We start from the raw sequence: 72,089 nt of genomic DNA, 5'->3' as shown, positions 1-72,089 counted from the left end.
TAGTGTTCATTATTAGGACCAGTCACGAGAGACAAACTAAAATAATGGTAGAGATGAAAATATAGGTCAACCTGTCAATGTTTTTTTTTTAATAGGAAAGGTCAACCTGTCACGTTATTAACCCGTCTAAAGCGAATGAAGCCGACTAACTAGAGATGCATGGTTTAAAATCTTAACCCGTTCTTTTACGGTGGGCCTATAAATTAGCGGATCAGTATTTTTTAAATTTCTTTTTAAATATAAAGTTCTCAAAAACAATGCAAAAAGTGTAAATAATTAAGATAAAGACAGTTCAAGAAAACCAAACATGTAACTAATTAGAAAGTTAATGAGTTCAATTGACAAACTATTAGAAACTATAGGCTAAAACCAATTGACAAATGACTTTCTTCTCTCCGCTCTTTGAGTCAAAGATAGGAGCAAATAAGTTGTGACTTATATATAAAAAGATTAATAGATATTAAGAGACTGGATCATTGGAATTTAGTTTGAATAATTCTCCCTCCAATTTTCTCATATGACCTATATTATTTTTTATTATTTATTTTAGAGTGAAGACCCATTTTGGTCTATGACAAATTCCGTGGGAGCCAAATCAGTCCTCAACACATAAAAAGACCATAGTATTTAGTCCCTTACACAATTAAATCAAGACAATTTAGTCTCTTTATCAATATTTTTCTCCAACCAATTTTTTTCTTCCTACTTTTGACTCGTGACTGGACATATGTGTAGGGGTATTCAAAACCGAACCAACCCAATAGAAAAACCGCAAACCGAACCAATCCAAACCGAAACCGCAAAAAGCCGCATTTAGTTCAGATGTAATCGAATCATTTTCTTGCTCAACCGCATGGTTTGGTTTGGTTTGCGGTTTTCATTTTACCAACCGAACCAAACCAAACCAAACCACAACATAAGAAAAATGTTAATTAAACATATCTCACCTAGATCAATACACTTAGAAATTCAATGAAAACTTTTATAAAATGACATGTTTTTTCGCTTGTTAGATTATTTCTTTACTTTTTATTTAAAAAAACATATTTATGTGCTACTTAAAATTTTAGAAAATGATAAAATGAAATTAGTCATTATTTTTTCGATTTCTTCATGACAAAAAAATATAAAATGCAGTTTGTAAATTTTAAGAGACCAAGTTGGTACTTTTATCTTTTTGTCGGTCATCTTCTCCTTTTGAAACAGTTGTGGTCGCTGACACTTGATGAAAATGAAAGGGTGTCGAAGAAAACGAGATGCAGGAAATCAAAACAGAAGGATGTGTTAAATACGACCGTTCATTCTCATATCGTGAAGTAAGAAACAATTCTTTCATTCTATTTCAGCGTTAAACATGATAATTCATTATCTTATCGTGAAAACGTGAAATTTTTTGTTTTATTTTGCTTTTCTTTAAGTGGGAGACTAATTTGTCCCCTTACAAAAATTTAATTCCACGTTGCCACTTAATTGACACTGTTAACGCCACATAGTTAAACTAACCGTACATGTCATATGTTCAATGATAAAAACTGATTCAGATACTAAAATGTCTTCGTTTAATTTTATAAGGGATTAAATAGGGTTTTTTAATTGTTGAGGACTAGTTTGACCCTTATAGAATTTGTTGGGGACTAAAATGGATTTCACTTTTTTTAAATATATTTTTTTTAGCTCTTTTTCGTAATATGACACTTTAATTTTAAATTCTGAAAGTCAGATAGAAATTTAAGCTCTGGTGTTATCCTTCGAATTCTCAGAAAGAAATAGGCTATAATATGAAAATTCATTCAAAGTTTATTTAAAAAAAATTAATATCATTCAAACCAAAGATTAAATTTGGATACTGTAATAGATAGTTTAATTTTGAATTTAATCTAACATTAAGAATTTTCTTTTTGAGAATTTGAATACTTACCATTGATTGTCTCTTATTCTCATGTATTAAATCTGATTTTTGAAGTCATGCATGTTAGTTACAAAGAACACCGGAAACCAAACCATATCCATTTTCCCTTATTTTCATATTTTAATTATGACTCCGTACCATATCCATTTTCCCTTATTTTCATATTTTAAATATGACTCCGATAATCATGCATGCCATGTGAGAAAAAATGTTATATACGGGAGAATACAATTTTTTTTTTAAATTTCAGTCCTATTTAATTTTTTATTTTGAGGGATTTAATCCTATTTAATTTATTATGTATCTACTATATCTATCAATTTTTTTAAAATAAAAAAAAATTATCGCAAAGCTTTTTTAACATTCCTTTTTTTAGACGTATCTATTCTGGATAAATTAGAAAACTATTTGACACACTTCTATTCCAAATAATAACTTTTGTTATTATACTACTTCATATAAAAGAAATTCTAAAGTCATATTTATGATGTGCTAATTTAAAATATTGTTAAGCACATTTTTTCTATCATTTGAATATGACCAAAGTTGAGTAAATTAAGTACAATTGTTTATGCATGATATTATTGTATCATATTCTCTTAAGCATAAACATTATTTATTTGTATAATTGTAATCTCACCTATCGTGGGTACAATTATGCGAATTTTGTTAAATAGATTAGCATTATATTGGTAACAGTCATACCTTATCGGTGTGTTGTTATTAATATAATTGTTATTATTCAATGTACCTAAAATGTTTATACTTATGTCAATTATAATTAGAATACTCTATAAATGTTTAAATTTTGAGACATAAAAATTATACATTGTGATGATATAGTTCTTACTTATTATTTTCCTTAAGGTCCTTGAATGAGATTACAATAAGTAAGTTACTCTATTAAAAGACATGTAGAAAATTGTATAAATTTTGCAATCCAATATTATTACATTTTGAATTAAATTTCTACCTAAATGTGATTTTTTATATATATAAATATATCGGATTGCTACTATCCCTTTGTTATGTGAGTGACGGACATACCCTATCGGTGTGACGTTACTTAACGTATCATTTTGTGATAGAGAAATAGTTGAATATTTTATAAAAATATCTTACAAACTTTTTAATTCAACTATCATTGTCTATTCTCTATCAAGTGGGAGAATCATTGCTATGTATTGTGTAACGTGATGGACATACCCTATCGGTATGACATTACTTAACATAATCATCCTTTTGTGGGTAAGATAGTTTAACTATCATTTTTCAACAAGTGAGAAAAATTCTACATGTCAATTAACTATATCTCATAAACAAACATATTTATTTGTTTCATAACTTTAGATATGAAATTATTGTAGAGACTTATATTGAGGATATTAATTATGCTATTGCTATTTTTTAATACTTATGAAAGCTTATGACTATTTTCTTTTATATCCTCAGTAATAATAAAATATAAGTCTTGTGTATTTCCGCTGCGTGTAACCTGATATTTTTTCAAATGTGTTGAAGTATAATTGTAACATTTGAGTTTTGAGTGAGTTATTAAAATTGTGAATAGAGTCTCATATCATATTTTATAATAATAGAGACTTATCTCACTCATATGATGATAAACCTTTTATATAATCATCATACTATGTCATATAAAGGTTACTATATTTATAAAATTCTTTGGAATTTTAATTGTGAAAAAGGAGATTTTGTGTTATAAATTTCTTAAATGAAAATTTACATTCTCCTTAATTATAAATGCAGAATATGTGGTTAACTACGAAACACAATTCTTGATGATATTTGCCATTGATAAAATATGTATTTGAGGGGTTTTATATTATCCTTGAGTTACCACTTGTGTTAATAATTCTGCTATGCTTATGTGCAAAATATGTGGTTGAGTTCATGAAACTCTGTTAGTTAAAATTATATAACCACTTATGTTAATAATTTTGCACTAGCAATTAAGTATCCCACTGTTGAATATTACATTATTATAATATTTTTATATCAGTGATCACTAATGAGAATCTCACTTACTCTTGTTTATATATATGTGGGATTAGTGGGAGTGTGTACACAACATTATATATTATGAGCTCAAATGAGAAATCTCACTCTTGTTTATATATATGTGAGATCAAGAGAAATGTGTACACAATATTATTCTCGTTATCGCCATATACTCTTGTGCACACTATAAAATATGGTATAGCTTATGAGACTTTAAATTTTAGTCTCATTCTATTGAGATATATATTAAAATTCTATCAATCTCAATGAGCATCATAATTGGATGCTTAAGTCAATTTTGTTGGAATATGCACAATAACTTTTTGGCATGCAAATATACATTGTGCTTCTGTTTTACCAACATTCCACATTTTTGAGGTCATAAATAGTAAGTACAATGTATAATATCAATACTCCTATCGAGTATGATATTGTGTTCTTGTGGTACTTATAATTTGAGATAATCATAGATGTTCTTTTGTTATTGACATTCTAGTGGCCACATTAATCCACATTTTTTCTTTAAACTAAGTGTCTATGTTAATCCAATTTGGCAATTATTGAATTTCCTATTTTGCTTTCATGGATTTTCATAGTCACATTTTTTTTTTTTTATAAAACTTGGATTAATTGAATGTCGTAGAACATTTATCGATTTTGACTAAATGTAATTACTCTCTCTTTATAGGCTATCCCTATAAGTAATTACTATTCTTATACCTATGTGGATATATGACTTTTATGGAATTGAAAACTCATTGGCAGAACCACTAACCACAGACTTATATATACGAGTATTATAACTCATGATGATTTGATTAAGTCTATGATATTTTGGGTTTGTGGGAGTTTGTTATAGCATTTTAAAAATGCTTGGGCCATTCTTTAATGACACATTCTTTTTTTTTTTTTAATTCAAATGTGTCACTATAAATTCATCATTTGTTAGAAAAGTGAGTCTTTGATATGTATGATTTGTTTTCCCTATCGGATTCAATTTCTGCAGCATTAAAACTTACTTCTCTTTTTGAATGATTAGTGCTTTGACCATACATAAAAGTTTTAAAATAAATTTTATATTCTATAGTGAGTATTGTCATCCAAGTGGGAGACTGTTGGATTAATTATTTAATTAATCAATTATGGATTGACAATAATCAATTATTATAAGTTAATCTAATAATATAAATTATGGTCTATTGTGTTAAGCACTAATTAGTTGATGAATATGTGTGATTGGGCTATTGTTTCTAAATGGACCGTGATGGGTTGGACTATTTAGCTAAGCCCAATGAGAGGTCCCTGCTCTCAACCGTTTAGCTATTTAAACGTCATCCCATCAGACGGTTAATTATTCTGAATAGTATTGTGAAAACCTAAAGCTAAACGGAATGAGGGTAGTCATCCCTCTCATGCTTGTCGGCGGTTATCCTTCATCAACCTGACATAAAGGTACACAGTTCTTCTTCCTTCTTTATTGATAATATGCTATAACCTGTATCTATTGATCTATGGCTAAACACTAAAACTTTCATCATCTAAATGTTTCTACGCACGCTACATTTTACTAAAAAGTATTGGTGTCCTCTTAAACATGATCATTGGCGATCGGCACCACGACCATGTTCAAGGACACCACTATACAAATAAAACAAGAACAATTTTGTAGCATGTAGTATATAAATATATACATTTCTCACTACACACACATCTAATGAAAATGGGTTAATTATGTGAAAATGGAGAGAATACTTATCAACTATTAGATCAAAAATAGATGGTTGAGATCTAAAATTAAACAAAAAAGCTCAATGTTGTTGTTTTGACAGGTTACTAGTCATCATCTTCTCCAAATCCATACAAACCCAAAAATAAACTCATCTTTAATAATCCTTTTGAACCTAAATCTGAAAAATTAGATCTATAAATCACAAATAAAACCAAAAATCATCTTCATCTCATCACCATCTTCAACCCATAAAACTAAAATCATAAGGCGACAAAAAATTAAAATCAAAACCAACATGAAGATTGAGATTCGACAACATGAGGATGGAGATTAGGCATCCTATGAAATTCTCTCTTCCTTCTTTCTTTCTTAAACTCGCACAATGAAAATCATATTTTACAGATTAATTAAGAAATCTAACTTGTGGAAATTAGAGTCGCGTCGCTCTTTGCTGCACCACATATAATATATTCCCTTCATCTTCCACCATCGCGATTGAAGCGTCTGTAATCCCCAGACATTGCCGTATCAATTTTTTGCACGCTATCCATTTTACCATCCAAGTACTCGAATATCAAGCTTCAACAAGCGTTAGAGATGCAAGAGGGAAAAACAAAAATAAATTTCAAATGCAGTCAAACTTCAACTTTAACCAAAATTTGAAGAGATCCATATATTGAAGGTGATTATTAGTTTGTTTTTATACTAAAACTATTTGTTTAGTTTTTTTTGTTAGGTGTAACGATCATTAGTAGAAAATTAATAATGTAATAATCATAATGGAATAATATCTATTTAGCATTTTAATGTCAAATTATCCAAACAATTAAATAGAGAAAACCGTGACTTCTTGTCTAATTGTTTTTGTTGGTTTAATTATCCAAACAATTAAGATGTTTTTGTTGTTTTAGTTTTTGAGTTTTTGAAATTTAATCCCATAGTTAATATGTCATTTATCGGAAAATTAGAATCCACTTGGGTTGGCCTGGTGGTATTGGCTTGGGATCTGGGAGTGTGCTCCTCCTCGAGGTCTCAGGTTCGATTAGGTGGGTTAGTTTAGCTTCTTCAAAAAAAAATTTATCGGAAAATTATAATTTTATGTGGAAGACCTTATTTTAACGCTTTAAATATGTCTGCAAAAAATCATGAAAATATTCGACCTTTAGATCACTTTTTAGGGCTTTATGTCTGTAGCAAATATGATCCATTTTTTTTCTTTTTTATTTCAACCATTCAATTAATGTTAGAAAAAATGACAAGTTTGAGAAAGAAATGGAGGCAAGAAAAATTATTTGTCATGACAAAATTTCGGGTAGCACTTTGGTGCCATTAAATCTGGGTCATACAAACACATTGCCATTGCATCTGGGCCACACAACACATCTATCTTGGTGCCATTAATGACCCAGATTTAATGGCACGGTGCCATTAATGGCACCAAAGTGTTGCCCCAAAATTTTCCACCATGTCAGCGTGTTTTGTGTGACCGGATTGTTAGAGGAACAAAATAGCAAGAAAATCAAATTACAAAGTAAAATATGTGTTGTTTTTGTATTTTTCAGATTTCGTTTATAAAATTATATTATATAAATAATTTGAACAATTAACCCAAAAATGAAAATATGAAATACATAGAGTAAATATTAAATAAATGCTATAATTATTGACAAATCAGTACTTTATTGGTTTTTTGGTAGTGAGTACTTTATTGGTTTATCACAACTACAATAGGTTTAAGATTATGCAATACCTTTCATGTGAAAATGTTTCCGTAAATTTAACTCAATTGTTATAAGAATAGATAGATTGTAAGATAATGGGATCGGAGTTCGAACTTCGAACCCTCACTTATTCACATTTCTAATCACTATGACAAAAAAAAAACTTTAATATGAAAATATTTTCAGCACGTTCCAAGAACCATCGTAGCATGACATAAGTGGTGAATATCTATGACCTTAACAAGCATAAATTTTTTTCTTTCAAAACTTAGTTTTGCTTCAGCTAAAGGGAGATATAATTCCTCTTAAAAAAAGGAAAAAAGAAGATAGAATTTTTTTTTTGGGATAGAATTGTTGATTGTACCGCTGCAACACAAATTCGGATTTAAATATATGGAATGGAAAGTATAGCTGTGAGATTAAAGACAAGAACAATAAGCAACTATTTTCCTTTTTCAACTTTAACGTAGCAAGAAAAGATAAACAAGAAAAACAAAAGAATGAATGATGTGCATCATTATTCACAAAATAAACTTGTCAAGATAATGAAGAAATCCTGATTTATTTCATTAGTGACTGGCCTCTAAGATCACACCTATTCCGTGAATGGAAAACCTCAATAAGTCACATTGTCATTTCATTGCTTGATTAATATATATAGTTACTTTGCTAGACCACATCATTGAAAATCTTCTTAAAAATTTATACATTATTGACCAATGCCATTTTTCTTTTTGCTTTCTTTCTTCTAGTCAATTGATGGAAAAGCTCCTCTTAAGCTGAAGATGTTTGATCTTTGGAAGGTTCTACCATTCTTGTTGGAGCTACTGTTTCTGTGATAACCCCTGTTTTAATCCAATGCACAATTATAAATTAGTTAACATTCAAAAAAAGTAGTCAAAACAAAATCATAGTAATTGATTAGATATTAATTAACCAACCAGTGCTGGAAATTGAAGTAGAAGGTGAAATAGGTTCTGATATGCCAACAACATCATGGAATTGTGTCTTTTTCACATATGCTGTTGGAATTAACTGTCTACTAAGGCCATAATATGGTTCGTAATATGCGGGAAACCAGCGAAATGGAAATTGAGGTCCACCACCATATGCATTATTATAGCTCTGCTGAGAAAAACATAATTTAGATTAGGAATATAATCTGATATGGAAGAACTATTTCTTGATAGAAAACTAACCATTTCATAAATGTCTTGTGGACGAAGATAACCAGGGTGAGGGTACCTGAATGTATTCATTCTTTAGCATATGTCAAATTGGTAGATAAATATGACAGCATAAAAGAGCTATCACCAACGAAACAATTTTACAGACACAGACACCGACACTGAACATGAACCCTAACACCACTGATAATAATTTGAGAAAATGGAATATTTGAAGGTAACCACATGTGTGGGTTGCGCCGGTGTCAAACACCTGTCATGACACACATACACGCTTTTGATCTGAAGTGTCGGTGTATGCTATTACTTTTTACGTATGTTTCAATTGTGTACCTGTAAACTGGATAAGGAAATGCATATTGTGGAATATGTTGATTGTAATTAGCGGAGGAACCTTGAAATTGGACTGGTGAAGTATTCCTTGAAGGACTATTGAATTTCTGCCTACCTAAGTTTTTTCATTTTGTTTGCAATTTTGCATGCAAGACATATAATATAAATCAGATTTACAAGACTATCATCAAGAAATTTCAGAATTAATTAAAAAAGATTAAAAAATAATGATCACCTGTTAAAGATGGATCAGGTTTTTGATATGCAAGATTACAATTAGCTCTTCTTCCATCAATCATAGGATTAGGATTTTGACAAGCTAGTATTGCAGAATTTGGATCCTTGAAGGTAACCTAATAGTAAGAAGAAAATTAACACCAAAGATTAAATTTAAGTGATTAATTAGAGTAATAAAACAAATTAAAACCAAAAGAGTAAGTGCACATTACAAAGCCATATCCTTTTGATTTTCCAGTGGTTCTGTCAATGATGACAACAGCTTCTAAAATATCACCAAACTGATCAAAATAACGTTTGAGTGTGTCTCTTTTGGTCTCCCAAGCTAATCCTCCAACAAAAATCTTAGTATACGTTGTGTCACCTGCATGTCTGGGAACAACGTTTGGACTCATCATCTTATTTTGCCTTGTATGTGACATATGAATTTGATTCACAAAAGCACTTAAACACTTAATAAACGAAGAGACAGAGACAAAAAAAGTCAGAATAGCCGTTTGGTTTGTTGTAAAGTATGAACAGTGATTCTAATCATTATCAATATTTTTGGAGGAAATCTTGCACTAACAATGTGGTCTAGTAATTTTCGTTCAATGTGGTCTATTCATACTGGTAATATTTCCTCAGATTCTACAACATAATATTCCTTTAACAAGAAACTTTATGAATAAATAGTAATAAATGGTTGAAAATGTTTGGGTGTAAATTGAGTGACAGCTATTACTTGGTCGGAATCCTAAATACAAATGATTTCGACACATACACATCAAAATATACTAATTAATTGATTCAAAAAGATATATTTTACACTATGAGGTTGTGATCAAATCTCTATGCAATATTTTTGCTCTTTTAAACTATGAAAATATACATTGAAACTAATACAAGCCTCGATAATAGAGCAGACATAGGTGAAAGATTGTTGATGAACATTCAGCGCCAAGACCACATTAGAAACATATTATGCTATAAGATTCATAAAAGATTTGTCTTTCGCAAATTTCAAACACTTCCGCATAGTTTAAACTTCTGCAACATTTTAATTTGGGATTGACAAGACTCATGAGCAACCAACAACAACAATAACACCTTCATTATCTCTCACTACAACATAAATACTACAAAGAGGTGTCCACTAAAAGTGAGAAAAAACACAAGAGAAGGAGAGGAGGGTTTGAATTATGTTTTCTTTTTCAATTTTTTTAAGTATTTGGTAATGTTGTTCAAAGTCTGAGCCAGAAACAAAGTTCAGTTTAGAGTCTGAAACAAAGTTTATGTGTAGGAGAGAGAGAGCTTTTATAATTATTGTGAAATTCCTTGAAAGTGTGAGGGCACTTGTAAAAATTCAGAGAGTTGTATTTATTCTTCAAGTCTTCAACTCCTTATATAGGGGAAAATCTAAGAGACGTTGGAGAATGGCAGCACATAAATTTGAGTCCTTGAGAAGCTTGATCAGAGACTTTGAAATGTTTCTTGATTTGGTTAATGTCATTGAAAGGTCATTTGAAATTTCTCTGCTTCAATTAGAATCATCTGTTTCATTCCCTTTGTCTCTAAATTTCTTTGTTTGTTTATGCACGTGGTCAGAAGAAGACAAATTGTACCACTAGTGTCTGATAGCGACCTTCCATCGAAAGATGACCAAACTAGCCAGAGGCCTCTGATGTTGATGTGGCCTTCAAAGCCTGAGAGTCTTTAGTAGCTTCACTCCCTCAAAGTCTTGTGGCCTTCAGAGTTGCTTCCAAGTCTCCAGCTGCTCACTTGTATCAGATGGTCTTAAATGTGCTCATAACCTTGTTCTTTCAGAACCAAAAATTGACCTAACATTTTGAATTTAATTCCATGGTCCTGCACATTTGAACACATATTAGAATATCCAATTGTTCTTTTCATACTTTGTTAACATCAAAACATCAAATACATTGTACAAGATCCATTTTCGTTTAGCAACCACTGAACATCATATATCGATAAATTTAAACCTCCACTTAGTATCTACATCAACATCATACTAACACTCTTATAATTCACAATAGATCTTTGAATAAATAACATTTGGATCGATAATGCCATTTTAACATTGTGAGATCAATAATTTCACAATAGATCTTCCACAATATGGATCAATATTGCCATTTTATTTTAGGGTATAATTTTTATACACTTGATAAAATAAATTCTCTTATACATCCATTCGATCAAATTACACCATGTGTAAATAAATGACACCATTTTAACATTTGTAGAGATATTTTAAGAACACGCTTAAGATAATGACACTTTGTTATAGAAGCATTCACAATGGAGCTCCGTGTTTAAGTGCTTAAATAAGTCTCGTATGTACACATGATTCATTTTTTAATTAATAGTTAATAAACATATAATATCTTCAACCCAACACTTCAAAAAACATTATTTAATTCCCAAAATTTGAAAAATACGTGTACTATTTTATCGATAATTTATCTATTCATTCATAATTATCTAATTTTCGAAATACTAAATTAATTCAATTTTAATTTATAAAAACATGTGTACTATTTTTTTCCTTCAATTTTATTAATAATATGAAAAAATAATTAAAACTAAAAAAACATAATTTAAAAAGATGGTAAATTACATAATTTAAATAACAACTTGCACCTGATCAACGTTATATTAAAGGAAAAAAAAAGGATCATTGATGGAAAACAAAAATGCAACATTGATAAAATAAACAAACACTTGCATATATTCTTTTATTAACTAAAGACACTCTCCATTGTTAACTAGGGGTACCTATTTAACACGAAAGCTAAAGACTTTCTCTCAATGAGGAATGGAGAAGATCTTGACTCCTCAATGAGGTACTTATTCAACACGATCTTAACTAGGGGAAATAACCATATCCATTGTAGACGTTGGATTGAACACGAATGTTAAAGAGTTTTACACATGCACAATTTTTTCCCGTACAAACTCCATGTAATATATATGTTTCCAAAATTTGATTCCAGAGTTTTACATATGTTTGACGTTATTAGTTCTTTCCCAACATTTCAATGGGTCCAAAGATACGAATCTATCTGGCTGTATTTAATTTTCTATTTCTTCTTCGTTACAGTAGGTACCAAAGAATTTTTCTATTATTATTTAATCCCATGTATTCCCTTCCTTTTCCATATTTATATTGTATGGAATCACCACCATGATAACGATGCTTAACGCGTGAAATTCATGTATACCAAGGCAGAATAATGATATTTGTACATTGTAATTGGTGACAATTTAAACTGTTTTTTTCCTTTTTCTCTTTCCTCTTTTTATTGCTTAAAAACAATAGAGAGAAAATGAAGAGAGGGTAATGACATAAGGTGAGTTTGAGAGAAAGTTCTTCAAAAGTTGTCACAAAATGATAATATAAATATCTTTTTTTGAGAGATAGTATAAATATCATTTCTCATTAATGTCAGTGTTATATTATAGACCATTTTTACGCTCTTGTTTATAGAAGACTTACAAACTATATTCTTAACGGAAAAAAACAAAAAAAGAACTATATTTTTATCCACAAAAACACTTTAATGAAATGATTAGAGATCTATTGCAACTTAACCCCATTTAAAAAAAAAGTATATTCTTGCCCTCACAAAAATAAATTTATGAACCCGCCACACTACATAGGTTTTTTGTTTGGACAATGTATTTTTTATTTTAAACCATTTTGGACAACGTGCATATTTTGGGTAGGTTACTTTCAATATTATAAAAAAAAGGTCATTAACATGGTTTATTGCTATAGTGAATTCACACAGTTGGTCACAACAACTCACAATGCACAACTTGAACATCGATAGTTTTACACATTGGTGAAGTCTCTCGGGCATTCATTTTCAGTTGGATAGTCCATAACAAGTACTGTATCTAAGGGTGGGTATATTTCAGTTTGGAATAAAAATTGAATCGAACCGAACTAAACTGTTTGTTAAATTTAAAATAACTGCATCAAACCGAACTGTTTTAAACCAAACCGAATTTTATTTTTAAAATTTTTAAAATTGAACCGAACTGTTTTAAACCAAACCAAACTATTTTAGTTTAGTTTTAGAATTATTAGTAATAATTCAATTTTTTTTATTTGGTTCAGTTCAATAGATTAGTTCGATTTTTTGGTTTTTTTTTCCACCTCTAACTGCATCCACCTAGTAGCTGTTTTAAATCCAATTTCCATAAAAGTGGTGTTTTATAACGTTCCATTGACATGATGATGATGAGGCACTCATAATTGGATAAACGAGAGAAAAAGAAACATGAAAATGATTTTGATGGTCTTTACCCAACCGCATCCTCTGGATCAAAATCTATTATTAGTTAGTACTAGTAGCATTTGTTTTTGCATCCTCCGTAGCGTGTGATAATTTTTAAAAGTCATTTCAATGAAAATAACATTTATTTTGTACCAATATATCATATAAAAGAAAAAAATTAAAAGTGGCATAGTGCTAAGAGTTCAACATTGAATGAAGATGACTTGGAGATATGTTTATAATTGGGAACAATTCTCACTTTATTATTGATTTTGTGGGGTCGTATTGGACCTAACCTTCAAAACCCGTTGAATCACATGCTATCAAGTTTATACATCTAGCCACCATCCATGTATATAAAGTTCAATAGTGTTGGACATGGGGTAGGTGTTAAGAGTCTCATGTTGGATGCGAGATGGTCATGAAATTTAAAGACACAATTAGTTTTATGGGATTGTGTTAGACCTATTCACAAATTTTAAGACATAATAAACTATATTCACAAATTTTAAAATTTCAGTCCTTTTAATTTCTTGGTGAAAAATATGTTTTGCAGCTAAAATGATGTTGCTCTTTCAATTAAAATTTGTTTTTCATATTCATCTTTTTGTGTAGCCACAACTTGTTTGTAGCATCTGACTAAACGACATAATTTATTTTGTGCCATCGACATTTTAGTGCCATCAGTTTTCTCTCTAAATAATTCTTGTTATGATGCATGTTATAAGCTTCACCAATCCTCATATAAAAACTATCTACTTTTTTATCAGCCCCATGGATTCTTTGAAATGTTGAGCCATGATTGCATCACAATTAACTTCATCCTCCTTCGATTGAAATCTTCTTTTTTGGTATATTCACAACCGATGGCGATACAACTTTTTCATTTTAATAGTTTCCAAGCCACCTTGAGTGAAAAATTATGGTGTTTTGGACTCTTGATCATATTATTGCACACCACTATTATCTATTTGAACCCAATAAGACATAGTGGGGCTAGTTGATTTAGATAGAAATTGTTAATATTGATATGGATAAGGTGATGTATGATATATGTAATTTCTAAAGTGTGGGTTATTTTGTGAATTTCAATAAAAAGAGAATTTTGAAAATTTTGGGTATGGTGTGGATTTGGGATAAGAGTTGCATTTCCAAAATATGAGTTGTTTTGGAATACAAGGAGAACTACCACCATTTTGCATAAAATTGGACCGGGAGCTTATGGTGATTGGAGTTTATGAACAAAAGAAATGTGTAGAAAGAAATTATGATGAAATAAAGTGGTTGATTTTTTTGTTTATTCTAAAGTTAAATAGCCGTCGAGTGACATAAAATAGTTGTCTTTGCGTAAAAATACTTGTTGAATAAAGCAGTTGTCTTTGTGTTTTTTAATTAAAATAAACTCTAACCAAAGAGCCTGCTAATGTAGTAAGAACATTGTTGTGCACACTCCCACGACAAATTAGAGAACCATGGTCATGAGTGAAGTATCTATATGCCTCGATCACGGTATTGTTGGTTTTTGTGAAAACACTAATCAAGCACACCGATGTGGGTTAAACACTATATACAATACCATGTCAAAGGAAAAAAAGGGAGAAAACAAAACAAAAAAGTCATGTCTTTGAACTCCGGTGGTGTCTGGGTGAAGCTGATTTTCCATATCTTATTTTACGATAACTAAAATAAAAAAGGAAAAGAAAAGATCTTTCGTGTCTAGAACCGATATACTATCACTACAAATTTTAATTTCCAACAAAAAAACAAATAAGATTTGTTTGATTGAGCTGACATATTTAATTATTAACCACGTGAGTTTTTGGAATTTGGATTATTTAAATATCTGAATTTTCTGTATTTAAACAAAAATTTAAGGGTTTCTTGTTTTGATTGCAGTCAACAAATGTAACCGTAAATTTTTGTAAAAAAAAAAAAATGTAACCGTAGATTGACAAAATTTGAGTCCAAGCTCTTTTCCTTTGTTGTGAATTCGATGAGAAAAATCACACCAATAACAAACTTGATGTGTGAAGCAAGGAATAATCAAGCAACCAAAACAAAGTGTATGGAACAATTATAAACACAAGCCAAAAGTAGAAAACAGCGAGAGAAAAAAGAGAGAACACAAAAGAATTTGTTGACCCAGTTCGGTCTAAATTGACCTAGTCTGGGGGAGAGAGCAGCCCTCCGTTTCACTATAATGATGAGTAACTTTACAAAAGAGATATCAATGAGTTACAAGAATAAGTCTCCCGCCTAATTCTACCCAAAGTCCCAATCTCTTCCTGTAACCAAGAGACTCAATCCTAATAGTGTTTCCCAAGGTGAATCAACCCTCAAACCCTAGTGTTTGTTGCCAAATAGACAAACTCTATACAAACCCTAGTTTTGTTGTTGCCTTTTTAAACCCTTGTCTCAGCCCCCTCTATCTCAAGGTTTACACTGATACAATGCCTATATTTATAGTAAAAGTAACTCCCATAAAATTGTAACAAATCTAGCCCAAAAATATGTTTATGAAAAAAACTGTTACGCAAAACCGGGACCCGAATTTACCAAATCGGGCGCCGATTTTTCCAGAACAAGAAGCCTCCCAAAGGCAGCCAAAATCGGGCCCCGAACTCCAGAAATCGGGTGCCGATTTTGGGTCTTCCAGCAAACATGATTTTGCACTCCAAACTCCAATTTTGAGTCACTTCTATAACAATCTCCACCTTGACTCCAAATTAGTGATGATGCCAATTTAACATCAACACCTTGCTGCTCTTTCCCTTGCTTCCCATTACACCAAGTAGCTCCACAAGTTTACACCTCAACCCCTTCAGCCATCAGAATGTCTTCCGCCTTCTCGAAGGTCCTTGCAGTCCAACTACACTAGGAATTTTAGGTAGTTCCACAAGCATTCACCTTAACCTCTTCAGCCATCGAAAGCTAAAGACTTTCTCTCAATGAGGAATGGAGAAGATCTTGACTCCTCAATGAGGTACTTATTCAACACGATCTTAACTAGGGGAAATAACCATATCCATTGTAGACGTTGGATTGAACACGAATGTTAAAGAGTTTTACACATGCACAATTTTTTCCCGTACAAACTCCATGTAATATATATGTTTCCAAAATTTGATTCCAGAGTTTTACATATGTTTGACGTTATTAGTTCTTTCCCAACATTTCAATGGGTCCAAAGATACGAATCTATCTGGCTGTATTTAATTTTCTATTTCTTCTTCGTTACAGTAGGTACCAAAGAATTTTTCTATTATTATTTAATCCCATGTATTCCCTTCCTTTTCCATATTTATATTGTATGGAATCACCACCATGATAACGATGCTTAACGCGTGAAATTCATGTATACCAAGGCAGAATAATGATATTTGTACATTGTAATTGGTGACAATTTAAACTGTTTTTTTCCTTTTTCTCTTTCCTCTTTTTATTGCTTAAAAACAATAGAGAGAAAATGAAGAGAGGGTAATGACATAAGGTGAGTTTGAGAGAAAGTTCTTCAAAAGTTGTCACAAAATGATAATATAAATATCTTTTTTTGAGAGATAGTATAAATATCATTTCTCATTAATGTCAGTGTTATATTATAGACCATTTTTACGCTCTTGTTTATAGAAGACTTACAAACTATATTCTTAACGGAAAAAAACAAAAAAAGAACTATATTTTTATCCACAAAAACACTTTAATGAAATGATTAGAGATCTATTGCAACTTAACCCCATTTAAAAAAAAAGTATATTCTTGCCCTCACAAAAATAAATTTATGAACCCGCCACACTACATAGGTTTTTTGTTTGGACAATGTATTTTTTATTTTAAACCATTTTGGACAACGTGCATATTTTGGGTAGGTTACTTTCAATATTATAAAAAAAAGGTCATTAACATGGTTTATTGCTATAGTGAATTCACACAGTTGGTCACAACAACTCACAATGCACAACTTGAACATCGATAGTTTTACACATTGGTGAAGTCTCTCGGGCATTCATTTTCAGTTGGATAGTCCATAACAAGTACTGTATCTAAGGGTGGGTATATTTCAGTTTGGAATAAAAATTGAATCGAACCGAACTAAACTGTTTGTTAAATTTAAAATAACTGCATCAAACCGAACTGTTTTAAACCAAACCGAATTTTATTTTTAAAATTTTTAAAATTGAACCGAACTGTTTTAAACCAAACCAAACTATTTTAGTTTAGTTTTAGAATTATTAGTAATAATTCAATTTTTTTTATTTGGTTCAGTTCAATAGATTAGTTCGATTTTTTGGTTTTTTTTTCCACCTCTAACTGCATCCACCTAGTAGCTGTTTTAAATCCAATTTCCATAAAAGTGGTGTTTTATAACGTTCCATTGACATGATGATGATGAGGCACTCATAATTGGATAAACGAGAGAAAAAGAAACATGAAAATGATTTTGATGGTCTTTACCCAACCGCATCCTCTGGATCAAAATCTATTATTAGTTAGTACTAGTAGCATTTGTTTTTGCATCCTCCGTAGCGTGTGATAATTTTTAAAAGTCATTTCAATGAAAATAACATTTATTTTGTACCAATATATCATATAAAAGAAAAAAATTAAAAGTGGCATAGTGCTAAGAGTTCAACATTGAATGAAGATGACTTGGAGATATGTTTATAATTGGGAACAATTCTCACTTTATTATTGATTTTGTGGGGTCGTATTGGACCTAACCTTCAAAACCCGTTGAATCACATGCTATCAAGTTTATACATCTAGCCACCATCCATGTATATAAAGTTCAATAGTGTTGGACATGGGGTAGGTGTTAAGAGTCTCATGTTGGATGCGAGATGGTCATGAAATTTAAAGACACAATTAGTTTTATGGGATTGTGTTAGACCTATTCACAAATTTTAAGACATAATAAACTATATTCACAAATTTTAAAATTTCAGTCCTTTTAATTTCTTGGTGAAAAATATGTTTTGCAGCTAAAATGATGTTGCTCTTTCAATTAAAATTTGTTTTTCATATTCATCTTTTTGTGTAGCCACAACTTGTTTGTAGCATCTGACTAAACGACATAATTTATTTTGTGCCATCGACATTTTAGTGCCATCAGTTTTCTCTCTAAATAATTCTTGTTATGATGCATGTTATAAGCTTCACCAATCCTCATATAAAAACTATCTACTTTTTTATCAGCCCCATGGATTCTTTGAAATGTTGAGCCATGATTGCATCACAATTAACTTCATCCTCCTTCGATTGAAATCTTCTTTTTTGGTATATTCACAACCGATGGCGATACAACTTTTTCATTTTAATAGTTTCCAAGCCACCTTGAGTGAAAAATTATGGTGTTTTGGACTCTTGATCATATTATTGCACACCACTATTATCTATTTGAACCCAATAAGACATAGTGGGGCTAGTTGATTTAGATAGAAATTGTTAATATTGATATGGATAAGGTGATGTATGATATATGTAATTTCTAAAGTGTGGGTTATTTTGTGAATTTCAATAAAAAGAGAATTTTGAAAATTTTGGGTATGGTGTGGATTTGGGATAAGAGTTGCATTTCCAAAATATGAGTTGTTTTGGAATACAAGGAGAACTACCACCATTTTGCATAAAATTGGACCGGGAGCTTATGGTGATTGGAGTTTATGAACAAAAGAAATGTGTAGAAAGAAATTATGATGAAATAAAGTGGTTGATTTTTTTGTTTATTCTAAAGTTAAATAGCCGTCGAGTGACATAAAATAGTTGTCTTTGCGTAAAAATACTTGTTGAATAAAGCAGTTGTCTTTGTGTTTTTTAATTAAAATAAACTCTAACCAAAGAGCCTGCTAATGTAGTAAGAACATTGTTGTGCACACTCCCACGACAAATTAGAGAACCATGGTCATGAGTGAAGTATCTATATGCCTCGATCACGGTATTGTTGGTTTTTGTGAAAACACTAATCAAGCACACCGATGTGGGTTAAACACTATATACAATACCATGTCAAAGGAAAAAAAGGGAGAAAACAAAACAAAAAAGTCATGTCTTTGAACTCCGGTGGTGTCTGGGTGAAGCTGATTTTCCATATCTTATTTTACGATAACTAAAATAAAAAAGGAAAAGAAAAGATCTTTCGTGTCTAGAACCGATATACTATCACTACAAATTTTAATTTCCAACAAAAAAACAAATAAGATTTGTTTGATTGAGCTGACATATTTAATTATTAACCACGTGAGTTTTTGGAATTTGGATTATTTAAATATCTGAATTTTCTGTATTTAAACAAAAATTTAAGGGTTTCTTGTTTTGATTGCAGTCAACAAATGTAACCGTAAATTTTTGTAAAAAAAAAAAAATGTAACCGTAGATTGACAAAATTTGAGTCCAAGCTCTTTTCCTTTGTTGTGAATTCGATGAGAAAAATCACACCAATAACAAACTTGATGTGTGAAGCAAGGAATAATCAAGCAACCAAAACAAAGTGTATGGAACAATTATAAACACAAGCCAAAAGTAGAAAACAGCGAGAGAAAAAAGAGAGAACACAAAAGAATTTGTTGACCCAGTTCGGTCTAAATTGACCTAGTCTGGGGGAGAGAGCAGCCCTCCGTTTCACTATAATGATGAGTAACTTTACAAAAGAGATATCAATGAGTTACAAGAATAAGTCTCCCGCCTAATTCTACCCAAAGTCCCAATCTCTTCCTGTAACCAAGAGACTCAATCCTAATAGTGTTTCCCAAGGTGAATCAACCCTCAAACCCTAGTGTTTGTTGCCAAATAGACAAACTCTATACAAACCCTAGTTTTGTTGTTGCCTTTTTAAACCCTTGTCTCAGCCCCCTCTATCTCAAGGTTTACACTGATACAATGCCTATATTTATAGTAAAAGTAACTCCCATAAAATTGTAACAAATCTAGCCCAAAAATATGTTTATGAAAAAAACTGTTACGCAAAACCGGGACCCGAATTTACCAAATCGGGCGCCGATTTTTCCAGAACAAGAAGCCTCCCAAAGGCAGCCAAAATCGGGCCCCGAACTCCAGAAATCGGGTGCCGATTTTGGGTCTTCCAGCAAACATGATTTTGCACTCCAAACTCCAATTTTGAGTCACTTCTATAACAATCTCCACCTTGACTCCAAATTAGTGATGATGCCAATTTAACATCAACACCTTGCTGCTCTTTCCCTTGCTTCCCATTACACCAAGTAGCTCCACAAGTTTACACCTCAACCCCTTCAGCCATCAGAATGTCTTCCGCCTTCTCGAAGGTCCTTGCAGTCCAACTACACTAGGAATTTTAGGTAGTTCCACAAGCATTCACCTTAACCTCTTCAGCCATCGAAACGTCTTCCGTTTTCTCGAAGAGTCCTTGCAGTCCAACTACACTAGAAGTTTTACGTAGTTCCACAAGCATTCACCATAACATCTTCAACACAGGACATCTCCAACTTCCTTGAAGGTCTTCTTGCATCCAATCACCCTTGGCCTTTTTTTAAGGTAATCCCGCAAGTCGTGCTATACATTCTTTAACCTCCGGAATGCCTTCCGTCTTCATGAAGAAATCCCTTGCTCACCATAGAGCATAGCATCCAAAGTCCTCGATAGTTGTACCATTACCAGTGTGTTCAACTCCACCTCAAGCTGAGCGTACTCTACCTCAACTAGCAAATGCATACATCCCACTATGTCTTTAACCTTGAAACTCCACCTCAACAGGTGAATCAAGAGTATTGTTGCCTCCGCCTCTCCAGACTGATCATGAGTATTCTTACCACCACCTCTCCAGGCTGATGTGGATTGTTTAACGTCTCTCCAGACGACCACCGCTCCACTAGGCATCAATCTCAAGGTGAGACACATCACCTTCTTCATCCTCCAAACAACACCACACCATTAGAGCACCTGCATCCTCAAGACGCACCTCAATGTTCTCCAAATCACCAATGATTTTATTGAACTCCACAAGTAGCTCCATGATGACCTTTGACTTTACCATCTTGAATGAGTAAAGTTATTGCTTTAGGAATTGTCGATGAGCCAAAGACTTTGTCATATACAAATATTCGAACTTTGACCACATCGATGTCGCGGTTGTATCCTTTGCTACTTCTCTCGAAACTTTATTCCCGAGGCACAAGACAATGGCACTCCTGGCCTTGTCCACCATCTCGGTTTTCTCCGCTCATGACATGGTGACCGAGAAAGCACTTTCACCCTTCAAAGATTTCTCACACTTTTGTTGTATTAACATCGCTTCCATCTTTACCTTCCATAACCCAAAATCGTTATCTCCGGTAAATTTCTCAATATTCCACTTCGAACCCATGGTACTAGATTATCCTTTGACCCTTGTCCCACGGTGGGCGCCAATTGTTGTGAATTCGATGAGAAAAATCACACCAATAACAAACTTGATATATGAAGCACGAAATAATCAAGCAACCAAAACAAAGTGTATGGAACAATTATTAACACAAGCCAAAAGTAGAAAACAAAGAGAGAAAAGAAGAGAGAACACAAAAGAATTTATTGACCCAGTTCGGTCCAAATTGACCTAGTCTGGGGGAGAGAGCAGCCTTCCGTTTCACTATAATGATGAGTAACTTTACGAAAGAGATATCAATGGGTTACAAGAATAAGTCTCCCGCCTAATTCTACCCAAAGTCCCAATCTCTTCCCGTAACCAAGAGACTCAATCCTAATAGTGTTTCCCAAGGTGAATCAACCCTCAAACCCTAGTGTTTGTTGCCAAAGAGACAAACTCTATACAAACCCTAGTTTTGTTGTTGCCTTTCTAAACCCTTGTTTCAGCCCCCCCTATCTCAAGGTTTACACTGATACAATGCCTATATTTATAGTAAAAGTAACTCACATAAAATTGTAACAAATCTGGCCCAAAAATATGTTTCTGAAAAAAACTGTTACGCAAAATCGGGACCCGAATTTACCAAATCGGGCGCCGATTTTTCCAGAATAAGAAGCCTCCCAAAGGCAGCCAAAATCGGGCCCCGAACTCCAGAAATCGGGCGCCGATTTTGGGTCTTCCAGCAAACATGATTTTGCACTCCAAACTCCAATTTTGAGTCACTGCTACAACATCCTTCTTAGTTATTGTAGGTGCCATGGTGGCATTTTGTATAGAGAAGTTTTAAATTTTTCAATTATGGTCCAATTCATCTTTTTGCCATGCCACCGTCGTTGTATTCTCATGCAATCCTACGTCAAGGACAAGCAACAACATTACAATAACTCTCCATTCTTTTGGAAAGAAAATAATTAAAGAACTATAATACACAGTCCCTCACGTAAGTTACGTAACGTGATACAGCACATATGATTCAAAACACAAGAAAATGGAAAAATGGAAGTAAAGTAAAAAGTAATTTTAATCTTCATACATTTTCAACATAAAAAGTTTTATGGTGTCAGCAAATCATACTTAATGATCTTTTACATGACTATAAAGTAACTATGATCGAAGTCCAATATTTTTTTGATACTTTAACGATTATGATTAATTGAAGGTATATCATATATTAACAACCACAATGTATATAAATTAAATTCAAAATGTACTAGGTTCAAAATGTATTTTACCTCTTTGTGCGGTCTAACACATGATAACGTAGGTTTGTGCAATACTTCTTAAAAGGTGGATAGACTTAATAGTATATCGGAAAAAAGGGTTTGCTCATAAGCAAAAAGCTTTAACCGCCCCACTCATTTTTTTCATGTTCTATTAACGTGGGTTGGCTCTCCATCATCTCCTTTTTTCCCTAATAACAACCCATTGCAATGAAAAGAGCTTGTGTGCTCGAGAGAATTCCAACGTAATCATACAAAAGTGAAAAGCAAAACTAAGATAACAAAGCGTGTGGAATTGTTGATCCTACAATGGCATGGCACGGAGACTAACCAAGAAAATGGTTACATGGAAATAATATTATTTGAATCTTTACGACAAACATGTGGAATTATTTGAATTTTGCAAGCCATAATAAGTATGGACCACGGTTCTATAGATCGAATGGATTGTGGATGCCTCTGGAGGTAGACCTTTTGAGGGAGACCTAATTGAAAAGACAAACACAAGCCCCTTTATTCCTAGGATCCTACCTTTCCACCCAACATAAATTTGGTATGCACATTCAAAAAAATCACTAATTTAGTACTTTAAAAACATGGAGATATTTTTCGGTAGTACTAGTATACCATAAGATACTGGTAATTGTTTTCATGTGAATTACTGTAAGTATATTGATATATTTATGCAAGTGATTACTCAATAAAGTATCATGCATGTGGCCTAATTTCCTTTGAAGGTACAATAGACCTAACACTGGATAAATGTTATGTTCCAATTCATTTATCAACAGAATTCTCGTATTGAATTATACTACGTACATTATGTTATATTGACAGTGATGGGAATGATAATCGCATGAGATGACTTCAGATAATTAGAAAATTTCATGTAGATTTTGTTATGATTACATTATGCATATGAAAGAATATATCTATTGAAATAGGTTAATCTCTTACATGAATCCACATATCTCAAAGTATTAGATGCTAACTTTTGATTTGGAAAATCCTTATGGAAAAAGAAGTTGACAAAAAAAATCATTTGGCTAACTAAGGAGACACACTTTCTTATTTAATGACCAAAGACACCCATTCCTTCTTTTAGTTATTTAATAAAGTAGAAATTGTTGTCTATTGCTACTTGAAAACCGTCTTTTGAGTAAAAAATAGAGTAAGATTGCATACAATACATCAATTGGTGTGACTCCTTCCTAGACACTGCGTATGCGGGAGCGTGCACTGGGCTGGCCTTTTGATGTCTACTCCTAGAAAGATTTATAATCTTTTTAAAGAAATATGAATGTCTAATTAAAAGGATACACATGATATATACTACTATTTTTACATGAATAATAACTTTGTATAAGTATTAGTAAAAAAAAAACTTTGTATAAGTAGTTCATTAACTATACCTATTTGCTTTAATTTATGTTTTCTAACAGAAAAGAGTGTGCTTTAACAACTATGTTTCACCCTTTGGCCGCCACCCTACTGAAGAAATATTATCAAAATAAAAAGATACAAATGTGCTTGGAGGTATTAGATCAAAACTCCATAATAACCAAGAGAATTCAACATCTACCTTATTAAAAATCTTGCCAGAAAAATCTAGAGGAATAAAACTTGTTAAGGGAAAAAAAGTATAGAGCAAACAACAGAAAAAACAAGAAAGAAAATCCTTGGTGAATTCCTCAACAAAATAAGAACATAGGTGAGAGTTAGGTCCATTTGATAGCAGCTGAAGAGGGGGTTAGGAAGCTTGCAAGTCAGCAAATTCTAAATAATTTAAAGAATAAAAACTCAATTTGATCCTCACAGTTTTTGTGGTCTAATTCAGTTCCTAAAAAAAAAAAAAACTTAAATTAGTCATTCAGATTTTAATATAGAGATAAATTAGTCATTTTTGAACAACCATTTTTTGACAATTTTTATGACAACTTTCTCTTTCATACTCACTCACATTATGTTTTTACTTTCTACCTCTATTGTTTTGGTTTTTGTGTTAATATCTCATTTTCTTGGTAAAATTTTGATTGTCTCAAAAGTTGTCATATAAATGGATATTCAAATAACACAACTCAATTAACAACTAATATGTCGCTTTCATAAAAATGTAATGGACTAAATTGAGTTTTACAACCATGAGAAAATTGAGAGTGAATACTCTAATTTAAATTAAAGCACTTTGTGGATTTAGAAGATCTTTGTCTAATTATGTTTTAGCAAATGTGACAGCGACATTCTTCTATTGGTCCCAAAGCTACCTACTGGCACTCAAAGCAATTGGACTTGTTTATTGGTTTTTGAGAGTGCGTACTTGGTAACCAAAACCTATAACAATTTATAATTTTGTATATCACACATTAATATTTGGATGGTTTTTGCACTACAGCAGATTTTCAGATTAAAAACTGTGTATTTGCAAATAATGTAACACACTATAACAACTCAAAGATTGTGACACACTTGTCACGTTTATATGACCAATTTAGTTGTAGTAGTCATGAAATGTAGATACATGGTAGTACTTACTGTTTAGTATTTATTGAAGAGAAATAACAAAATAGCAGTTAGCAGTTAAATTATGTGAATTTAAAATATAAATATAAAATCTAATACAAACAAAACTATAAATCAAACTAAAACCTACTACCTAAACTCTTAGGCCTTATATTACCTGAACCATATTAGATGATCAACTTCATTTGTTACGTCACTGCCTCAGCATGACATAAATTAATCTTAATCTCTTCTCATTCAACTATCCAATCCAATTTCTCTTTTCCTTCCCTCCGAAAACCATTCATTCTTGTTGTTGCATCACTTTTGTTGTGTTTTGCTATCGTGTCTACGAAACCATTCTTTTTATTTAATCGTCTTTGACGTTACAAAACTATGAGCTGACGCATGCCCACAAAATATATTAAACAAAATGCAATATATATGGTCCAATACTAAGATATCTCATATGAATGAATGAAAGGAACAAAAATATCTCTCTCAACTTCATGTCTTCATCTGATTGTTGGAGTTATTTTTTGTGCTACACCAAATTGGGACATTGATATTTGATAGTTTAGTTCAAAAGCAAAGCCTAGCTGCACACCCACCTTATCATATTATGATCACAAGAGTAAAGTTGTATCTTGGTCTAAAAGGTGCTTTAAAAAAATACTAGGTAAAATGAGCAAATGCAATTTTGCCACTTTCCACTAAACCGACCTTTTATTGCATGCGTGTGGACAAATATTTCATTTCAATTCTCACATACTCTCACTCATTGAATTTGGATACCATATATTTTGTATTCAACCATATTTAGATTATCCGATCAAAATCAGACGGTCTAAATTTTAATACAAATTTTTATTTTTTTTTAAAATATCTGAAATACCAAACTTAAAATAATCGTCTGTTTTTGATTGAATGATCTAAATTAAGATACACAACCTAGATTTTTTCTTATTATCATTCTCTCCCCACTCCACAAGTTTTACACTTAACGGAAAAACAGCATTCTACTCCACTCCACACGAAACAAACCCTTCTATTTTTTTTTTTAAAAGACCTACCACACTAGTCACTATATATCTTCCTTTCCCTTAAATCCTACATAACTTACATTCTCCTTTTCTCTCTCCCATACTCATTTAACTCCTTCCATTTTTTTATTATCTCTATCAACAAAAATGGGTAATTGTCTTGCTCTTTGTAAACCCATTTCAGGATCATGTTGCATAGCATGTACCATGAGAAAACATGTTAAAGTTGTCAAGGTAGCCAAAGAAGATGGTAAGATACTAGAGTTTAGTTCACCAATTCATGTGAAAGATATTTTGATAAATTTTCCTGCTAATGCTATTGGTAATTCAAAGAATGAAACAGAAACTCTATCACAAGATCATGAATTGAAGGGTGGAAAATTGTACTACTTGATTCCACATAACAAAGAGGCGGAAGAACAAGGTAGTGGTGGGGCAAAGAGGATCAAAGTTTTAATAACGAAACAGCAGCTTCAACAGTTAGTGACCAAGGAAATGTCATTACAGGAACTATTATCAGTTGCTAAAACAGATCGGAAGCCAATATTGGATTCTATACCTGAAGAAAATGAGTAACTTATATAACTGCATATTTTTTTTTTTTCATTTTTGATTTTCTGGTTGTTTGTTTCAACCTTTGATTTCCTAGCTTTCATCCTGTCTTATGGTTCTTTTTTTTTTTTTTTTCTGTGAGGATGTGGTAGATGTTAAGGTTTTGTTTTCTGTTATATAAGGACTCACAGAAAGAAATTAATGTAAAGGCAGAAATATAACCTGATATGAAATAATGATTTAGATACAGTATGTAGTTTACACGTGTGTTTTTAACTTGAAGTTGAATCATGGTCGTAATTAGTGTATGCACATATTTGATGATTAGTTCTGTTTCTTTTCGAATCTACTTTGAGAGACAAAAATATTGTAGTTGTAGTAACGTTTAATGGATTTTGAGTTTTTGACATGTTTAGTGCTCACATATGGAATCAATTTTTGTCTGATTTGGTTGGGAAGAAGTTGACCTATAGCTCATGAGAGTGAAGTTCAACCTCTGCAGTTAGTGTAATGCTTTTTTTGGATGTTTGATCTAATCGTACGTACATTAACACTCCACCAACCTTGATGTCCGCTTTGAAACCCAACTCATCTAAACTTTTATTCATAAAAAAAAAATTGATTTTGACTTAAAGAATTGATTCTAAATTAAAATTTTCCCTAAAAAAATTAAAATTTAGAACTTTTATGTCTACAATTGATTTTTAATCTTAAGTTTATTGTTCAACAATCTTATATTAGAATACAGAGTCATAAATTATCTTAATTTTAATATAATTAATTAATTCAAAATCAAATTTCGTTATCATAGAATTATATAAATGCTAAGGCTCAGTTTTGATAAGCAACTTTATTTACACTTTATAGCACAAACACTTATGAATAAGCTATTTCTATAAGAAGATAAACAAAGTTAAATTGTTTTTCCTTTTTAGAGTTAATTAAATTATTTTCTTATAAATTACAAGTCATTTTTGTAAACTAGTTTAGAGAACTTATAAAAACAAATTAATCAAGTGTTTAGATTGAAATTTGCGCCATGTTTCTCACTTCCCAACACACTCTTGACGTGATTTTTGTGAAGCTACAATCAAAAGTTTTTATGTATTCATACATTTGTGCCCATTTGAACGTTGTTCCAAACGAGGGCTAAAATTATGAACATGTCATAAACCATTTTTATAAGTTCTTCCAAACAAACTAACAAAGACTAATACCAACAAATAAACTCAAAGAAACCAATACCTAAATATAGAATGAGAAGTAGACATTTGCATTGTACACTTATAAAGTAGTAAAGTATCTTATTTATTTTTCACTTAACAAAACATTGTTACACGGTAGCAAAATATATAAGCACACCAACTCAAGAGGACACTATAAAAAGTCTTGACATGTCACTGAATTTGAACATCAATAACCTTGCGTTCAACTTTGGTCTTAGGAACAGTGATATAAAGCACACCATTTTTCAACTCTGCCTTAACCTTATCCTTCTCACAGTTATCAGGAAGCTTGAGCCTTGTATCATAAGAACTATAGCTCTTTCTTGACCAAGAATCTTCTTCACCACTTTCCTCCTTATGCATGTCACTCTTTATGACAAGAACATCATTCTCAACTGATACCTTAACATCTTCCTTGGAAAGACCAGGCATGTCAAAACGCATTTTAATTTCATTCTCTTCATCTTTAATGTCCCATGGTACACGGATTTCACCACCACCAAGGTTTCTTCCAGGGAATGTCATTGTATCTTCAAAGATTCGGTCCATTGTGTCTAACATTTGACGCATGCTTCTCATAGGTGACCATGGGTCCAATAAACCTATAATAAGCCACACAATAAGTTATTAGTAGTGTTAATGAACCACTTAATTCTAAATAACAAACACATTTTTTTCCTTCTATGAATGAAATTGGATTAGGACTTTCCTTTACTTATTCTTAGCATTTTAAAAAAGTAAAAAGAAAGTTCCATGATTGTTATGTTATTGAACCATAGTCCATCTTAAAAATGCATTGATCAATGTTGAAATGAAAAATAATAATATAATCACACATTAAAGATGTATTTTTCAACATACTCTTTTATTGGTTAAAATCCAGACGATCTCATCAAAAATATATATATGAGACGCACATGATCTAACAGGAATAATAAATTTTAACAGACGAAAGAGAGTGTATGAGAAAATGTGTTGCTAGCTAGTATTCTTGGTGTTGATGAAAAAAGAGATGAAAACTCACCAAATGGTGAAATGTCCATGGAACCTCTACGAGGCTTTCTCTCTACAGCGGAACCTTGACCTTGATCACCTTTGTTAACATGTTGAACTTCCACAGAATTGTCTCTGTTATCACCACTAGCTTGAGCTCTCACCCTTCCTAGTCCTAGCTTTGGCAATTGCCTCCTTAATGGAAATGAGGCCATGCAAGGCGCAGTAGTCTTGTTAGAGTGCCCTGCTGCTTTAGGGGAAAGCATAGGTGAAGTAGTTGCTGACAATGACACTGCTTGAGCCATGACTATTATACGTAGGAAAGTAGAAAAGAATGAAATGAACAATGAACAATAAAAGATTAGTAGCTTGCTAGAATCAGTTGCTTGCAATTGTTGATAAGAGTGGGAAATGTGAGTGTGAATATATAGAGAGTTGGTGTGAAAGATGGAGAAGGGTCTTGAGAGTTTGAGAGAAAATATGAAAGTTCTGGACACAACTCTTGTCTCTTGCTATATATGTTTTTGTTTTTATCTCACTCTCATAGTTTCGGGAACCATCTTCGAAAGTGATTTCACATCATGTTATGTTCATGGGTCCTATATGATTTTAGGATCGAGCCTCTTTGTTCAAATTTTCGATTCATAGATCCAACTATTTCTTTCGCCAATTTTTAAATGTCTCTTTATTTTCTATTTTCCTAGAATAGTTGCCACTTTGCTAGTGCTAGCTACATAAAAGATATCAATATTTACCTAAGAATTTATAATATTATCGCATTTGTTGATGGATTTAGATCATCGTGTGATTTTATTTGCTCCCTCTCTCCCTAATTATAAATCCTCTTAAAAAAAATATGTTTTTCGTCCCTATAAATATACCAACTTTTCGTTTTAACCCCTCTAGAATTTTCCTTCAACATTTAGTCCCTAAAAATATTTCTATCTTCACCTTTGGTCCATCTTTTAAAGTAAACTCATATGTACAATTCATATTTTCGAATAAAATTTGGCAGAAAAATTCAGAATATTATAAGAATCTCTCCCAAAAAATTTAGATTTTTTTTAACAAAACATGAATTTAATGTGAATTTTTATATTTTTTATGGTTAAAAATTTATATTTAATTTATGTTTTATTAAAAAATTCTAATTTTTTTTGGGAAAAGTTTATACAATATTCTACACATTTCTGTATAATTTCATTAAAAAGTACTAAAATTAACTTTAAAATAGGGACCAAAAGTAGTGATTGAAAATTTTATAGGGACTAAAAATTGAAGGAAAATTTTAGAGGGACTAAAACGAAAAGTTGATATATTTATAGGGACTAAAAACATATTTAACCCTAAAAAAATATAATTTATCGGTAAATATAATCTCATATATAAACTACTAGATTTTTTTTTTAAAATTTGTCAAATTTAACACATATATAAACATTCCTTAAAAAAAAAAAAAAACACATATATATATACAAATGATAATTTAGTAATATTCACACACAAAACATATAGACACATTAATTACATTAACAACTTTTCTTAACAAATGTGAAAAAGGTAAAAAACAAACTTATATATATGGATGGACAATTATTCGGGACAATTTTTCTTCATTCTTCGGATGAATGCTTACTATTGGGAACAAAATGCTTATTATTAGGAACAAAGAGAGTATATAATGGGGCTTCTAATTAAAATATAAAAATTAATAATTGCTTTAATTTTTCTAAAAAAAAAATGATTCAATTTCTTCATGTATTAATTGCAAAAATTAATAATTGCTATAATTTTTCTAAAAAAATTTGCTATAATTGCGTTCATGTTGTATAGTGAATGAGCGGAGTATAAAAAACTTCTATCCCAAAATAAATGACTTAGTTTACTCTTTCGCATGCAAATGTACATAAAAATTGTAAAAATTTGATATTTCAAGAATATTCACTAAGATAAATCTAACCACATCTTATATGCTATCATTTGACATTATATGATAGTAAAAATAAAGTCAAAATATGTTATGTGAATAAATGTACATGGTCAAACTAGATCACTTATTTTGGGATGGAGGAATAATTTGATTTCAATTATTTCACTTCTAAAAGAATTATTTCAATCATCACCGCACGTTATTTCAATTATTCCTGCTACAACCCTTCGGAAAAATAATATTCCAGCTACTAAACAGCTCCTTTTTCTATATTAAAAAAAAAAAAGCTCTGGTAATTTTACATATGGTTTGGACATTCCATATAATTCTAATTACCAAAGTTGTTTAAAAAAATATATAAAATTCTAATAGTACTACGAAATAAGATACAATATAATTTGTACAACTCCTTATTTAGAAACATTGTAAGTACTTTTATAGATATCCTAAGTAATAACACGCCCAGTTTAGGTACGCAGCAGTTGGGACTTGGGAGAGTGAGTGGTTTCCTCCATGGCTAATAATTTTATGGTGCATATCCTCCACCTCCAGGATATCCACCATAAGCTGGTACAGATTCTTGGAATAGTTTCCTCCCTGCGCCATATATAAAATTAAGTCAATGATTTAATGAAACAAGAAGAGAAAAAAAAAACAAAGAGACCATCATATAAAACATGGATTCATTTATAGAAATCATCAGTGATCAACCTCATATTCAAGATAAGGGACATGATTACATGAAGCCTCGAATACGCATATATGTATATGGTTATATTTTGAATGCATGTATGTATGATTATCACAACTTTAAATTACTCTCTCCATCCCAAAATGATTGATTCAACAATAGAAATTTATCGATAAAAATTCAACAACCACATATCCACTTATTTTTATTAATAGAAAAATATTGTCAAAAGTCAAAATAGGTTATGTAAATAGTGCGCACATAACCAAATTAGTCACTCATTTTAGAATGGATGGTGTATTATATATTAAAGGAGCAACATACCGTGTTTGAAATTGGATTGGGCAGAACTAACAATCATAGACGACATGATAAGTAATAAAAGTAATACTAAATGATTAACAAATGACTTCAATTTGGAGGCATTGAAGATAGGCGCCATTGCTAGCCAAAAATAAAATCTATGTATGCAGTATGTAGTTAATTGCAAGTTTAGGATGAGAAGTACATATTATTACTTGATGAATATGTATTTATAGAGAAACAGAAATGTTTAGAAGCGTGTGATCATTCCCTACCTGACTAATTCCTCCTCAAATACATATTTAACAGTGACCCGAGTAATTAATCAATGGGGTATAGCATGTCACATGGAATTAAATAAAAGTTCTAGATAAACTGTGACAACAACTGTCCATTTAATTTAACTGTTTAAAAATGCAGTGACTGATATTATTGGACCAAATAGCCAATCATAAAAACAAACTAGTTGGAAAGTCAACAACAGAAGGTACGACTAATATTGCTAAAAGAATAAACTAATCTCAAACCATACATACATTGGTGTAAACTTCAGGGTCAAAGTAAAGGAACTGAAATGTGTGTTGATCGTGATTTGTATTTTTTGTCCAAGTTAGATGATGTTAGCCTAAAAAAAGTGATCGATGAGTTGTATATATTTATTTATTATCTCGCTTTTAATTTGAAAAGGTCAATGCAACAAAAAATCTCCAACTTGTGTGTTGGTCTAAAACTTCCATGACTTTAGTCAAGCAAAGCAGGACTTTGTTTCGCCATGTATGTGGCGCCTAGGCACGATGACGAAGACCGATTGTCTGTGAACCCAAGACACACGTAGGTATGAGATTTTACGATGAAATGAATGTTTATAAGAATTGATTGATATTTATCTAAAGCAACAAGATACAAGATACTAATGGTCTAGGACTAAAGAGATTGACACATTACGTCTTGACTCAAAATCTTAAAGATATTAAGAATAACAGTCATCTTTCTAATATATATATATATATATATATATATATATATATATATATATATATATATATATATATAACTCAACATTTAACTCATTTATAGTTCATGTGTGAGAAAATCTTTCACACTTGAACATACATCAAACAATAATTCAGTTATAATAATACCAACAAATTCCCTTCAAAAAATTATATAAATAGTACATGCTTGCACATTGAGCTGTACATGAATTGTGTAATATGTATCATTTAATCATTATCACTTCACCTCCTCTGTGGTCCTCACACGACTCATTTTGCTCCTATGTTTCCTACTACATCATTTTCATGGCATCATTTGCAACAACACAGATGAGTTTCCATGAAAAATGAATGGAGAGGGAAGCATTTGTATAAGACAGGTAGAGAATTTTTGGTCAATACAATTACACAAGTCATTACCACGTATTTGTATAAATTTCTAATACCTCTACCTTACTACCTCTACTGTAGAGGAGAGGTATAAGATATCGATAGATAAATAAAAAATGCACATTATTGTTAATTTTATAAAAAAAAAAATATTGTATAATTTACTAATATATATACTGTTTATAATCTCTGCTATTAATTAAGAATTGAAAACGAATTTGTCCAAAAAAAAGAATTGTAAGAACCACATTGATAAAAATATGTTATTAGACCAACAATAGATTAATGAAGTCATAAAGGAATAGAACCGTTGCAGTACGTGACAAGAGTTTGATTCTTGAATCATACGTATAGAAAAAATTTGGTTGGAAGAAGATAACCCATCTTATGTACATCATAGGTTCCTTGTCGGAGATTAGTCGGTATTAAATAGCAATGAAAACTTCGTATCCATATCATAATAAAAAAAAAAATTGTTAGTAGTTAAAATTAAGTACTCCTTCCATTCCTTTTCTTTTGATGTTTTAGCTTTTAACACAAGTTTTAAGGAGTAATTAAAGTATATAAATATTTGTGTGTTTTTTTACTTAAATGTCCTTATTTATCATTAAATTCACATGTGATAAACCAAAGGTCATAACTATTTTAATAGTTTATTGTGTTTTCCAACAAGGGTAAACTTGAGAAAACAATAATAAATTCACTAAAACATCAAAAGTTTTGGAATATAGTTGAAGTTCTAAAACATCAAAAGAAAAGGAATGGAGGGAGTAATACTTTATTGAAATTGTAAAACATCATATAAAATTGAACATTTTTTTTTCTCAAACAACTTTTCTTTTTTGTAAAGAGCTTATACTCATATATTTGGATTATAAGTGTGAGTTGTTAAGTCACACATCGTTTATGAATGAGTAAAATGCTGATATGGTTGAAGAGTTTGTTGTATGATTTTCAACATGTTGAAATTTTGGAGTCGTTTAGTTTCGAGTGAAGTATACTCCTTATGATAGACTTTTAATATGATTGTCAATGAAGACAATTTAAAAAGTTTTGGAGTGGTTTAGCTTCAAGTTACTATACTCTTAGAGTATGATAGTTGTTTTGAACTATGATTCTCGGTGACAACAATGGAGGTGAATCTATCATTTTCAATCAAGGTGGAGATGTGACGTCTCAGTCTCTTGTGCTTATTGAGTGTTGACTCATTGTTGCTCCCGCGTCTCTCGGACTCCCAACAAGTGGTATCAGAGCTTTTGGCTTTGGTCTAGCGATATGAGTTTTTAGTATGTTATGTGGTTGCAGAATTGCCTGACCTTTTACATGAAAAAAGGGCATTGTATCCGATGTTGCTATCGTCGCCTCCATATCCGCAACAAATGGTATCAAACCCCCTGGCTCGTTGTTGCTCTCACGCCCCCTACTCCCCTTGAAACATTGGTCGGTTGTTTTATCGCGCTCCCCAACAGATGTATACATTTTTTAATACGATCACCTACCTCTTTATTCATTATCCACTTTTTCTATATATTCATCAAAATTATTATTAAAATTGCGTAAAAAAAAATCCAAATTATTAAAGGTGCATGAAAACTAGCTCTCCAAGCATACTGGATTGTACCAAGAAATTGGATCGCCCCTTTTTAGCTTGTCAACCAAAACGATGTAGGCACCGGTGATGATTTCTTCAAAATAAATTTAGTTGACTCATATGATTAAATAAATATACATTACAAATCTCCAACAAACAAATAAAAATTCCCGCATATATATTACATATGATCGCGTTGACTGTAATTCTTCCTCACATATATTACTGTCGGTGACAAAATTAATTAGTTGGTTGGTTTGTCACACCGAATTAACTACTCCCTCCGGTCCTTAATATAAGAAAATTTTCAAAAAAAGTTTTGGTCCTATTTATAAGCAAATGTCACAACTTTTAAGGATAGTTATTGCTTAAAAGACTTTTTTTACCCCTCATTTAATGTTTATCTTTTTAATATTAGTTGATGTATTTAATGTTTCACAATATTCTATAAGGGTATATTTGTAAAAATGTTTAAAAAGTTACAACAATTAATGCTGACATTGGTTTTGATGTTTTTTGGTTTTTCTTCTTATATTAAGGACCGGAGGGAGTACTACCAAATAAAACAAATCTATATATGTTGTTTGTTAAGCAAGTTTGAAGATGATCAGAAATATATAGTACATGACTTGTTGAAACGTGTGATATCATCTTGCTGACTGTAATTCTTCCTCACATATATTACTGTCGGTGACAAAATTAATTAGTTGGTTGGTTTGTCACACCGAATTAACTAAGTCCTAAATATGTTACAGCTGATCATTTAATTCAACCGTTTCAAAACGCCGTCACTGGTAAAGTGATACTACTTGATATACCATTGGACCAAATAAAACAAGCTAGCTTGGCAATGTCAACAACACAAGGTATGACTAATATTGCTCAAAGATAAAATCAATCTGAAACCATACATACATTGTTGTAAACTTTAGGGTCAAAGCAAATGAACTGATATACTACATGTTGATGGTGATTTGTATTTATTGTCAAAGTTAGATGATGTTAGCCTAATTAAAGTAAAAGAGGATGACTGGATGAGTGGTAGATTATCTCACTTTTGAGTTGAAAATGTCAATACAACATAAAAGTCTTCTACTTGTGAGTATTTTGGTCTAAAATTGCCATGACTTTTCTCAAGTAAAGTTGTTGTGCTTTAACGAGATACAATAAGTTAAGGAAAATGTTAACTAGTGTCCCGGGAGCACTGGTTAAGGAAACTAAATATAGTATAAAGACCTTGGAATTTATGCAGTCAAAGTTAAAAAAGTGTAAAGAATTATGTTTTCAATGCAAATATTACCTTTTTTGTTTCCTTAACTAGTGCCCCGAGGACACTAGTTAACAAGACCCATAAGTTAATGATCCAAAATTACAAAGATCATGACTTCATATTTTCACTCAAAATTTTAATGCATTAAAAGTAAAAATTATTTTTCTTGTACTATCCGATATTAAACTTATTTATTGTCCAACCATTAAAAGTAAAAATATATTAATGTGTAGATGCTTCCCTGGAAGATACCAAAAATAAAATAAAAAATCTCGCATACTGGTCAACGAAAAATCTTAATGTACAGATGCTTTTATATTTTAAAGGATGAATTAATGAGGAGGAAACCTTTCCCTTGGGTTAAGAGGGTCATATTATCCTAAAAATCAGAAGATTAACAACAACACAATAAAAATTTGTCCCATAAGTGTAGCTCAACTAATAACTAAGTCAACAACGAAAAATAAAACATTTTTTTTTAATCAAACTTTATTATTATTTTTATAAGCAATGGACTTGAGATTACATATGATCACGTTGAAATTGAACATTCCAATTTATTCTTATAGTACAATGCCAAATAAGATACAAATAATTTGTATAACTCCTTAATTTGAAAGAATTCATAAGCTATATATTGAGTACTAATTAACGGCTCCAGTTTAGTCACAGAACAGCTGGGAGAGTGATTATTTTCCCCACCGTGGGGCTATTAATGTGGAGGATATTTATATCCTCCACCACCAGGGAATGAACCATAAGAGGGTGCAGAATATTGTTGGAAAAGTTTTCGCCCTGCGCCATATATAAAAAAGATAAGTGAATATAATTTTATGAAAAGAAGAAAAATAAAGAGATCGTGATATAAAACATAGATGCATGTATAGAAACCATCAATAATCAATCCCAAATTCCAATTGGTTAAATGGAGCCTCGAATAAGCATATGATTATAGTATATATTTTGAATCAGGGAATGAACCATGTGATATGATTCTTACTATTTAAAATTAAATTGTATAAACAATAACATATATACCATGTTTGAAATTGGATTGGGCAGCAATACCCATGATAGATGACATGAGTAGTAAAAGTATTGCCAAGAGAGCAACAAATGACTTCAATTTGGAGAGAGGAGTCATTTCTAGCAACAACAAAAAAACTAGTATCTATAGATGTAGTTATTTGCAAGTTTGGGATGAGAATATTATCACTTGAAGAATAGGTAGGTATTTATAGAGAAACTGAGTTTTTTCTGTTTGAAAGGTTAGAGGGAAACAGAGATGTTTAGAAGCGTGTGCTGACTAATTCGTCCATATGGATGCACTCACCAAAAATATAGTTTATACAAAATAATAATAATAATTCATACTTTGTTAAAAATAATAATAATTCATGCATATACCTTCTTATATACATATAATATAACGAGATATATTGCTTTGGTGTGATTTTTACTCCTTTCATTTTTAATTTGATTTAAACAATTTTGTTTACATTATTTTTTTTATAATTTAATTTAAATTATGAATTTTTTTATAATTTAATTTAAATTATGAAAAAAATACTTAAGTCTCATTAAAATAAGAAAAACATGTAAGTTATTTCATAAAGAACAAAAGAAATAACTACTTAAACAGCGGAAACTTAAATTAAAAGGATCAAGGCATACCTCCGGCCATTGCTCCTGTTTGAAGAAGTTGAGGCTCTTCTAAACCTTCCACAATCTCACTTTGATGGTGTAAGTCTTCTGAATAGAGATGTTAGGCTTAGAGAACCAAAACAAATGAAGTGCACTCCTTTATATAACTTCTGCCATCAAGAAGTTACTGAACGTGCAAAACAAAAACTGCTCCTCCACTCACTCATAATGGGCAGTTACCAAAATTAAGGGAAAGAATAAAGACCATTTTCTGATTAATGGGTAATTACCACTATGTGCACTTAGTGGGTAATTACCACTTATTTATTTAAATAAATAAATAACTTAATTAGGGAAAAATCCAACATTCTCCCACTTGGTCGACATATTCTTTCACTTACAATAATAAGAAACAAAAACACACGGATCATAGCGACAAGTCCTCTTTAATTGAGTATTATCTTCTATGTATCACAATGTATTATGTCTCTAACCAAATCATATAACTTAATGAATAAACTCATATCATTTATGTTTATTCTGGTTCCAAACTTAATTGATATTTCTCAAAATTAAATGTATACACTTTAGAGATCAAATATGAGAAAATATCATACATAGAGTTTAAAAAAAAACTAAAATCGTTCTTACAACAAAAATCAGATATGGGAACCAAGTCCCATACTTTCTACATGATCCTTAAATTTTGACGGTGGCATGCCTTTAGTCAACGGATCAGCAATCATCAATTCAATGCTAATATGCTCAATAACAATTGTTTGATCTTTAACGCGTTCTCTTATGGCTAAGTACTTAATGTCGATATGCTTACTTCGACTTCCACTTTTATTATTCTTAGCCATAAAAACAGCAGCTGAATTGTCACAATACATCTTTAGTGGTCTAGAAATTGAATCCACAATTTTCAACCCAGAAACGAAACTCTTCATCCATACACCATGTGATGTAGCCTCAAAACAAGATACGAACTCAGCTTCCATTGTGGAAGTGGCGATCAAGGTTTGCTTTGCGCTTTTCCAAGAAACAGCCCCGCCGGCTAACATAAAAATGTAACCGGATGTTGATTTTCTTGAATCAACGCAACCAGCAAAGTCTGAATCAGAGTAACCTTTGACCTCTAAATCTTCAGTTCGCCTATACATAAGCATGTAGTCTTTGGTTCCTTTAAGGTACCTCATCACTTTCTTTGCAGCTTTCCAGTGTTCCATACCTGGATTACTCTGATATCTGCCTAACATTCCAATAGCAAATGCAATGTCAGGCCGTGTGCAAACCTGAGCATACATTAGGCTTCCAACAGCGGAAGCATATGGAATATTAAGCATTTGTTCCCTTTCAAAGTCGTTCTTCGGTTATTGTTCCAAATGGAACCTATCACCCTTCACAATAGGTGCTACACTTGGTGAACAATCCTTCATCCGAAACCTCTCTAAGACCTTATTGATATAAGCCTCTTGTGACAAGCCCATAATTCTACGAACTCTGTCTCTTTGAATCTTAATGCCAATGACATAAGAAGCGTCACCCATATCCTTCATATCAAAACTCTTAGAGAGAAATTGTTTCACCTCATAAAGTAAACCTTTATCATTGGTAGCAAGTAAAATATCATCCACATACAAAATAAGGAAACAAATTTTACTCCCACTGATCTTCTGGTATATACATTGATCCATAATGTTCTCTACAAATCCAAAAGAAGAGATGACATCATGAAATTTTAAATACCATTGACGGGAAGCTTGTTTGAGTCCATAAATGGATTTCTTAAGCTTGCATACCAAATGCTCATCACCACTAGAAGAAAATCCTTCTGGTTGTTTCATGTAAACCTCTTCTTCTAGATCTCCATTCAAAAATGCAGTTTTCACATCCATTTGATGTAGTTCTAAGTCAAAATAAGCAACTAATGCTAAGATGATGCGAAGAGAATCCTTCTTAGATACAGGGGAAAAAGTCTCCTTGTAATCTATTCCTTCCTTTTGAGTGAATCCTTTGGCAACGAGTCTAGCTTTATATCTCTCAATGTTGCCTAATGAGTCTTTCTTTGTCTTAAAGACCCATTTACAACCAATGGCTTTTAAACCATTAGGCAACTCGACAAGATCCCAGACTCCATTAGATGCCATTGAATTCATCTCATCTATCATAGCATCATACCATAAATTCGACTCTCTAGAACTCATGGATTGTGAAAACGTTTCAGGATCATTTTCAGCACCAATATTATAGTCCGATTCTTGTAAATATACAACATAGTTACTAGGTATAGCTGACCTTCTCTCTCTAGTAGATTTCCTTAATGTTGGTTCAACATTTTCCGGAGGATCATGTTGCTCAACCATTTGTTCAACAATTTCTGGAAATTTCTGAACATCTTTATTTACTAGATTGTTATCGGCCGCTTGTGGAACTTCAACAACTGATTGTCTAATACCCATTTGATCTTGAGGGGCACTCTGAATGACAATCAATCTGTCACTTGAAGTGGACGGTTCAGCATCAATTTGACTTTTATCAGAACCAGTGTCCTCAAATTGATTGCTCCCACTAATCAAGTCATTTTCAAGAAACTTTGCATTTCTTGATTCCACAGTGCTATGAGATGGACAATAGAACCTATACCCTTTAGAATTTTCGGCATATCCAATGAAATACCCACTTATAGTTCTAGGGTCTAGTTTCTTTTCTTGTGGATTGTAAACTCTTACTTCAGACGGGCATCCCCAAACGTGTATATGACGCAAACTCGGTTTCCAACCTTTAAATAACTCAAACGATGTCTTTGGGACAGCCTTGGTTGGAACACGGTTCAATATATACACTGCCGTTTTAAGAGCTTCAGTCCACAAGGATTTTGGAAGTTTTGAGTTGCTACGCATACTCCTAACCATGTCCATTAAAGTTTGGTTTCTTCTTTCTGACACCCCATTCTGGTCCGGAGAACCAGGCATGGTATATTGGGCAACAATCCCATTATCTTGAAGAAACTTTGCAAATGGACCCATGGCTTGTCCATCCTCAGTATATCTACCATAATATTCTCCACCTCTATCAGTTCTCACGATTTTAATTTGCTTTTCGCATTGTTTTTCTACTTCAGCCTTAAAAACTTTAAAGGCATCCAATGCTTCGTACTTATTATGAAGCAAGTAGACATGCATATATCGTGAGTAATCATCAATGAAAGAGATAAAGTATTTCGGACCTGGTATGTCCATATCTGGACAACATATATCTGAATGTATGATTTCTAATATTTCAGAACTCCTCTTTGCACCTTTCTTATACTTGTTAGTCTGCTTTCCCTTAATGCAGTTTACACAAGTTTCAAAATCAGTGAAATCTAAAGTACCAAGTACTCCATCATTCACTAGTCTTTTGATTCTCTGAATGGAGATATGTCCTAATCTCCGGTGCCACAAAATAGAGGATTCCTCATTTATAACACAACGTTTAGTTCCAGCGTGAACATGCATAACATTATTAGTGGCATTATTTTGTAAATTAATTGAGAAAAGACCATCAGATAATACACCATTTCCAACAAAATTAGATTTATAAAACAAATTGAAGGATGTTTCATAAAAATTGAAAGAGTATCCCAAAGGTACAAGTCTTGAAATGGAAATTAAATTTCTAGAAAAACTAGGAACATAAAAAGTCTTTTCCAAATTTAAAACAAAGCCACTACATAAAACTAAATTGCATGTTCCAACAGCCTCCACATGAGAACGCATCTTGCTTCCTGAATAGATGCCTTGCTCACTTGGAAGTGGTTTCCTTAGGCTTGTCATACCCTGCAAGGTATTCGAAACATGGATTGTAGAACCAGAATCAATCCACCATGTGTTATAAATAACATTAACCATATTAGACTCATAACAGACAAGTGAGATTGATTTACCTTTGTTTTCAAGCCATTTCTGAAACTTAGGGCAATCCTTTTTCATGTGTCCCTTCTTTTTACAAAAGAAACACTTGGATTCTTTCTTAATTCCACCTTGAGGTGGTATTTTGCCTTTCCCCTTATGTTTCGCTTGATTCATGTTCTTTCTTTCAGTTGCAACAAAAACACTCTCACTTTTTTCCATAGTCAACCTTCCTTCTTCTTGAACACACATGGTCAGGAGTTCATTAATTGACCATTTGTCCTTATGTGTGTTATAAGAAATCTTGAAAGGTCCATATTCAGGTGGAAGAGTGTTCAGAATGTAGTGCACAAGAAAAGAATCAGACATATCAACCTCAAGAGTCTTTAGCTGTGCTGCTAAGTCCCTCATTTGCATGATGTGCTCACGCACACCTTTCACAGTGATAAGCTTCATGGATGAAAACTTCATTATAAGGGTGCTAGCAAGTGCCTTATCTGATGTTTTGAATTGTTCATCAATAGATTTAAGCAATGCTTGGACATTATCATGCTGATCGACACAACCACGGATACTAGCAGAGATGTTGGTCTTTATGAACATCACACTGAGACGGTTAGACCGCTCCCACATTTCATAAAGATCAACGTCTTCCTAAAGGCTAGTTTCAGTAACTGCAGGTAGGGTTGGGAATAGGCCAGGCCGGCCTACAGGGGCCTACGGCCTGGCCTGTTTTGGCCTGGCCTGGCCTGGCCTGTTTCGTAGATAGGCCTAGGCTTAGGCTTTTTAAAAAGCCTGTTTAGTTAAATAGGCCAGGCTTAGGCTTCCAGAAAAGCCTGTTAAGCCTAATAGGCTGGCCTATTAATACTATTTATTAAAAAATGTTTTTTTTTATATTAAAATAATTGCATATATTAAAAATATAAATATCTTTTTCTCTATCTATTAGTCCCTTAATAGGCTTTGTTGTTATAGGCTTTTAAGTAGGCTTTAATCTAGTTAAAATTTACTTGTAGTTAAATAGGCTTTTAAGTAGGCTTTAAGGCTTGTTTAGCTTATTTAGTAGGCTAAATGAACTATTTGATGACCTTAATATAAAGTAGGCCTGTAAGTAGGCTTTCAGGCCAGTCCAGGCTTTTAAATAGGCCAGGCCAGGCCCAGAAAAACGGCCTATGATAGGCCATAGGCCAGGCTCAGGCCTGTAAATTTTTTCGTAGGCCAGGCTCAGGCCTATCAAAGCCTGGCCTGGCCTGGCCTATTCCCACCCCTAACTGCAGGTGGTTCGTCTTTCCTAATAGCATAATCGATATCCATCCACCCTAAGTGAAGAAGAATTCTCTCCTTCCACACCTTATAGTTTTCACCCCTTAGTTCGGGAATTTCACACTTAAAATCAGAAAAATTCATAGGCTGCATAGCTGCAAAAATTAAACATACATGCTTATAATTAAAATTGAGACTACTAAACAAATATCATGTTTTACCAACGTAAATCATGTTTCAAACTATGAACCTAGTGACATAAAATTTACCTGTGGGCTAAAATTTTATTCAATTAGATTCATATAACCGAATGACAAAACTATCAATTTATGTTCCTTTTTCTAATTCCTGAGGGTAAGTTAGAAAATATAAATTGATATTTCATCCTAATTAATTATACAAAACATAACAAAAATTCCTGTGGGATAAGATTTACTATGTTCAATATAACTAATTACCATCAATGTCACAACCATGATCTTAAAACTTAATATACAATTTTGCATAATTAAAGATGCTGTGGCTACTCCCTAATTAATTAAAATTATATAGATCATCTAGACATTTAACTCAGTACTCAATTGTATAAACAGAAATCAATTGATTTTTCCAATATGTTAAAATTCCAAATTTGCGTGATTATACCATAATATCACACATCCAATGCAATAGTAAAACATGCAAACCAAAGGAAATTCTAAGCAGATACAGAAGACACAACAGAGGTACACTGTCTACCCACCAAAACAATAGTACAACAATAATACTAAAGTGTCATACAAAACAAATTAAACCATATACACAATAGCATATCATTTTATTATAATAATAATAAAATCAAGCAATGCAAATCAGGTTGTCGCAGCATATAAACCGAACATGAATAATAATAATATTGTGTTCTCTCAAAAAAAAAAAAAAATTGTGTGCTTGAGTCGGTTCGAAAAATGGGGCACGCCCACACAACTGAACCCCTGGTTATTAATTTTGATTTGGGTCTTTTGATTGAAAAATTTTCGATTTCAATTTCCAGTAGTTAAATTTAACCACAAAATTATGAAATAGGAATTGATTATAAATCGAAACTTAATTCAACATAATTACCCAAATACAGAAAACTAATAGCAAGGCAGAGGTATAGAGAAGGCTCTGATACCACATGTAAGTTATTTCATAAAGAACAAAAGAAATAACTACTTAAACAGCGGAAACTTAAATTAAAAGGATCAAGGCATACCTCCGGCCATTGCTCCTGTTTGAAGAAGTTGAGGCTCTTCTAAACCTTCCACAATCTCACTTTGATGGTGTAAGTCTTCTGAATAGAGATGTTAGGCTTAGGGAACCAAAACAAATGAAGTGCACTCCTTTATATAACTTCTGCCATCAAGAAGTTACTGAACGTGCAAAACAAAAACTGCTCCTCCACTCACTCATAATGGGCAGTTACCAAAATTAAGGGAAAGAATAAAGACCATTTTCTGATTAATGGGTAATTACCACTATGTGCACTTAGTGGGTAATTACCACTTATTTATTTAAATAAATAAATAACTTAATTAGGGAAAAATCCAACAAAACATAACTGCAATAGGAACAATAATGAACACGCTATAAAAAAAAGTTTATTTTAATCATATTCGTCAAAAATATTTGATTATAGCATATGTCAAATTTGATATCTCTTTTAATATACAATTAAATTCGACAGAAAAGCTACTAAATTGACACGTTATAGTGCCCATATCTTTCCGCTTATAGATATATAAAATAGTTTCATCTATTTGTAAAAAAAAATAAAAATCACATGTTTATTTTATTTCTTTTTGGTAGAAAAAAAAGGGCAAAGCCCAAAGAGCAAAAAAAAAAAACATATTATGAAATTTAACGAACATTCTTAGACATACAAACCATGAAAATGTCCTCAAACAAAATACAGCTCTCTTGGAAGGACCTCTAAAACAATGGACACAAAAGAATCTTGTGTTAGACTATACGCAACTAACCAATCTACATTTCTGTTTCTTTCACGTGTGTTTATTTAAAACGTATAATTAGTGCTTATAATTAAGGGTGGATGGTGTATTTATTTAAATCTTCACGCAAGTGTGCGTATAATACTACTATTGCTAATAATCCCTCTGTTATAAAATATGACACTGCTGACTGGTGCACACATGACAATGTACATCTTTAACTTTTAATATCTTTAGTTATGTATTAGAAAAAATTATAAAAATTGGGTATTTTGAAAATATTAATCAAAACAAATTCAACAATATCTTATATGCTATAACTCATTTTTATATAATAGTAGAAAATTATGGTCCAAGTTGGATACGCGAATAGTGTATATAAAACTATGTCAGTTATTGTGGAATGGAAGGAAAGAGGTATATGAAATTAATCTCAAAGTCAAACCATGCACAAGTTGTGTAAACTTTAGGGTCAAAGCAAAGAAGTAACACGGGTGTTGATATTTGTGTATTTTTTTGAAAATGTAAGATGATTGCATGACTTTAATTTAGAGGTGCCAAGTCTCCAACCAACAACACAACCTACTTTTGTCAAAGGCTAGATGTTACATCCTGGCCTAAAAATGTATACAAGTAAACAGTTGAAAGGTCAAACAAAAAAATCTTCATCTTGCCTGTGTGTGTTGAATTTACAACGTTCATACCATGACCAGTTCTTTTCCAACTACTACTAAAAACCAGGATTTCAGCTATAATAATTTGATAAATACCTGCAAGCACATTGAGCTACATACATTAAAGTGTAACGCCACATTATTACTTTACCTCCTAAGCTACAATGATCCATATACGACTTATTTTGCTCATATGCATCATACTTCATAATTTTCATGTCATCATTTGCAACAACAACACAGACAAAGATGTACTTCTATCATTCAAATTACAAGTAACCGATCCAAACAATGCTTTGTCCAGTTGGAAACAAGATTCTAATCACTGTACCTGGTATGGAGTCAACTGTTCCAAAGTTGATGAAAGAGTTCAATCTCTCACACTATCAGGACTTAAACTCTCTGGTAAATTACCTTCTAATCTCTCCAACCTCACTTACCTTAATTCACTTGACCTTTCCAATAACAGTTTTCATGGTCAAATTCCCTCCCAATTTTCTCATCTCTCACTCCTCAATCTCATTCAGTTAGCTTTGAATGATCTCAATGGTACACTTCCACCACAATTGGGTCAACTGCATAATCTACAAAGCTTAGACTTTTCTGTCAATAATCTCACAGGTAAAATTCCTTCAACCGTTGGCAATCTCTTATCTCTCAAGAATCTTTCCATGGCAAGGAACATGCTTGAGGGTGAAATTCCAAGTGAATTGGGAAATCTCCACAATCTTTCAAGACTTCAACTCTCAGAGAATAACTTCACTGGCAAGTTTCCTACTTCTATCTTCTTCAACTTATCTTCTTTAGTTTTCTTATCCCTCACAAAGAACAACCTATCGGGCGAGTTGCCACAAAATTTCGGCGAAGCCTTTCCGAATATAGGAACACTTGCTTTGGCAACCAATAGATTTGAAGGTGTAATTCCGAGTTCCATAGCCAATTTATCACATCTTCAAATTATCGATCTTACTAACAATAGGTTTCATGGGCCAATACCTCTTTTCAACAACTTGAAAAACCTCACTCATTTGTATCTCAGTAAGAATAATCTCACCTCCACTACATCATTGAATTTTCAGTTCTTTGATTCCCTTCGAAACTCAACTCAGTTGCAAATTCTTATGGTCAATGATAACAACTTGACCGGGGAACTTCCAAGTTCTGTTGACTATCTTTCAAGCAATCTACAACAGTTTTGTGTTGCTAATAATCAGCTAAATGGAAGCATTCCTCATGGAATGAAGAAGTTTCAAAATCTCATATCCTTCTCTTTTGAACAGAATTATTTCACAGGAGAGTTACCATTAGAATTAGGAACACTCAAGAAATTGGTGCAGCTTTTGATACACCAAAATAGATTGTCTGGTGAAATTCCAGACATATTTGGCAATTTTTCAAATCTGATTACTCTTGGAATAGGAAACAACCAGTTCTCAGGTAAAATTCACGCGAGTATAGGACAATGCAAGAGATTGAATTATCTGGACTTGCAAATGAATAAGCTTGTTGGTGTCATACCAATGGAGATTTTTCAACTCTCTAGCTTGACAACTTTATACTTACATGGAAATTCTCTGAATGGTTCGCTTCCTCCTTCGTTCAAGATGGAGCAGCTAGTGGCCATGGTTGTTTCAGACAACATGCTGTCAGGGAACATTCCTAAAATCGAAGTTGACGGATTGAAAACACTAGTGATGGCAAGAAACAATTTTAGTGGCTCAATTCCAAATAGTCTAGGGGATTTAGCATCCCTTGTGACTTTAGATCTATCATCAAACAATCTCACTGGTCCAATTCCCGTGAGTTTAGAAAAGCTCAAGGATATGGTGAAATTAAATTTGTCCTTCAACAAATTGGAAGGGGAAGTTCCTATGGAAGGTGTTTTTATGAACCTAAGCCAGGTTGATCTCCAAGGTAACAACAAACTATGTGGCCTTAACAATGAAGTTATGCACAAGTTAGGAGTCACATTGTGTGTTGCAGGTAATAAAAACAATTTACTCCCTATCATACTAGCAATTACAGGCGGTACTGTTTTATTCACGTCAGTGCTCTATCTGCTGTGGCTGCTTATGTTCAAGAAGAAGCACAAGGAGGAGAAAACAATTTTGTCATCAACCACTCTATTGGGGTTGACTCAAAATATATCCTATGGTGATATTAAGCTTGCTACAAACAATTTTTCAGCTACAAACTTGGTTGGAAAAGGAGGGTTTGGATCTGTTTACAAAGGTGTGTTCAACATAAGCACTTTTGAAAGTCAAACAACTACACTGGCTGTTAAAGTTCTTGACCTGCAACAACGCAAAGCATCTCAGAGTTTCAGTGTTGAATGTGAAACTTTAAAAAATGTTAGGCATCGGAATCTGGTAAAGGTGATTACTTCTTGCTCCAGCACTGACTACAAGGGGGATGATTTTAAGGCCCTTGTTTTGCAATTCATGCCTAATGGTAATTTGGAGATGAGTTTATACCCGGAAGATTTTGAGTCAGGATCTTCTCTAACCTTGTTGCAAAGGTTAAACATTGCCATTGATGTTGCATCTGCCATGGACTACTTGCACCATGACTGTGATCCACCAATAGTCCATTGTGATCTGAAACCTGCCAATGTCCTACTAGATGAAGATATGGTTGCACATGTGGGAGATTTTGGATTGGCAAGGTTTCTATCTCAAAATCCGTCAGAGAAACATAACAGCACTCTAGAACTGAAGGGATCAATCGGCTATATCGCGCCAGGTAGTTACTGATGATTATCCTCCTTTTATTTTCACTTTCTTTTACCATCTACCAGTGTTATCAACCACAAATTGCAGAAAATAGCGGTTTGTTCAAATTTTTGTGTAACAATAGCGAGATGTTCAAATTCCGCTATGCTATAGCGCTATGGCACCCCTATTTTAGAACGCTACCTTCTATTTTATATATAGCTACCTAATATTGGAGTGACATGTTTCAGAATATGGTCTAGGAGGCAAGGGTTCAACTAGTGGTGATGTGTACAGTTTTGGGATCCTACTGTTGGAGATGTTCATAGCCAAAAAACCAACAAATGAAATTTTCAAAGAGGAATTAAGCATGAACAGATTTGCATCAGACATGGATGAAAAGAAATTATTGAAGGTTGTTGATCAAAGACTTGTTAACCGTTACGAATATACGACACAAAATTCCAGCGGTGATAGTCATAGTAGTGAGTCTGGCAACATCAGCTCTAGTGATGGTAGTAATGCACATTGGATGTATAAAGCTGAAGAATGCATAGCTGCTGCAATGAGAGTTGGCATATCATGTGTAGCACATCGTCCCAAAGATCGGTGGACCATGAGAGAAGCCTTATCAAAATTGCATGAAATTAAGCGTTATGTGCTAGGCCTGTGATGTTGGTCTGATGCCTGCTATTTGTAATAAACCTCATATGGTTCCTTATAAAAGTATACATTAATAGGAATCTCAAAAAAGTTATGAGATGTATTTAAATTCACAAACAAAATAATTTTGTTCCTCTGCTAATTTTTTCAGGGGTGAGAATGTAAAATAAACATGCTAATAGCTTATTGATATGAAAAGAACAATATTTAAATCATTAAGAAATAGACTTATAGTGATATTTTTCTACCCAGTACATGGGAATTTAGCATTGTAAGATGAGTTTTGAATTTTAATTCTTATTATTTAGCTACCTTTTATTTTTTCCAAAGTTCACTTTTTTCCATGAATTTTCGGATTAGAATGGATATGCAGTTGTATAATAGCTTGGTTCTTTGCTCTAGTAATAAATAACTTTTTCTTTCATATTTTTACTTGAGAAAAGAAAATAAGATAGTTTCATAACCTGTTCTGATTCTTATCATGTGAGAGACAGCAAGCTAGCTCATAAGATGCAACAAAGTTTGATGATGCCAGTGCAGAAACTTCTAAATCTGTGAATACTTTGTGGTATTGGATGCAATTATTTTCTTCAAAGGCGATGTAACTACAATGCAACAACAACAAAAAAAAAATACTAAAAATCCTTAGAGAACAAAACTACATTTGAGCTTATTAGAGTTTTTGTCAGCAAAATGTTTCGATCATAACTCAGATATTATCAAGGAAGATAAAGGAGCTCATAGTGATGGTGGATCGGTGGAATAAATGCTCCGTGAACGGTGGCATTCGGCTGGAATCCGTGGCAGAGATGTTGCCTGCAGGTGGGGTGTGCCTGGAAACACTCCGACGCTTAAATTAGTATATGATTGAGTTGGATGAGAGGTTTAGAATGAGACATACCTTGACAGGTGATGATGTGAGGCTTATAGCCTAAAGAGGTGGTACTGGGCTTGGACCAGCCGAAAAGTTCACTCTTGAACACAATATTGAGTTTGATTTAGGTGGTTTAGTTTAGGGAAAGGTGACATATTGGTGGGAAGTCAAATCTGCTAAAGTTAAAGTATGAAACTAAAAAATTGTGATAAAACCATTACATCGATTCTAATCAAACTAGAGCACAAGAGAGCACAATACTTCCTTAACTTCTAGTCTTGAATGCATACACAACAATATAGCACAGCATTTACACAAACTAAAATAGCAATAGAAGACTGAAGACAAAAAATAAAATAATATACAGAACAAGACTTGAGTTGGTTCTACACCAAAGACACAGAATATTTCCATCATCACCTATGGTTTTGTTAACTGATCATCTGTATACTTCTATGATATCCTAAACCACTTGTCATTTTTGAAATGATTCATTTTTAGACTTATATAATAACATATAACGATCAAAGTATGAGGTGCTAATCCTAACCCCTTCCAAAATCAACTTTACATGCCAATGCCATCAAGTACCACTTTCCATACTTCTAATTCTCACGTAATTGATAAATTTTCAAACAAGAATTGAAAGCATATTATAACAGAACCTCTCGTCATACAACAACCATCATCATCATATTTATGCAGACATATATAAATTGTGCATACTTGTAGGGCATAAAAAAACTTTGATACACAAAACCAAATCATGTAATCTCGATAACATGTTAATCACTCACACAGACCTTTAACTCTTCATGATCAATGATTTAAAAATAGTAACTATTGATTCAAAAGCATCCAATGTTGTCGTTTAAAAAAATATCCAATGTTGTGTTTTCTGTTGAATAACTAATGATGCCTATTATTTAGTGAACAAGCATAAAATCTAGACTTCAGCCCAAATTGTGGCAAAGTGTTAAAGGACTAAATCTCCCAAATACATCACATAAGCCATAAAGGTCCTCTTGTTCCAAGTACAACTAAATACAGAACTGCAGTTGTATAAAAGCATCATGAATTTGCCAGTGCTTGAGATAATTGGCAGAAAGTGTTATTGCATAAAGAAAAACACATTGTTACAGGAATTATAACAAAGCAATCACCTTTAAATCCCCATCAGGTTATTAATGGTTAATTTGACAATTGACAGAAGTTGAATGGTTTACAGCATTCAAAATCCTACTGTTAATAAATTTGGCAGCATGTTCAAAGTTCTTGAGGGTACGCTAGCACACATTTGCAAATACATGCATTGTTACGAAACATAAAAGCCAAATTAAAGCCTTGACATTGTTCATACATTTATTTCAGCCCTAGAAAGTGTGCATGGTAAAACAAATCAACCTTGATACCTGTGTGTGATTCTCTCCTTGAGAAAGTTCCCACAATCTGTTACTGTTCCCTAGTTTTTATCCTGCAACCAAAGCATTGATTAAAGTGCAAGACAAGTAATATAGAAAACTTGAATTTCTGATGACCAGCAAATTCCATCTAATAAAGCCTGCCTGAAGTAAACTACAACCAACAGATTGCACATCATACGCCGAGACTCAGTTTTATAACTGTCATAAAAAGATCATATTACCATTTAATTCATTAGAGAATATCAAGCAAGATAGGATATCTATTTGCAGAAAAATCTTTACTTAGGATGGAGATGGAGAGTACTTTTATGAAATACAGTCTCATGAGCTTTGAATCAATCCAATAATCAAAGGGGAAATTGAGCTATACTACAATGTAACCAACAAATAACTTAAGGGACTACATCATTAATTAAGCCTAATCAATTGGAGCATACTCCCTAGAGTCTCCCTACAAATAGGGGGTTCATGTCCCATATATGATCTCACTCACATACTTGCCACTGACTCACGCTATGTCTTACTTTGACACAAGAGTGTTTTAATTATGATAAATGTGTTTAATTTCGTGGATAATGAAATTATATTAGTGATTAATGAGTTTTGATATCCAGTATCCATTAACCATATATTTAACCACATGATTTATTTGCACTTAAGAGTTAAATTGTTGCAAAAGATATCAATTGGTTATAGAAAAATCATTTCTATTTTTTTTCTTCCGAAAACTCTACCAATGAAAGTCATATACAGTCAATTGCTAGGATTAGAAGGTCATCACAGTAACATGGTTGTTGTGTTTGATGGTTTTTTTAGGTGGTTTGTGTTAGTGGCCTCTTCTAGTGTGTTTGGTAGGTGGTCCTTTGAGGCTCCGCCTATATACACGGTGCTTTTGTATTTTTCCGTTTTTTAGCAAATAATTTGTACAACTCCATAATTTGTACAACTCCGTTTTCATTGGTGGCCTCTACCAATGAAAAGCTATATCATTTGGCGCTGACTAATTCTTCTTACACGCTGGATTGTACCAAGAAAGTAGAAATTCTAGCATATTACATATTGATATGATCGCATATTTACATATGATCGATCGTGTTGAAATTGGACATGCCAAATTATTCTAATAGTACAACCAAATTAAATAAGATACAAATAATTTGTATAGCTCCATACTTAGAAATATATCAAAACTAAAGCTATAGACTATAAGTACTAATTAACACCTCCAGTTTAGGCACAGAGCAGCAGTTGGGAGAGTGTGATTATTTTCACTTCCACGGGACTAATATATTTCATGGATATCCTCCACCTCCGGGATATGGACTATAAGTGGGTGTATCATCAAAAAGTTTTCGCCCTGCACCATATATAAAATTAAATGAATCATTCAATCAAACAAAAAAAAAAAAAAAAAGAGATCATGATATGGATATGGTTATATTTTGAATCAGTGAATGTAATATGTATATATGCTTGTCACAATTTTAATATAAAGGGCAACATACCGTATTTGAAATTGGATTGGGCAGCACTGACCATCATAGATGACATGAGTAATAAAAGGATTGCTAAAAGAGCAAAAAATGACTTCAATTTAGAGGCATTGAAGAGAGTCGTCATTTTTAACAATATGTAGTACATGTATGATTTGTTGAAGAATATTGTATTTATAGAGAAACGTAGATGTTTAGAAGCTGATGATCATCCCTTTGCTGACTGATTCTGATTCCTTCTCAAATTACATTACATGACTGTTGTGCATTACAGTTAGTGACATAAATAATTAATTACTCCAATTGAGAAGTATATATGTCACACGTCAAATTAATTAAAAAATCTAAATAAGTTACAGCTGCTCATTTAATTCTGAAACACCCCTACTAGAAAATTACCTAGGATATCTAGCATGAGTGTTATACTTGGTATCGGGTACATTAAAATTACAATAAATAAATAAAAAAAATTTCTGAGCAAATCATAGAATTCATCACCTGTTAACTCAGAAATGGTACCACTGACGTATACTTTATATTATCCAGCTACTTCTGCTTCTTCAACAAGAACCATCATGTCGTATAATAACTCGTATATCTGAAATAAATAAAAAGGAATTGGGGTGAGACGAGATGTCTCAGTGAGTTCCACCTATCCTAGGTTGTAGGCAATCTCGGGGAACCTAGGATCGCCATCTGTTTCTAATCTTAACCCATTTCGGGTTTATAGGATTTCATTAAACATAACTCAGCGATTAGGGGATAACTAGAATCGCTGTCTAAAATACTACTTTGATTATATAATAAACATAATCATACTCGTAACTTTAAACATAAACATAGTCACCATATTCATATTAATAAACACAATCATATATCCAATATATCATATTTTGATATAACTTATACTTTGACATACTTATCTGAGTATGTCTCTGATCCTTTACCGATAACAACTAGTTTCGGCTAACTAAGTCGAAGTTCCATAACTAAAATTTCTCCAACTTTTGGTATAATGTCTATGAAATATTTCTCTAATCATTCTAACATAACTTTCATGTTAACATGTGTATGCTATGTTAGTATTCATGTTGGAGGGTCTTTAGAATTTTTCCTTGGTTCTATAATTGAAAATTTTATTTTCTCTTCTCTTTCAAATATTATTCGAATAATTCTTGACTTAATTTCATATCATTGATTATATATTTCATTCGTTACTATGACCCGTACGTCATAGGCTACATTATCTCTCGTTGTAGCAAACGGATTACTATGACCCGTACGTCATAGGCTACATTATCTCTCGTTGTAGCAAACGGATTACTATGACCCGTACGTCATAGGCTACATTATGTCTCGTTGTAGCAAACGGATTACTATGACCCGTACGTCATAGGCTACATTATCTCTCGTTGTAGCAAACGGATTACTATGACCCGTACGTCATAGGCTACATTATGTCTCGTTGTAGCAAACGGATTTTTCATATTTTCTTTCTTTCTTTTTCTATGAGCATGTTACTCATTTCAATTTTTCTTATCATTTCCATTTTCTGTGACTTTCCATAATCCAATGTGAACATATTACTCATAGATTGCATTTCAAATTTTCTTTCAAATCATTTCTATAATTTTTATACATCACTTGTCTTAATAGAATTTTCCTCCAACATTTATACTAACATCAACATACTTATTAACTTCAAAGATATTTAAAACATACATTAATAAGGATAACTAATTCCGGAATAGTCATTCTACTAACTCATATTTATTCTACTTCAATTGTACCACTCATATGGCATAATAATCATGCTATAATTATGTCAACTTATTCTAATAATTTATAATCACACATTAACAATTCTAATGATATAATTTACTACCCAAAGGTGGGTTTACTAACTAAAGGAACTCACCATGACAAATTCTGAATTCTCTCAATAACTTTTGCCGAAATTCAAAGCTCCTACCATTGCTTTCCCGTCAACCCTTTTCTCTTGCTCGTAAACCTTAGTTTATAACCTCCGCTTCAGTCCTTATCCTTTCATTCTAGCCGGCGAAACGAATATTGTAACATGAACATTCCAATCCACATTAGTGCAGATTTTCGATTCAACAACTGAAACTTGTAATTCAGTTTTCTCCATCATAACATAACTTAATTAAACCATTCCAAATTCTACTTAATGTTAAATTTTGTCTACTTTCAAATGGTCCAAGTCCCAATCCAGAATGATGTGTGTACAAAAAGATATGACAGAAACATTCCAACACAACAGTGCAGATTTTCACTTCGGCAACTCAGACTTCTACCTTAATTTTCTCAGTCATAGCATAACGAAATTAAGTTTTTCCAGAGCCTATTTCATATTAAATTGTGTCTATTTTCCAATGGTTTTATTCCCACTCAAAAACGATGCTTGTACATGCATTTACGTCAATTTTTCTGACAGCAGGTCTATACGAAATTAAATGGTTAAATTTCCCTTTTTTCTCAATTTTTAACATAATCCCACTACCATTAACTTTGATTTCCAATTCAGCCCAACAACAACAATATTATGAACACCTCAACATAGTGATCACTAATTTCCCAAATTCATAGTTAACAATTCCCATTTAAAGCATAACACTAAATTAATCACGTTAATCAACAATTTCAACTCCGTACAATCAATTTCAAACCTAAAGGAAGAAACTCACCTTGCTAATTAATTTGAATTCTTTCACAAGCTCCCAACCAATTCTCTAGCACCCAAGCTTCTGTTTTGGAATTTTTTTTTCCCTTTTTCTACTTGATTTTAATCACCAAACCAAGCATAATCATCATCCCATTCAAGCATGCAAGTTCCATTTCAAGTCTGATTTTGCAGAACTTTCAGCGACCCAGGATGGAGGAAGGCTCGGTCAACAAGAGTAAGAATGGATAAAACAAAACTTGCTTAAGCTCATTAATACATCAAGGGTTCATTTTATGCATTTGTATGTTAGTTGAAGTTAAAATTTGATGAAGATTGAAGGGTTAGGGGGAAAGGCCGAAGCAAGAGGGAGGAGAGAAAAGGGAAAACGTTTTTTTGTGGGAGAAATGGAATGGAAGAATGTAGAAAATTGTGGATTTTTTCCACTTAAAAAAAATCTTGACTGGTAAAATTACAGTTTTGCCCCTTGCTAAAAAAAATCTTATGGAGGGATATTACAAATTCAATCGCTTAAAAACGCAGTAACTAATAGTATGATACTATTGGACCAATTATGCAATCTTAAAAACAAACAAGCTTGGCGGTCAACAACAGAAGGTAGACTTATATATTGCTAAAAGATGATATCAATCTCAAACCATGCGTTGTTGTAAAATTTAGGGAACTGATATGTGTGTTGATCGTGATGTGTATTTTTTTGTCAAAGTTAGATGATGTTAGCGTAAAATAAAGTAAACGAGGATGTGTTGTATATTATCATCTCACTTATTTTTTAGGGATTTCACTTCTTAGTTGAAAAGGTCAAATATACAAACAAAAAAAAAAAACAAAATTTTCAACTTCATTAAAAAAAAAATCTCCAACTTGTATGCAACTTGGTATAAATTATATCTATGAATTTATTTAAGGAAATGCTAACAAGACACTTGTGTCCCTCAAAAAAAAAAAAAAACAAGACACTTGTTAAGAAGTTCAAAGAATTTTTTTTCCTTAGGATTTGTGTATCTCACGTATTGAAATTTTAAAAAGCAACTTTTCATACATTAAATTTGTAAATTATTTTCTTTTTTAAATCTTTGCCAAGTGTCTTAAAGGCATTTGCTAACATGACATTTACTCAAGCAAAGTTGTTCGACCGTACATATGGGGTGTGGTGTGGTGTGCCTAGGCACAAGGACAAAAGAGTGATTGTTTGTGAATTATGATCCTAAGACACATAGATACACCGTCGGAGCCATAAATTTCAAAGAGTCTGAACAAAAAATTTATCGTAAATGTGGCATAATATATACTAGCAAAAAGACAGACACTCACGTACCCGTTTTTCCACTTTTTTTATTGCTTCAACGTTTAAAAATTATAAACGGTATTTTTTTTATGAAATATATACACACACAATGCGTATCTTTTTCGCTCTTTTTATAACGTTTAAAAATTACAAAACGGTATTTAAAAATATCGTTTATAATTTCATAAAAAATACTGTTTAGAGTAAATATTAATTTCATACAAAACGGTATTTAAAAATATCGTTTATAATTTCATACAAAACGGTATTTTATGTTTTTTGACAAAAAAAAACGGTATTTATGTTTTTTTGTTAAACTCAAGTAATTTCATTAAACTCAAATATTTTTTCTTTCTGATCATTATTTTTTTGTTGCTGTACAGCAGCAAAAAAAACGGTATTTATGTTTTTTTTTTGTCAAGAGATATATTATTTATGTTATTGTTTGAAATAGTCATAGTATTGATAAATAGTCATAAATCGAAATAAAAGAGGTCCGTTATTCCCTCAAAAAAAAAAAAAGAGGTCCGTTATTTTGTCAATAAAAGTGCAATTTGAAATAAAAGAGATGAAATATAACCTACCGATAGTGTGCTAAATAAAATTAGGAGGTAAATGATCTTTCCGAGATCTCTTTGCGGTGAATGTTCGAATAATATCAACATCATCAAGTGACTTTTGTTATGCGCGTGTGAAAAAACATTTGAGTTTGCTCAATTTTTTATTTTTTTTAAGTGGGTTAATAGACTATTGGGTTGGTCCTAATATAAAGAAAGTGTCGATTGAGCCCGGACGAATCCCTGGGCTCGCCGGGTGGTGTCTCCGCCTATGCATAGATATGAGACTATTTTTAGTTGTTAAATGGTTGCATTAGATGAGTGTTTTTAAGAATTGATTAATACTTATATAAACCAACAAAATCCAACAAGCTAGTGTGATTTAGAACTATCAAGAGATCGAGATACAACATCTATACTCATAAGAAATATAAGTCTAATCTCTTATACATAAAATAATGAACTTATTCATAGTGCATGTTTTTATGATTAATATGTACACATGAGTTGGTAACATATCCCAACACAACATTGGTTGATCTATTGGAATTGGTAAGAATGGTGATATATTCTTTAAAAAAAATGATGAATTAGTTTGGTTTCGTTTAAGAACACAAAGGATCCAAAAACTTTGTGTTAACTGAGCTTATAAGAAGTTGGCCGAAAATTGTTTCAAATCAGAATTCAAACTTAGATTTTTCAGAACAATATATTTTTAACCAAAGTTCATTAATAATAACTTGAGTTCAATCACTTTTAGTATTCAATTGAGATTTATAAATCTATACTATATATAAAGAAAACTACCCCTTTCAGCATTCTTTTGGGTTGGACTTTTCTTTCCAAAAATACCCTTAATTTTTAATTTTATTTTTATTTTAAATACAAATAACACATGTAACAAATATATCTATACTATATATAAAGAAAACTACCCCTTTCAGCACTCTTTTGGGTTGGACTTTTCTTTCCAAAAATACCCTTAATTTTTAATTTTATTTTTATTTTAAATACAAATAGCACATGTAATAAATATATAAGAATAAATTTAATATAAGGAGAAAACTCACACAATTCCGTATGAATTGTTCTTACTGATAGCCAATTATAAAATAACACGTGGATTACTAATGAAAACTCACACAATTCCTTATGAATTGTTCTTACTGATAGCCAATTATAAAATAACACGTGGATTACTAATCCATGTCACTAATCGTTACTAATATTTTAGAAACAAATAACTCACGTTTGTTACTAATAAGAATAAATTTAAGATTAGGACTCAAAATATTTTAGAAAAAGATTTGTTAGCACTATCTCAAATATTAATAATTAGGGTTTTCACAGTTCATAGTTCGTTCCCGCATTGTTTAGTTTTTGTCAACCTCTCTCAGACCTCTGCATCAGAATTCAGTAACCTGTAAGTTTTTTTTTTCTTTTTCTTTCATGTTACAACTAATCAAAGTCGATTAATTTTATGATTATATTTGACTTTGCTGGTTTATAAGTGATTATGATTCAAATTGTTTACGATTAATTTTAAGGATTATTTGACTTTGCTGGTTTATAATTGCTTATACAAACTATGATAGCGTTTTTTTTTTATATAAAGAGAACTGGTTTTTTTAATTATTAAATAAAGGGAAAATTATAATGACTTCCCTTGAGGTATATGTAAATGTAACAAACACCCCCTCTAATTTTACAATAAACAATAACATCCTCTGTCGTTAAACTCCTTTCACAGTCTTTTAAAGGAATAAAAGCATCGCTTTTTTCTTTGTGATTCCAAACGTTCTGCATGTATACAATTGATAAACTGCTCACATGGCCCCATCCAATATCCAACAAAATACATTGAAATCAAAGTGTTAAATCATTATTTTCTTTAATAAAGGCAATATAGCTTCAGCAACGTATGTAACGTCGGTGCCGATGATGACATTGAAAACTCTATCACTCAACTCCTTTATGCTTTCTATGTGATTTTTGTTTCCCCACTCAAGCGTTTTTGTAGTTAGTTTAGTCAGCAATGGTTGTCCTCTTCACATGTAAGTTGTGACACCCCACCATTAATAATTAAGGACCTCCAATATTTTCAAATGGCCTTCCCTCACTGCTGCTGCTGTTGTAGCATAGCCCCGAAACAATCTCACATTTACATTAACTCCCACATTCTATGTAATCATAACACTTAAATTTGTTTTGGCGACATGTCACATATCTATGGCTTGAAATTGGGTAAATAGATAGCACTTAAATGGAGCAATGATGGATGTCGCTATTTGGACAAATATCACAGTCATACATTGATAAAAAATATTAAAAATTCTTGTACCAAAAAAAAAATATTAAAAATTCATGTCTTCTTTTGTTAAAAAAAATTAAATATATGCATGGTACTTTTACTAACTCTTTCATTATTACCCTTTTAAAACAAAAAACACAAATCTCTTTCATTATTAATTATTAATCTTTTAATTTTGACGGTTCCTATTAGAAAAATGGGAAATAGCAAAAATCAACTATCGAGGGAGGATCACCAAAAGGTAAGGACAAAATATGAAAGGAAAAGAAAACAAAGAATGGACAATGAGCAAACACAACAACACTACTTCAAAGACGAGAAAATTATAAACGACGAAAAGAAAAAGAAAAAGGAAATGAAGTTGAAATATCATGCACTAATGATATCGTTAAGGCAAACGTGCCCAATCAAATTTTCACAAAAATAATGTTGAGTTCAAAAATAATTTTGTTATATGCCTTGACAATATTTTGTTTATAAATCAATATATTAATAGTTTCAATTAATATTTAAAAATTTAAAAATTTTAATCAAAATTGTACAAACAAACATAATAAAATAATCACATACGTTAACGCAGTAGAAAGAGCGGACAGACGGGCACGATAGTGCCCGTCTTTCGGCTAGTACTTATAAAAAAATCATTGTATTAATTTAAATTTGTCTGAATATCACTATTTTAAATTAAAGGCTTAATTGTAGTTTTGGTCCCCTTATTTTCACTATTTTGCAAAATTTGTCCCCCTATTTTGAAATTCGACAATTTTGGTCCTCTATCTTAAATTTTGTCTAAAATATGGTGAAATAACATGTTTTAAATGAAGTTGCCAAGAAAATTTTCTTACAATTTTATAGATGTTGATATTTTCTCATCTTCGGGTTATATACCGCAACATTTAAAACCTATCACATCACCTTTTTTTGTTAAAAAAAATGATTGAAGGACCAAAACCGTCAAATTTTAAAATAGGATGATCAATTTTACAAAATAGTAAAAATGGAGAGGTCAAAACTGCAATTAAACCTAAATTAAATTATGTAAACTATAAAAAATACAGCGTTTGTCGAAATTGGATTGGGCAGCAATACCCATCATAGATGACAAGTAATAAAAGGATTGCTGAAACAGCAACAAATGACTTCAATTTGGAGAGGTGTCATTTCTAACAAATTAAAATCAATATATATGTTTTTTTTATAGTGGCCTTTGAACCTTGTATATATTATGCATTTTCCCTACTAACTGAGTTAAGCTCACAAGGATATTATATATATATATATATATCTGGGTTATGATAGAAGACACCTTTTATGAAGGTGTCTTTTATCAAGTTACTATATGAGCATTTGCGAAAAGACACCAACTTACTTTTATGAGTGAAAATCACACCTTAAGGTGTGACTTGTTAAAAGACACCACCAAAGGGTGGCTTGTAACAAAACCCTATATATATATATATATATATATATATAGACACACACACACGTATACGAAGTTGATTGCAAGTTTGAGAATGGGAAGTACATATATTACATCAAGAATAGTTATTCATAGAGAAACATATATATATGTTTAGAAGCGTGATCATCCCGTTGCTGACTAGTTCTTCCCCTGGTCCTATTGGCGCAGACTAATTCTTTCTCACATCACATACATTACTGACTATGATTACACTACAATTAACCATGACAAAAGTAATTACTTAATTGGGTAGTTTGTCACATCGAATTAAATAAAAATTATAAATACGACTAAGTGACACCGACACATACTATTTTGGACCAAATAATCAATCATAAAAACATACTATCTCCAGCAAGTCAACAACTGAACATACGACAAATATTGCTCAAAAATAAAATCAATTTCAAACCATACATATATTGTTGTAAACTTTATGGTCAAAGCAAATGAACTAATATGTGTATTGATCGTGATGTGTTTCTTATTGTCAAGGTAACATGTTACGTCATAGCCTAAAAAGTATTCAAGTAAACTATGTGTTGTGTATTATCACACATTTGAGTTGAAAAGGTCAAAAAAATTCTCAAGTTTTACCACGTCCAAATACCAAAATTCTATGACCAGTTCTTTTCCTAATACTACTAAAACCAAAGTCCAAAGGCACCATTTAGCAGACATCAAAGATCAAACAAGGATTTCAGTCCTACTACTACCACATTGAGCTATACTATTATCACTATGATCCAAATACGACTTATTTTGCTGCTATGTTTCCTACTTTCTCATTTTCATGTCATCATTTGCAACAATAACACAGATAAAGATGTTCTTCTATCATTCAAGTTACAAGTAACTGATCCAAACAATGCTTTGTCCAGTTGGAAACAAGATTCTAATCACTGTACCTGGTATGGAGTCAACTGTTCCAAAGTTGATGAAAGAGTTCAATCTCTCACACTATCAGGACTTAAACTCTCTGGTAAACTACCCTCTAACCTGTCCAACCTCACTTACCTTAATTCACTTGACCTTTCCAATAACAGTTTTCATGGCCAAATTCCCTTCCAATTTTCTCATCTCTCACTCCTCAATGTCATTCAGTTAGCTTTCAACAATCTCAATGGTACACTTCCACCACAATTGGGTCAACTGCATAATCTACAAAGCTTAGACTTTTCTGTCAATAATCTCACAGGTCAAATTTCTTCAACCTTTGGCAATCTCTTATCTCTCAAGAATCTTTCCATGGCAAGAAACAGGCTTGAGGGTGAAATTCCAAGTGAATTGGGCAATCTCCACAATCTTTCAAGACTTCAACTCTCAGAGAATAACTTCACTGGCAAGTTTCCTATTTCTATCTTCTTCAACTTATCTTCTTTAGTTTTCTTATCCCTCACAAAGAACAATCTATCAGGCGAGTTGCCACAAAATTTCGGCGATGCCTTTCCAAATATAGAGAAACTTTATTTGGCAACCAATAGATTTGAAGGGGTAATTCCGAGTTCCATATCCAATTCATCACATCTTCAAATTATTGATCTTGCTAATAATAGGTTTCATGGACCAATACCTCTTTTCAAACACTTGAAAAACCTCACTCGTTTGATTCTCAGTAATAATAGTCTCACTTCCACCACATCATTGAATTTTCAGTTCTTTGATTCCCTTAGAAACTCTACTCTGTTGCAAATTCTTATGGTCAATGATAACAACTTGACCGGGGAACTTCCAAGTTCAGTTGATTATCTTTCAAGCAATCTACTATGGTTTTGTGTTGCTAATAATCAGCTAAATGGAAGCATTCCTCATGGAATGAAGAAGTTTCAAAATCTCACATCCTTCTCTTTTGAACAGAATTATTTCACAGGAGAGTTACCATTAGAATTAGGAACACTCAAGAAATTGGAGAGGCTATTGATATTCCAAAATAGATTGTCTGGTGAAATTCCAGACATATTTGGCAATTTTACAAATCTGTTTATTCTAGCAATAGGAAACAACCAGTTCTCAGGTAAAATTCACGCAAGTATAGGACGATGCAAGAGATTGAATTTTCTGGACTTGCGAATGAATAAGCTTGCTGGTGTCATACCAATGGAAATTTTTCAAATCTCTGGCTTGACAACTTTATACTTACATGGAAATTCTCTGAATGGTTCGCTTCCTCCTCAATTCAACATGGAACAGCTAGAGACCATGGTTGTTTCAGACAACAAGCTGTCAGGGAACATTCCTAAAATCGAAGTTAACGGATTAAAAACACTTATGATGGCAAGAAACAATTTTAGTGGCTCAATTCCAAATAGTCTAGGGGATTTAGCATCCCTTGTGACTTTAGATCTATCATCAAACAATCTCACTGGTCCAATTCCCGTGAGTTTAGAAAAGCTTGAGTATATGATGAAATTAAATTTGTCCTTCAACAAATTGGAAGGGGAAGTTCCTATGGAAGGTGTTTTTATGAACCTAAGCCAGCTTGATCTCCAAGGTAACAACAAACTATGTGGTCTTAACAATGAAGTTATGCACAAGTTAGGAGTCACATTGTGTGTTGCAAGTAATAAAAACAAAAGAAACATTTTACTACCTATCATACTAGCGATTATAGGTGCTGCTGTTTTGTTCACTTCAATGATCTATCTATTTTGGCTGCTAATGTCCTTAAAGAAGAAACACAAGGCGGAGAAAACAAGTTTGTCATCAACTACTATAAAAGGGTTGCATCAAAATATATCCTATGGTGATATTAGGCTTGCTACAAACAATTTTTCACCTGCAAACATGGTTGGAAAAGGAGGCTTTGGATCTGTTTACAAGGGTGTGTTCAACATCATCAGTTATGAAAGTCAAACCACCACGCTTGCTGTTAAAGTTCTTGACCTGCAACAAAGCAAAGCCTCTCAGAGTTTTAGTGCAGAATGTGAAGCTTTGAAAAATGTTAGGCATCGGAATCTGGTAAAGGTGATCACTTCTTGCTCCAGCACTGACTACAAGGGAGATGATTTTAAGGCCCTTGTTTTGCAATTCATGCCTAATGGTAATTTGGAGATGAATTTATACCCGGAAGATCTTGAGTCAGGATCTTCGCTAACCTTGTTGCAAAGGTTAAATATTGCAATTGATGTTGCATCCGCCATGGACTACTTGCACCATGACTGTGACCCACCAATAGTCCATTGTGATCTGAAACCTGTCAATGTTCTACTAGATGAAGATATGGTTGCACATGTAGCAGATTTTGGATTGGCAAGGTTTCTCTCTCAAAGTCCATCAGAGAAACATAACAGCACCCTAGAACTGAAGGGATCAATCGGATACATCGCCCCAGGTACTTACTTACTAACAAGTCTTCTCCTTTGATTTGTACTTTCTTTTCCTTCTACCAGTGTTATCAACTGCATATCACATAAAATAGTTGATCAAATTTCGCTGTGTAACAATAGTGATTTGTTCAAATTCTTCTATGCTATAGTGCTATGGCACCGCTATTCAACAGCACCTCCTTCTATTTATGCATAACTATATATATTTGTGTATATATAGCTATCTAATATTGGGTTGACATGTTTCAGAATATGGTCTAGGAGGCAAGGCTTCAACTAGTGGTGATGTGTACAGTTATGGGATCTTACTACTAGAGATGTTGATAGCCGAAAAACCAACAAATGCAATGTTCAAAGAAGAATTAAGCATGAACAGATTTGTATCAGACATGGATGACAAGAAATTACTAAAGGTTGTTGATCAAAGGCTCATTAACCATTACGAATATTCGACACAAATTTCCAGCATTGATAGCCATAGTGGTGAGTCTGGCAGCATCAGCTGTAGTGATGGTAGTAACGCACATTGGATGCACAAAGCTGAGGAGTGCATAGCTGCTGCAATGAGAGTTGGCTTGTCATGTATAGCCCATCATCCCAAAGATCGGTGTACCATGAGAGAAGCCTTATCAAAATTGCATGGAATTAAGCAGTCTATACTAGGCTTGTGATGTTGGTCTGATGCCTGCTATACTTTGTATAATCTGTGTACCGGTACGATCTGTAAAAAGCCTCATGTGCTTCCATAAAAAATATTGTTATAACAGAACCTCTTGTCATATAGCAACTATCATAATCATATTTATGCAGGCATATATCAGCTGTACATATTTATGGGACATAACAAAACTTTGATATACAAAACAAAAGCTGCACTATGATATAGCTCTGAATCTATGCTCATGTCCAACAATAATCAAAGGGGACATTGAACAATATTTACTAAAACACAATACAGTCGCATTCTCGTGTTAGATATTATGATTTAGAAGAATTAGCAGGCACCTCTATCATAAATTTGAGAGATGAAATCAAGCAAAAATATTTGTAATTGTGGGTGCAATCTGTAAATATTTGTACCTACTGGTAAAATCGATAAATACTTGAAATTGCATTGAAGGCCACAATCAAACCTTTAGATTATGAATGAAGAGTTCGTAATGCATTTTACTTTGTGGTCATTGAATAAAACAAAGTGAGCATGTTAGGGATCATGGAGAGTTTGTAAAATTTGCCGAAGTGATCTCGCCAACCCAACTAAATGCCAAATATGCATTTAAGTCATCCATCTTTTCATACCGTCGGATTTGGCGTTACTAGAGTCATATATGCTACCCTTATCAAAGTATGAAAAAGACGCACTGATTCAGTCTTATAGGGTTTATTATTACCCTGTAAAATTTTGACTTACAAAATTGAAGGTTCACTTTTATTTGAAGCAGAAGATTGAATGTTCTTGAATAACCAAGAACAAGAAAATAGATAACCCAACATTGTTCCCAATAGGCATCAATTATAAACCATTTGTGGAAACAAATGTAAAAACGTGGGAAACTCTATTATGGTAACAAATGTAAAATATCTTTCAAAAAAAATTATGACAAACAGGGACTTGGCATAGAGTAAGTTTACTCAAGTTTTCTTTTTTTCAAGCAGAAGATTGAATGTGCTTAAATAATCAAGAATGAAAAAGAGCATACATCAACGTAAATACGTTGGAATCAAAATTTCAAAATTTCCGTAGCGAACAAAAAAGTTTATATTTCAAAACATTAGCGTAAAATAGAGTCGTGGGACTGAGCACGGTTCTTTTCTCAAAGCAGAAGACTGAATTTTGTTGAAAAATCAAGAATGAGAATATGGGCATATCCCAACATGTATCAACGCAAATGTGTTGGAATTAAAATTCCAAAATTACTTAGCAAACGAAAAAGATGACTGAGGGACCCAACATTCATAAAAGTTTTGTTCTTTTCTTGAAGAAAAAAGAATGAAACCTCGATAAAAGTCTGTTTACACAGTCAATTTGAATTTTGGTATCGGTTTCTAACAAAACTCACGCAAAAGGATCTAAAATGCACTCTCCTTCAGAGGTTGAACAGATGTCACACATGTTAGTTTATCCGTCACCAAACCAAGGGATAGATACATTTTCTCTGCCCAGAATCAACTTCATGTGATATATCAACATTGGTGTCTACTATCCAACAAGAAAGAGTGGAGTGATTAGAAGAGTTCCTAAAGCTTTCATATGCTACATGTAATTGACCAATTTTCAAACAAGCACTCAAAGCATATTATAAAAGAAAGGCTGCACAACCTAAAGGCTGCACCACTATCATATATGATCAATTCATCAATTGAAATTTGTGTACCCACTTATAAGAGCTCACCTGTATTCAGTTACTAAATGTCTAAATCCAAGACTTGCATTTGCAATTTTCAGCACAAGGGTTCACATCAAATCAAAATAAAATACAGAAAGATGAATATACAGAACCATGATGCCTACTGCTCATAACAAATTCATACTATTCAAAGATACCACATAATTACCCTCGACCCCATATAAAAAAACTAAGGTTTCCTCTTTGGATGACTCTAAGTGGACCTTGGACATATAAGATACTTACCAGAAACCCTAATCGGTAAGCTAATCCAACATAAGCACACCATTTTGAAATTGCAAAATCACTTCGAATTGTAGCTGCAAAACTGTATTTAGGGATTAGGGTCACCAAAGCACAATAGATACCATCCATGCCTTACATTAAAATAAAAATACATGTTAATACTGCAATTAAGGCAACAACTAGCTTTCTCATTAGGCGTCATCCAGCATTTTACTATGAATAAATTTTCATATTGAAATTTCATTGAAGGCCATCATCCAACTTTTACAGTATGACTAAAGAGTTCATAATGCATCCATCCCTTACGAAAATTTATGAAACGAGTATATGCATCAATTCCTACCCTCAAATTTGAGGTTACTGGGGCCATATATGACACCCCTTTTTTAGATTATGAAAAAAGATTCCATCTCGCAGTGATTCACAGTCTTATAGGGTTTGATTTACATAAATTGAAGTTTTTTTTTTTTGAAGCAGAAGATTGAAAATCTTGAATAATCAAGAATGAGAAAATGGGTAAGTCGGCATCGTTTCAAATAGGTATCATTTAGAAAACAGATAGACAAATCTGTTGAAATAAAAATTCCAAATTCGTACGAATCTCCATTATCTTAACATACAAAAAAATTGTATTTTCAAAATATTGGTGCCAAACAGGGTCTTGGGACATAGCAAGTTTACTCCATAAACGTTTTTTTTTGTTTAAAGCAGAATGTTCTTGAATAATCAAGAATGAGTAAACGGCTATCCCGACATTTTCAATGAAAAATCCAAAATTACCATAGCAAATAAAAAAGATGAATGAGGGACCAACATTCAGATGAATGTCATTGCAAGATTTTGATGTTACAAAATTGAAGATTCTCTTTTAATTGAAGCAGAAGATTGAATGTTCTTGAAGAACTATAAAATAGGTAACCCAGCATCGTTCCCAAAAGGTATCAAATATCAATTATAAACCATAGACAAATATATTGGAGTAAAAACTCTAAAAACGTGGGAAACTCCGTTATGGTAACAAATGTAGAATATCTTTCAAAAACACTTATGCCAAACAGGGTCTTAGCATAGAGTAAGTTTACTCAAGTTTTCTTTCTTTCAAGCAGAAGATTGAATAATCAAGAAAGAAAAATAGGCAGCCGAGCATGTATCAATGTAAATACGTTGGAATGAAAATTCCAAAATTACCGTAGCAACCAAAAAAGTTTATCTTTCAAAACATTAGCGTCAAATAGGATCGTGGGACTGAGCACGATTTTTTCTCAAGTAGAAGATTGAATTTTCTTGAAAAATCAAGAATGAGAATATGTTGGAATTGAAATTCCAAAATTACCGTAGCAACCGAAAAAGATTATCAAGGGACCCAACATTCGTACAGTTTCTTTCTTTTTTTCTTGAACAAAAAAGAATGAAACCTACCAAACCACAAACACGCATAAGCATTGTAAGTTCGAAGCGTAACATATAAGCAACCGTGAATGGGACTGTGCTGTTTATAAAGGCTTTTTTTTATGGGCTTTTTGTGTTTACTGAAACTGAGCTTCGGCCCACTACCTTTTTCTTTTCTTTACAGTGATTGCTTTATAAACCCCTAGCATTATTTTAAGGGAAATGCGCCCTTGCATAAGTTAACGAGTGAAATGCAGAATTTTTTTGTTGGAATTCATGCATTTAATTTAATTTTTTAACTTTTAATTAATTGAATGCACAAGTATTAAGAGAATATTTTATTTTTTGGTTGTTTAACATGTGACCTTATGACACAAGTTAGCATGACCCTTATTTTAATATTGTAGTAGAATTTGACTTAGAAACTACCTTGAAAATATTATGAATAATACCTAAAAGATTATTTATCTGTATAAGTTGTTTTATATAAGATAAAAAAATAAGTCATTATATACAAACCTTTGGGGGGAGAGAAATATAGGAAAATTGAGAAATCTTTCACATTTTTTGAAAGAGTGTTTTTTAGAGAAGAGTGGATGTTTATCAGGGACAGTGAAATTTGGAATTTACCACAAAAGATGACGACATTCTGCCTGCTATCAAATTAAGTTATGCTCGGTTACCTTCTTATTTAAAACGATAATTTGCTTGCTTCTCCCTCTTTGAAAAGGACTTTGAATTTACTAATATGGATGTTAGCGTGCTTTGGGAGGCCCTTGGTTTTCTTCCGCCACCAAACAGGGGTAAAATCTTGGAAGATATTAGCATTCAGTTACTACACGAGCTTTGGTCAAGATCATTTCTTCAAGATTTTATGGACTGTGGTGGTGGTGTTTGTGTATTTCAATTGCATGATTTAGTGCGTGATCTTTCATTGTATGTTGCAAGAGATTTCAATGGATATTGATTCTTGTGGGAATCTAAAGTCTATGTCACTTCATCTTTTTCCCAACTTAGAGGCTTTGGGGATTGATGATTGTCATACTAAGTTGAAACTGTCATTAGGCAATGACAACCAAATCCCAAAGTTAAAGCTGAAGTTGTTAAATCTTGAATTTTTAACACAACTTGTGAGCTTTCCTGAATGGTTGCAAGGACGTGTCGACACATTACACACCTTGTTAATTGATGGTTGTGAAAATCTTGATGAGCTTCTTGAGTGGTTATCAACTATGATTTGTCTCAATAAACTCGCAATTCTAAACTGCCCAAAATTGCTTTCGCTCCCCGATTAGTAATTGAAGGTTGTCCTGAATTATATAGAAGATACCATCTTGGAGTTGGACGTGATTCACACAAGATATCACACATCAAAAAAGTGATATTTGAATCGACGGAATTTATTTTACATATAACATGATATTTATTGATTGAATGAGAGGTACATATTTGACTAAACTTCATGGATATCATTGTGTTCACCATTCATTTTACTGTTGGTGTGTATGTATGTCGTGTGGAACTTTTTTTTTTTTTTTTTTTTTACTAATGAGATGCACAATGAAATATTGTAAACTTATTAGTTTGAAGTATGGTATAAATAATATAGTGTTTTCATCAACAACAAAAAAAAAATATACTTAGGGAAATGTTAACTATTGCCCTCGCCCTCGGGGCACTAGTTAAGGATCTTAAATGATAACTTTTTATGAAAGTTTGTGTAATCAATGCATTGAAAATTGAAAACTTTAACATTTTTAAAGAATAATTTTTAATTTAGAAGACTTAAAGAGTACCCCGAGGCCACTCGTTAACAAGACCCTTTAACTTAGATGTTAAACTCATTTGCATTTGACACTTTTGACTTCCTAGCATCAAAGGTAATTTGACATTCTACATAGAGTTCAAATGGTCATGCATAGAAATGTAATGTATCTTAGATTCATGAACGTTGTATTTATGATGATTGATTTTATCATCTAAAAAGGCTAAGCGACGCAACTTTTTATCCTTCTGCCTTCCATAGGGGGTTGCTAACTTAGACCAACCTAAAAACAATAATGTTTAAGTTAGCAAGTGCGACCATTTTCATTTGGACATAAAAATCCATTGCCGCTAGTTTACACCCACTTTGTTAAATTACACCAACTTTATTTACGAACCAAAAGAGTTAATGAAACATATTTGTATACATTTGTGTTTATTTTAACGTATTTCATGTTTATAATTGTGTGTTCCAAAACATAATACCTGGTTCAGTTCAAAACTGAACCGTAAACCAAATTGCTTTTATTTTGTTCTAGTTTTTAATTTTGAGATACAAGGAACCGACGAACAAATGCTAATACCGCTATACATTTTATTAATATCCCTCTTCACACACCCTCACGCTTACGCTTCAACCAACATTTTGTGGCTTGGAAAGATAAATAATGAAAGCAATCTAAGGTTAACATTAATTTGATGATGTATTCAAATTGAAAATAAATTCAATGGTCTATATTCTAACCATGTGTTTATTTGATTTTAGGATGGTGAATTTGTGATGCAAGTCAATAAATATGTTTGAAGTTCCCTAAAATAAAAAATAATGTTTGAAGTTGGAAGTTATTTTTTTTACCAAGTCATTTGAGTGTATTATCAAGTCATTTAAGTGAATTCCCTAAAAAAAAATCATTTAAGTGAACTATCATTTTAATTTATATTGAAAATATTTGGTATAATTTTACGTGAACTATCTGATTTGTAATTTGAGATTCGAAGTTGTACGTGCTAAAGTTTGTAATTCGAGATTTAATATGCAATATGTGTAATTTGAAATTTAATATGCATGTATGATAGTATAAGTGCATGTATTATAATAAGCAGTGATTATAAAACTGCATGGTATGCATGATGGTAAAAATGTAGGGATTTAAGTATAATGAAACTGGTTTAATATGCAAAATGCAAGAAAAATAGTGCAGCAGAAATATTTGAGACATCTTTCAAAAAAAACGACACAAAATTCATATTCATTCTTCAAGTTAGAATCAACTCTACAAACAAAAATAATTTAACTCCACAACCAAATTAAAATCAATTAATGATATGGTTGCTGAAATGACTTTTGTCTCCCCTAAATTAAAATTAAATCCATACATACTACTAATCATATTTGTTAATTACAATTTCTATTTCTACAATAATATGATAAAGGAAAGTAATTTGTCGGTGTTTGATTGACATATGTGTGTGTAGCAGGATGGTAATTAGCTGGTGCTTGATTTACAAATGCGTGCGGGACAGGATTCCAAACTTGCGAGTATAAAC

At 32.3% G+C, this 72,089-nt stretch overlaps 7 protein-coding genes, 3 long non-coding RNA genes and 1 pseudogene across 18 annotated transcripts in view; 3 read left to right on the top strand and 8 right to left on the bottom strand.

Moving 5' to 3' along the window:
- Positions 1-7,797: 7,797 nt before the first annotated feature.
- Positions 7,798-9,865, bottom strand: LOC146941440 (uncharacterized). 4 transcript variants are annotated; one of them, XM_085755217.1, is made up of 6 exons: positions 9,348-9,865; positions 9,134-9,251; positions 8,899-9,013; positions 8,578-8,623; positions 8,320-8,503; positions 7,798-8,223 (listed from the first exon to the last, which is right to left on the bottom strand). In XM_085755217.1, the coding sequence occupies exons 1-6, from the start codon at positions 9,555-9,557 to the stop codon at positions 8,153-8,155; spliced, it is 744 nt and encodes a 247-aa protein (XP_085611343.1). In that variant the 5' UTR covers positions 9,558-9,865; the 3' UTR covers positions 7,798-8,152. The 4 variants fall into 4 exon arrangements, with proteins under 4 accessions (XP_085611343.1, XP_085611340.1, XP_085611341.1 ...); XM_085755214.1 differs by having other exon boundaries at positions 8,320-8,506; positions 8,578-8,638; positions 9,348-9,713; XM_085755215.1 differs by having other exon boundaries at positions 8,578-8,638; positions 9,348-9,713.
- Positions 9,866-26,510: 16,645 nt separating this feature from the next.
- LOC146941439 (uncharacterized) lies at positions 26,511-27,356 on the top strand. The gene has a single exon (XM_085755213.1). It carries the CDS (start codon positions 26,705-26,707, stop codon positions 27,131-27,133), a length of 429 nt encoding a protein of 142 aa, XP_085611339.1. The 5' UTR covers positions 26,511-26,704; the 3' UTR covers positions 27,134-27,356.
- A 1,029-nt stretch (positions 27,357-28,385) lies between these two features.
- Positions 28,386-29,725, bottom strand: HSP21 (heat shock protein 21). The gene is made up of 2 exons (XM_085755211.1): positions 29,360-29,725; positions 28,386-28,937 (listed from the first exon to the last, which is right to left on the bottom strand). The coding sequence occupies exons 1-2, from the start codon at positions 29,631-29,633 to the stop codon at positions 28,507-28,509; spliced, it is 705 nt and encodes a 234-aa protein (XP_085611337.1). The 5' UTR covers positions 29,634-29,725; the 3' UTR covers positions 28,386-28,506.
- A 1,660-nt stretch (positions 29,726-31,385) lies between these two features.
- On the bottom strand, positions 31,386-32,457 carry LOC146941437 (uncharacterized). Its single transcript, XR_015033524.1, has 2 exons — positions 32,274-32,457; positions 31,386-31,855 (listed from the first exon to the last, which is right to left on the bottom strand). It is a non-coding gene; the product is annotated as an uncharacterized LOC146941437 (long non-coding RNA).
- Positions 32,458-37,014: 4,557 nt separating this feature from the next.
- Positions 37,015-37,709, bottom strand: LOC146941436 (uncharacterized). The gene is made up of 2 exons (XR_015032389.1): positions 37,537-37,709; positions 37,015-37,293 (listed from the first exon to the last, which is right to left on the bottom strand). It is a non-coding gene; the product is annotated as an uncharacterized LOC146941436 (long non-coding RNA).
- A 1,092-nt stretch (positions 37,710-38,801) lies between these two features.
- LOC146941435 (secreted RxLR effector protein 161 pseudogene) lies at positions 38,802-39,488 on the bottom strand (annotated as a pseudogene).
- A 2,440-nt stretch (positions 39,489-41,928) lies between these two features.
- Positions 41,929-42,668, bottom strand: LOC146941434 (uncharacterized). The gene is made up of 2 exons (XM_085749955.1): positions 42,071-42,668; positions 41,929-41,963 (listed from the first exon to the last, which is right to left on the bottom strand). Exons 1-2 carry the CDS (start codon positions 42,666-42,668, stop codon positions 41,929-41,931), a joined length of 633 nt encoding a protein of 210 aa, XP_085606081.1.
- Positions 42,669-45,912: 3,244 nt separating this feature from the next.
- LOC146941432 (uncharacterized) lies at positions 45,913-56,212 on the bottom strand. Of its 6 annotated transcripts, none has more exons than XR_015032384.1 (4): positions 55,029-56,212; positions 53,123-53,708; positions 50,029-52,974; positions 45,913-49,924 (listed from the first exon to the last, which is right to left on the bottom strand). It is a non-coding gene; the product is annotated as an uncharacterized LOC146941432 (long non-coding RNA). The 6 variants fall into 6 exon arrangements; XR_015032385.1 differs by having other exon boundaries at positions 51,606-52,974; XR_015032386.1 differs by having other exon boundaries at positions 45,913-52,974; positions 53,123-53,368; positions 53,609-53,708.
- LOC146941433 (uncharacterized) lies at positions 46,064-49,542 on the top strand. Its single transcript, XM_085755210.1, has 2 exons — positions 46,064-48,687; positions 48,908-49,542. The coding sequence occupies exons 1-2, from the start codon at positions 46,110-46,112 to the stop codon at positions 49,327-49,329; spliced, it is 3,000 nt and encodes a 999-aa protein (XP_085611336.1). The 5' UTR covers positions 46,064-46,109; the 3' UTR covers positions 49,330-49,542.
- Positions 56,213-62,101: 5,889 nt separating the features above from the next.
- Positions 62,102-65,624, top strand: LOC146941431 (uncharacterized). The gene is made up of 2 exons (XM_085755209.1): positions 62,102-64,760; positions 65,005-65,624. The coding sequence occupies exons 1-2, from the start codon at positions 62,171-62,173 to the stop codon at positions 65,424-65,426; spliced, it is 3,012 nt and encodes a 1,003-aa protein (XP_085611335.1). The 5' UTR covers positions 62,102-62,170; the 3' UTR covers positions 65,427-65,624.
- Positions 65,625-71,762: 6,138 nt separating this feature from the next.
- LOC146941430 (uncharacterized) overlaps positions 71,763-72,089 on the bottom strand; it is a 3,573-nt gene continuing 3,246 nt past the window's right edge. The window contains exon 3 of the mRNA XM_085755207.1: positions 71,763-72,088. Coding sequence (XP_085611333.1) covers positions 71,938-72,088 — 151 coding nt within the window. The 3' untranslated portion in view covers positions 71,763-71,937. The remainder of the gene's footprint in view (position 72,089) is intronic.

Source organism: Medicago sativa, chromosome 3, assembly GCF_051527215.1.
Source record: "Medicago sativa cultivar Bolivia chromosome 3, Bolivia_mono, whole genome shotgun sequence".
NCBI lineage: Eukaryota > Viridiplantae > Streptophyta > Magnoliopsida > Fabales > Fabaceae > Medicago > Medicago sativa.
The sequence above is the reverse complement of the archived record's forward strand: the minus strand, read 5'-3'. Positions and strand labels throughout refer to the sequence as shown.

What these genes read in the sequence shown, in the direction of transcription:
- LOC146941440 (XM_085755214.1), bottom strand. Translation starts at nt 9,557, where the DNA reads ATGTCACATACAAGGCAAAATAAGATGATGAGTCCAAACGTTGTTCCC. An exon ending in ACCTGATCCATCTTTAACAG is followed by an intron (nt 9,014 to 9,133) that starts GTGATCATTATT and finishes GAAAAAACTTAG; the next exon opens with GTAGGCAGAAATTCAATAGT. An exon ending in TTTCCTTATCCAGTTTACAG is followed by an intron (nt 8,639 to 8,898) that starts GTACACAATTGA and finishes CATATGCTAAAG; the next exon opens with AATGAATACATTCAGGTACC.
- LOC146941439 (XM_085755213.1), top strand. Translation starts at nt 26,705, where the DNA reads ATGGGTAATTGTCTTGCTCTTTGTAAACCCATTTCAGGATCATGTTGC.
- HSP21 (XM_085755211.1), bottom strand. Translation starts at nt 29,633, where the DNA reads ATGGCTCAAGCAGTGTCATTGTCAGCAACTACTTCACCTATGCTTTCC. An exon ending in CATGGACATTTCACCATTTG is followed by an intron (nt 28,938 to 29,359) that starts GTGAGTTTTCAT and finishes GGCTTATTATAG; the next exon opens with GTTTATTGGACCCATGGTCA.
- LOC146941434 (XM_085749955.1), bottom strand. Translation starts at nt 42,668, where the DNA reads ATGTGGGAGCGGTCTAACCGTCTCAGTGTGATGTTCATAAAGACCAAC. An exon ending in GAAATGGCTTGAAAACAAAG is followed by an intron (nt 41,964 to 42,070) that starts GTAAATCAATCT and finishes AATACCTTGCAG; the next exon opens with GGTATGACAAGCCTAAGGAA.
- LOC146941433 (XM_085755210.1), top strand. Translation starts at nt 46,110, where the DNA reads ATGATCCATATACGACTTATTTTGCTCATATGCATCATACTTCATAAT. An exon ending in AATCGGCTATATCGCGCCAG is followed by an intron (nt 48,688 to 48,907) that starts GTAGTTACTGAT and finishes GACATGTTTCAG; the next exon opens with AATATGGTCTAGGAGGCAAG.
- LOC146941431 (XM_085755209.1), top strand. Translation starts at nt 62,171, where the DNA reads ATGATCCAAATACGACTTATTTTGCTGCTATGTTTCCTACTTTCTCAT. An exon ending in AATCGGATACATCGCCCCAG is followed by an intron (nt 64,761 to 65,004) that starts GTACTTACTTAC and finishes GACATGTTTCAG; the next exon opens with AATATGGTCTAGGAGGCAAG.